At 39.1% G+C, this 72089-nt stretch overlaps 1 protein-coding gene across 1 annotated transcript; it reads right to left on the reverse strand.

Moving 5' to 3' along the window:
* Positions 1–3567: 3567 nt before the first annotated feature.
* LOC135709545 (bromodomain-containing protein 4A-like) lies at positions 3568–57993 on the reverse strand. The gene is made up of 4 exons (XM_065231939.1): positions 57550–57993; positions 25400–25516; positions 3876–6311; positions 3568–3816 (listed from the first exon to the last, which is right to left on the reverse strand). Exons 1-4 carry the CDS (start codon positions 57562–57564, stop codon positions 3568–3570), a joined length of 2817 nt encoding a protein of 938 aa, XP_065088011.1. The 5' UTR covers positions 57565–57993.
* Positions 57994–72089: the final 14096 nt, after the last annotated feature.

Raw genomic sequence — 72089 nt, forward strand, 5'->3', positions numbered from 1 at the left:
TGGCGTGACCCAACGAACTTGCCACCGTACGAGGAGCGTTGCCGTCTCCTGGGAATCGAGCCATTAGAGGTGAGACGGACGGTCGCTCAAGCTATGTTCGCTGGAAAGCTGCTTACAGGTGACATTGACTGCCCAACACTGCTGTCACAGCTAAATATGTATGCCCCTGAGAGGTCTCTTCGTCAACGCGACTTTCTGTTTTTGGAACCACGGAGCCGGAATTATACACAACACGAGCCAATTCGAGCAATCAGCCGGCAATTCAACAACTTTTTTTATATGTTCGACTTCAATGTATCAGCTGACGTGTTTCGTCATCGGCTACTTGGCCTTTTCCGTACCGTTGACCGTAACCATTTAGTTTAAGTTTTATTCATTTAGACAGTATTTGTCAGTTAAATTTTTCAATAAACAACAACAACAATAAACAATCTTGTTTGAGGATTTCTGTCGAGCAACTTCTCAATTTTTTTTTATTACCAATGGGTTCATTACTTCACAACGGATAAGACACCGGTAGGACAGTTCCGCTAAACGATCTGTCAGTGGGAGAAAACCAGCGAGTACTTCGAGGCTCATTGTTTGCGTCGAGTGCATACAGCCAAGAGCGATTCGGAGGCAACGGTATTGAACCCGTAGCAGCTTCAGGATCTGTGTTTTTGCTACGGATTGAAAGCAGAAGCTACCGTACTCTAGAACCGACAAGATAGTTGTTTGATACAACCTGATCAGATCTTCCGGGTGTGCTCCCCACCAAGTTTTTAAATTAAATTTTAGAAAATTTGCATGAATTTCAAGGAAAAATTTAAAAAAGAAAATCAGTTCAGAGAACTTCAGGGAAGATCTGAGAACTTCGGAGCAATTCCTTCTGAGAGCTACAGGTAATTTTCAGTAACATCAGGAAAAATCGGGAATTAAGAATCGGAGGAACTTAAGAGAAGATCATACAGTTCCATTAATTTAAGGAAAATAGCGGAACATTTTATGATGTTTCCAGGTTTTTAAGAAATCCATAGAACTTCAGAGATGTTAAGAAAACTTCTGAAAACGTAAGGGTTGTGAGAATTTTCAGGAAGTTGAGGGTTTTTTTTTTTAATTCAGAACTAAGGTCAGAGCCAGGTTGTTGATGACGTTATCACCAACAAAGTCAGCATTAACATCTGCATTGAAAATTTGCAATGCAAACGATAACGCTGTCATCCCTATCAGACTCATGTTGGGTATCCGAGATCTCTGCTATATGCAGTCGATTTATGTGTTTCTGCAAATGTCTAGTAGAAAAATTTAATTCGTTTGTCTTTTGTATCTCTTCATTAGTTTTTGTTTGTCTTGTTCCCCGTCTCGATGAGTCTCATCGTTGCCCACTGGTCACCATAGCCGGTCGAACTCCAGACGTAGCTAGAATCACACTACCGTTCATACTGGCGACATCGCTCTGATGAGACAACGAAACTCTACCCCCAAGCTACTCTCCTTTTCCTATCCTTCGACAATGTACCACTCTAACCTCGGGTAAGCCGCGAGTATTCGGCCTAACTCCTACTAGACATAGAATTAAGTGAATTTTGTTGCAAACAAAGAGCAATGCATTTTCGTCTCCGTAAAGCTAACGCGATTGAGCCTTACAAATAAAAGAACTAGATAAAAAAAGTTGGAAGGGTTGTATACTAGATACGACCGCAGGGTTGGCGTTGGATAACGTCTGTTATGTGTTGTACTTAATTGTGTATATTATATTTTAGGAATATTCCTTAATAACTCTTTTGCGAAAGTTTGGTGGCCCTGAAAAGGGCCGTTTTGTTGGGCTGATGTTGTTGACAATGATGGAACGGGCGACCTTGTTTGACGCTTATATGTTAGAACAGAAAATATCAGAGGTGTCAGATACTCGCATACGCACGTTAAACTCTTTCTTGATAATATTGTGGCCCTGAAAAGGGCCATTTTTCCAACGCGCTCGGCGTAGTTGCCCTTGCGGAGCAGACGGTGAATACGACCGACTGAGAACTGCAGCAGCTGGGCATTCCATGACGGCGGCCCAGTATACCGGAGCACTGGCACCAACGCACTCGGCGTAGTTGCCCTTTCGCCCCCAGGCTCTGCTGCCGCTGCTCTGCTGCCGTTGCTCTGCTTCCGCTGCTCTGGTACTGCTGCTCTGCTGCTCTGCTGCTGGGTCGACGATCGGATAGACAATGATGGAACGGGCGACCTTGTTGGACGCTTATATAGTAGAATAGAAAATATCAGAGGTGTCAGATACTCGCATCTGATGTCTCGGTTGGAGAAAGTATAAGAATATAAAAAAATCAATCGATTTTCACCATCTTTAGACAATGGTTTACTTTTAACCATTTTTCAATAGTTTTCAAAATGAAATCAATAGTTTAAAACATTCAGCAAATTGCTAGAAATATTTCCAATCGATTGATGCCATTATCTCGTAAATCTATCGAGAGACGGTTGAGTTATTATCGTTCAAAATCTTTTAATTTTTCGTAACGCATCCAAAATGACTGTTTTCAATTTTGTACCCCCGTATGTTGCTGAAAGACGTTATCCAACGTCAAAAAATCATTAACAACCCTGTTCAGGGCAGTGCTCCACGGGATCCATAAACCGGAACATACGGGTTGCATAGACCATGAGACAGTTATCCTTATAACGGCAACATAGGAGTATGTTATTCCGGATCACAACTCTCAGCACAAGAAGTGATAGCAAAATAGTTACCCAAGGTCTGACAATTCAATAAAAATCTCGTTAGCGATTAACAGTAATAACAACAACAATTTTATTACAACATTTTCGTATCTTTCCTCCAAGAAACAAGGTACAATTTCCTTTTTTGGCTTATTCGCACTTACTATACACGGTAACCTTCTAACGCTATGCGGTGCACATTAGCTTTTATTGTACAGTGTAAATTTATCATAATACTTTTTTAATTTCTTCTTTGATTCATCACTTCGCCTATCCTTACATTCTACTGAATAATGATTCGAAATGATGAATTGAGTATTCGTTTTCGTTTGGTGGATTTTTGTAAATGAAAAATAAAATTAGGAATAGATTGCACAAGTCCCTTAATCACATCAACAAAGTTGTATCAGCACAGAAGTGGGATAGGAAAGAAAAATGCTTAAAGTAATTAAATAATACAATTAAATAACAGTTTAGGTCTAACAGTACGTTCGAGAACCTGTAGAGTGATGGGTAACGATATGAAAATCAACAATACTTAACAACATGAAACGAATGGGACAGTCCGATGACAGTCTGACGACAATGAGCGGCAAGCGACGTGAATTCGGTCTTGATCGATTTGAATAAAAACAGGGAGAAACGCTTTTTCCTCTGCAAAGCTTCTAGTAAGTGATGCTAACGATCATCGAGCGCTTTTCTCTAGATCAGTCCTCTGGTGGTGACTAGCAAAAGCTCTCTCGCTCACGGTTTCTGTACTCAAGCTTTCTGTGGGCAGTTGATAATGCCTCCCGTTTCTCGATCGTGACTTCTCACGCCGCATAAGCTCGATTATATTTACACCGTCTTCTTGCGACGTTCGTTGGTTCATTTCGTGTGGCCCGACGCCGATGACGACGGCGATGATTCGTGAGGCGTAGGGACACTTTCGTAGCTGACTTCCGCGTGGAAGCCCTTTTCGTCGGCCGTGTATCGCACGTTCTGCACTCGACCATCCGGCAGCAGAATGTGATACTCACCTCGGGTCACCCCGTTGTCCCGATTTTGGATGTGTCCAAAGTCGTTGCCAGTGTGGAAGTCACGTACTCGATAGCCGAAGGCGTAGCCTTCCGAGTCCTAAAAATGAGAACATTATGGAATGGGTTCACAACAGGGATAAATCAAACGCTACTTACGTCATTATCCTCACTGTCGTCTTCGTGTTGGTGGTGATCCTGGTGGTCGTGATGATCTTGGTGACCGTAGTGATCGTGGAGATGATCGTCATGATCTAAATAATGATGGTGATGCTCATGATCGTCATGTTCGAAATGATGATGGTGATGCTCGTGATCATCCTTCGATTCTTCATAGTGCTGTTGGTGGTGGTAGTGCGATTGTTGCTTATGACCTGGGTCTCTGGTTTGGTACTGCACGTTGATCGGTTCCACGATCGTCTCCGGAGTGGTGTGAATTGCCTGAATCTGCTGGTAACTAGCCGATTCGTGACTGTTGGCTTCACTTCCGTAGCTATTGGATTCGATTGTGGGAGATACCGGGGTTGAGCCGATGATATACGTTGCATGGGTCGGAGACGCGACCGTTGGTCCAACCAGATCCGAATCGGAAATATCCGCAACGACCTCCTTGATCGGCGTGTAATCCTTGGTCATTGGAACCTTCAGCTGAGGGTTCATCAATACCGTGTGGTACAAGGTACTGGGGTTAGGACTATCTTCGTACACAATCTTTGGTCCGTTTTCGATCTTGACACTGCGGTAGCCGGTCGTCTTTCTGGGGAAGGTCGGATGTGGAGTGGAAGATTCCGCAGGGAACATAATCGGAGCAGTGCTGTCCTGTGGTCGAACTCTGGTTTTCATCGTTTGCAGCGGCTGCGCGTTGCCGATCGGTACTGGCATGTGCAGCAATTCGTTGAGGCCTTTCAGTTGAACCGTGGGTCGTTTGCCGATGAGTGCGGAAAGAGCAGCAATGCTACTTCCGGTTTTCTCGTAACTTTCGTCCGATTGCGATGATTCCGAAGATTGATGCTGTTCGACGTGATTTCCGGTGTAGTAGGAGGGTTGCGACTGTTCCTTGGAGTCTGGGACAATGATCTTCAGACCTTGGAATGGTTTAGCTTCTTTCGGTTGTTCATATCGAAGTTCAACGGGTCCGTAGGGATTGTTGTAGTCGGGATGGTTGCTTTCCTGAGAGGAAGCTGGCGCTGAAGATTCCTTGTCGTAAGAGATTGAGATTGCCGGATGAACAATGATCTTGGTGCGGGGTTCTTTAGGTCGCACCGGGACGGGAATTTCTTTGATTACGTACTGGACCTTCGGTTTCTCCTGAATGACAACTTCTTTTGGGCCTTCGTACTCATACGCATTTTCCTGAGATTGCTCGTATCCTGGCGAAAGTTCCTTCATTTTGTATGTCTCCATTGTTGGTTTGTAGGTATTGACGTACTGGGGATGGATGACCAGCGGTGGATACGAAGCCTTCTGATGAAGCCTTTTCGGGCGATTCAAATTCGACACATCCCACCACGTTGCAGGGGTTGCCTTTTCCGGTTTCAAATTTTCACTGGAATCGCTCTTAGTTGGCTTACTCGGCTTACTCGGCACAAAACCAGTTTCTACCTGCGGACTCGGTGAGAATTTGGTATCCTTCGGACTTTGGAATGTCATCTTTGGACTGGTTGTCGAGCTAAATGGTTTCTTTGTCTTTGGTTTCTTATCTCCAAAGTGGTACTTCGGTGGCCTTGTAGGTTCTTCTCCTGACTTTGTATTCATTCGCTCATTCTCCTTAATCGCAATGTCGATCGCTTTTTGAACACCCAAAGGCAAATCCTCGTAATTAGCCATCTTCTTCTTGTTGCCCCTGGTGATCTTCACCCGTCTACTCTCCTCAGTACTCATATCTTTGTCATCCATTGGACTGTCGCGTTTGTCCTTCTTTGTATCTCGTTTTCTCGAATCCGGGCGCTCGGCAACCTCGTCAAACACCGAACCCCTCTTAAAAGTATCCGAAGTCGTGAAAGGCATCCTCAGATTGGGATTCTCCTCCTTCAGTTGCTTGTTGTACAGCTTCGCATCCCGATCCGGAGTCTTGGCATCCTGCAATTCAAACTGAACCATCTCCCGTCCATCTTTATTGACTCCCGGATCCGCCGAACGCTTCCTCCTGTGATGCACATTACCTTCCTCCACAGTCGATGTAATTGGATTCTGTGTGATCGCGTCCTGCAGTTTAAACCAGAGAATCTCCCTCGGAACGGGTTCAACTCGTTTCCCACTGCGACCCTCATCTCGTTTTACTCTCTTCGAATCGCCGGACAGTCGTTCCGGACTCTGCGGGTGAATCATCGCATCGGCCAAAGTAAAGCGGAACACCTCCCGCGGGATGATGTCCAGCTTTTTGGCCTGCCGGGGCTTGGCAATCGAATCCAGTCGTTTCGTCCGCACGTTGGCAATCTTCTGGAGATTCTCCAACCGGATGCGATCGTTCTGGGTTTCCTCGTAGCTTTGGTAGCGTTCGCTGGCTGCGGTGTGATAGTGATAGCGGGATCCGGCCGTTGCCAATGTGTAGTCCGCCAGCTGGCGGTTCCGTTTGCTCAGGTAGGCTTGCATGCCCTGAAATTGGTGTCGAGAGGGTGGATTAGTTTGTGATGGTGATGGTATTTTGCTTAGAGATTGTAACCGAAATCGTGAATCTCAGCAACTCACTGGACGACCAATATTTCGAACAAGTTAAATTACCTGTGCCTCTGGAATTTCGCAAAGTAGATTTAATTCCTACTGAATCCTCTGGGTCTAGCGTAGATAGAGAGCATCTTATTTTGATATATTTATCGATTTATCAATGGAGAATTTCCCCAATGTCGGTATTATAGACCCTTATATTGGGTGCGTGCTTACATTCAGAAAAAATGCATTGTTGATTCCTGGTGTATTATTTTAGGCAACATTGTACATTTCTCTCATTGACCACATTTTTTACGGTCTTATCTTGTTAATGTTTAGGCAAAGCCTTGACACCAATATGGTTTCGTTACAGTTTTAGAAGATTTTTCTTCTTGGAATTAAGCCATGCGGTTAGCAACATTATCACTGAACATGTACCTCTTGCCAGTGCTGCAAAATCTCGACAGTACACGGTGATATTGACAATTCTGCTTTGGTCACTCATTTGAGCTAACAGTCATAGTCAAGGCAAACCATGTCAATTGTCAATGACGATGGTGTCAGTGACGAACATGTGCAGATTTGTTTATTAGCTAAATTTGTAACGAAATTAAATGACTTGAGCAAAACAATTACATGGATCCATTTTAAGGAACAAGTATCTACGTCCTGAGCTACTTGGATAACAATAATGCGACACAGAATGTACTAAATTACACTTTTTGTTACCAGGTGAATCTTTGTCATTGACGTAAAAATTAATGAGATTTTGACGAAGGTTTTTTTGAGGATCAAGTCTGTCAGTGACTATGTGACGAACAATTTTGTCAATATCGCGCGAAAGTCTGTCAATGACAATGACACATCTCAGCACTGCCTCTTGCAAAGCCTGCCCTGAAACCAACCCTGGTCAACTAGTCAGTTTCGAATGCTTATAGCGAATTCGTTTATTATTCAGTTCCAACCTGGATCGGGTATCAAGATTGGGTCTGCTTGTTTTCTGACAAACGTCAGTTTGCTCGTTTGTTTTTAAAACCTAGCTCAGGTTGAGGTTCACACTGACAAAAAGTTCGGTTTCGCACTGGGTTGGAACTGGTGTTAACCCCGATAATAAACGAATTCGCTATTAAACGCCACCGTTCTGCGGCTCTTCGAAAATACTGCAATAGTCGTTAGTTGTACCTCAAGTTACAGTTCAATCGACCAAGCAGAGCATACAGAAACCATAACCGTTTCTTATGGATGGATGGACTTCCTTCGTAGATGTACCTCGGAAAACGCTCTGCTGACTCAGTCACAAGTCAAGACCAACAATTGAAATGGCCTTAACTCCATTTTGTAAACAAACCTTGTAAGGCCATTTTCTCGGGAACCGAAACCTACATTTTCAAACCTAAACCACAATCGAGTAGAGGAGAATTTCTTCTACCTGTTCATTATGTTGGTTTGCCTTTACGGACTTCGGTTCCCTAGAAAATTGCCTTGAAAGGTTTGTTTACAAAACGGAGTTGAGGCCTTTTCAATTGTTGGTCTTGAAGTGTGAACTCCTTACTTCGCAATTTAAGGTGATTCGCTGTGAGATCCTTATTCTTACTACCACTTCGAAACTTTAAGTTCATAAATATCAGATTCTACGACACGTACTACAATGAAACTGTTACTCCACGTTTGCTGCGGTACAGCATACATCCAGTTGCAATTTCAGATAAAATAGGGCTCTAATTTCCGGGATTTGTGCAATTGAAAATTCGAGGTGAAAGTGCATTTGTAGGCCATTTGTGGGCTCTACAAAGAATCTCCTAAAAACAGCCTTCAAAAATTTCGCTGCGCAGCCTGCTCAAGTTGAACTCCACAGGATGTCATGGCCTTTGACAATGTCTACGTCAAGCAAATGATGTTGCTAGGGCAACCAAGAAACTGGAATATTTACTATCTGCTGGACCTGACGGAATTCCTTCAGTAATGCTGCAAAGATGCTCTCCTATGCTGTTGGAGCCTTTGATGAAACTTTTCAATCTTCCGTTTCAGCAGAGAGTGTTTCCCTCGAATTGGCAATCATCATTCTTGTGTCAGTTTCTTAAAAAGGAAGATAAACGTGATGTAAGCAATTACCATGTAATTACCACATTGTGTGCATGTTTGAAGTTATTCGAGATCATAGTGATCGACGCTCGTTTTGTCCAATGTAAACATTACATTTCGCTTGATCAGCATGGATTCTATCCAAAAAAAATGGGTTGCTATAAACGTTGCTCAATTTACCTCACTGAGCATACATATAATCGATTCTGGGAAGCATGTGGATGCTTTATTCATAGACCTGAAGGCTGCTTTTGATCGAGTTGATCATAACCTCCTACTGAAGAAGTTGGAAAGAATTGGAATATCTTCTACTTCTCTCGATTTAGATCGTATTTGACCAACAGATCATTATTAATCAATCTGGCGTACCGCAAAGCAGCAACCTTTTCTTCTTCTTTCCTTTATTTAACGTCGGTCTCTGTTCCGCAATCTAGTGCCAATCACCGGCGGACATCGATTGCCATCCATTGACAGCAATCGAATGTGCAGGAAGGCAGCTTCCCCACCTGCGTAGGATATCGCACCCATTCAACACACATCCTTTGGTTTGTTTTTTCCGTCGATCTTGTTTTCCGTGCTGAGCACCAATGCTACCGACGTGCCAGGAAGGCAGCTCCCACACTTGGACCCTACCTACCGACCCATCAACTCATGAACCGGGGACCAACGGCTTTACTTCCCATCCGAAGGAAGGCGTGATCAGAGATGTTATGCCTCAGAACATCCCGGCGGCGCCGACTGGGATTGAACCCAGGCCTGCTGGGGTGAGAGGTAATCACGCTTACCACTACACCACCGGCGCCGTTAAATTCAACACACATGAGCCGGGACCAACGGCTTTACTTCCCTTCCTAAAGGGAGCAACCTCGGACCACTGTTGTTCTCATTATTTATCAACAACGTTTCATTGACTTTACCTCTGGGAATGCGACTTTTCTAGGGCAATGATTCTAAAAACTACGTCATTGTTAGCAGCCTAGCAGACTGTCTTGGATCCCTTTGAAAGCTGATGCATAAGGAACTGTACGACTTTTAGCATCGAAAAATGTAAGGTGATCACGTTCAGCAGAAAGGTCAAGCCAATCATCTATCCAAATTTGTTATCCGGACAGCCACTGGCACGGGTACAACATATTCGAGATTTGGGGGTTAAGCTTGATCATAAACTCACATTCAGATTCCACTATGATGACATCATTTCTAGAGCAAACAGGCAGCCTGGGCTCGTTGTGAAAATTGCCGGTGGATTTCGTGAAGTATTATGTTTGAGATAATTGTATTGTGCTCTTGTACGGTCAATTATGGAGTTCGGTGTTATCGTTTGATGTTCTGTGCAGAGGAAGTTTGTACACTGAAAATGTATTTTCGTTATTTCTCTGAAAACCGTTTCGTAAAAATGAATATCGTGCATACAACACATCTTTCATAAATGGTACGAAACATTCGTTTTTCCTGTCATCTGGCGCAATGTCAATATTACGCCCAGTCTTGTAAGCGGTCACGGTAGTCGACACATTTTCTGTGATAATTGACTGCCTTTGCCTCCGACACTTGTAAAGCAAGCTATCATAGTACAGTACCAAACTAAAATGTCGTATGACAGGCTCTGTCATACGACACTGTCGCCGAAGACCGTCACGAATGTATGTATTTTAGTTTTTCTCATAATAAGAGCTGCTGATGGTGTGCTTGTGTGAATTCTGAAAATAGCAAGCAATGATGTCCTAGTAATAATATTTCTGATCAGAAATGGTTTGATTTACACCAAATTGAGGAATTACAACGAAATCACACATGTCATATGATAGCTATTTTGATAATTTTCTTTTAGCTGGAATGTTATTCTACCGCTCGTGTTGTGTGAGAGAGACGACGGTAGAGCATGAGTGTTCGAATACAAACAGACTGTCGCGCACGACAACGAAGCGAGTGTAGTAAAAAACGTCAACTGTTTCAACCCCTGATTACGCCTTATTCGTATAATATACAAATACATCTTCGTACAATCAAACCAACAACTCCGCTTATTGTCTCCTAAAGTGCTGATTGTGTGTTGGAGATGGGATATTTTTTTTTAGAAATATTGTCGGTTTGACCAATACATGCAAGCTACCACAATAAATCATCGCGGTGGTTTTATGTTAGAGAAAAAAAAAATACATGTAAGCAGCAGAAAAAGCAAGAGAAATCGAAGTACCGCTCCATGAGTGCTTCTTATTTGCCTTTAGCTTTACCTCTTCTCATAGCACAGGTAGAGCGATGGATAAAGCACAGATCTAACGATCGCAAGGTGCATGAGTCGAGTCCTGTCTGAAGTCTAATTTTATTTTTTTGTCCTTTATTCCTTCCAATGATGAAGTTATTTTTAACCATCCTCACTAACACACTCCACATTTTTCTGTTTCCACAACCAACACTTGTGGACCGCTGGTTGGGTGTAGCGATAGCGAGTGTGGCAGTTCTAACGAAACTAGCTTCATACAATGTACAAATCCATTTCGTTGCAGAAAACAACGAATAAATTCATAGAACAAACGAGCGATTTCGTTGTATAAACGAAATTTTATTTTCAGTGTACGTTATGCTTTGAGAAACCTTTCATGGCCCAAGAGCGTTAAAGTAACTATAATAAAAAAAAACGGCTGGAGGAAGATGAAGTTCAAGAGTGGCCCTTCAGTCAACGGGCTCAGCCCGTAGCTCACACTCGAGACCAAACAGGCAGCAATAGACATGCAGCACCTGCTAATGATGCTGTGGTTGACCGGCGTCAATCGCTCACTTTAGCAGGCCGTCAAAGGCAGCGGATCATTTGGACGAGGGAGATAAACCACACAGCTAAAAAAAAGTAGTGTAAACTTCCGTTACTATGATGCACATAAATGGAGCGTCATATATCATACAAGTTTAGATTATAGATAATGTAAATTTATGAGACATGTCATGCAATATCACATATATTGTATGCAACTGTCCACTTTTGTTTGCAACATTTCTTGCAAGCTGCTAGTTTACGTGAAAAGAAAGTTTACATGTTTGAATGTTTGCGGGCATAGATGTTTACATCGCCATTAAAGTTCAGAATTTTTTGGTGTGCAGTAGTCCAGTACGTGATGTGCTTCTACTACGTTTGCACGAGGTTGGAGACGGATATGTTCGGCATATCAAGAATGCTGGATATGTTCAATGAGAGGTTCCCTCGATTTGCCAACCATCTTGACCGGAACAAGTTGTATACGAGGCAGCGAGCAATCATATTCAGAGCTGGTAAATATAACGGCCGTGATGTGACGATGAGAAAACAGGTCCTCTCACTATCACGAGACGAAACTACGTATCATAAGCTTTCTTGTCATTTTTCAATGTTCAAGCACTCATGAGAATAATTCTTATGCGGTTTCGACATCAAAATTTCTAAATGATGAAGATGAATTTAAGCAAACAACCGTAAGTAATCGGTAGAGTGAATATATTATTAAGATTTCCTCGGTACAAGTAACTTTAATAACATTAAATGAGCTAGTAATTACGATGATCCCAACATTGTCACGTTCTGTCATGACAAAATTTTCGATGAGATTTTGAAGAAAATCTCTATCATCGTTTTCTCATCCAATGATAGTGACAGAAGTATCTCTGTAAGTATAGCGTGAGATCTTTCATTGAAAATGAAATCTTCCAGCCCTGATCATGTCACACAGCTTGCTCGCACCGGCCGAGGTAGAGTGCATCAAGCTGGAAGTGCGGAGGGAACTATGGAGGGAAGGGAATGAAACGAGCGATACGTCGAGAAGGAGTTGTTTTGGGCTGAATGCATCACTTGCGAGTGAGAGACGTGAGTCGATTGCAGCGGTAAACACGTCAAAGGAGGAGCCAACCACTCCTGGACAAGTAGTAGACCAGCAACGACAGCAACTACGAATGGACGCAGTGGCTACACAGTTCCAAGGGACGGACCCCATTTCCCGGCACAGGATGCCAAAACTGCAGTATTCCTACAGGCTAACGAGTGATATTTTGCCACAGCACTTGGAAGCCGTTCAGAACCTTGAGGACCAGTTCATAGTGTACTATGCAGCTATGGCCGTAGTACAACTGTTGGGATTGCAGACGGACCCGCAAGGAGACGGCGAAATTCGTACACGTTCCAACGCACAAAAACCCGCATGGATGCGACGCATGGAGGGCCGAATCGTCACACTTCGCATTAAGATTGGTCGGTTGACACAGTACAAGAGGGGAAACCGATCATCGAGGCTAGTTCGTCACGTTGCTGAAATTGTAAAGCCCGCAGAGCTCCATGGCCTCACTGAAGGCGATATTACTGAGGTGGTCTACACCTATGTAAAGGGTGATACGGTCAAAATTTGGTCAATATCAACTTGACGTATTTCTTTCAATTTTGCATTTAAAAACCTGAACACCCCTCATTTTGAAGGTAAGTGTGTGTAGAATGTTGCTCCTATTTTGATTTTGGAATTCCCTCTTCAGTTGTCAAAATGCCGTCCAAGCAAGAAGAGCAGCGTATCAAAATTTTGCTCGCGCATCGCGAAAATCCGAGCTACTCGCACGCAAAGTTGGCAAAATCGCTAAAAGTTGCCAAATCAACCGTTACAAATGTAATTAAAGCGTTTGGGGAACGTTTGTCGACAGCCAGGAAGTCTGGATCGGGAGGAAATCGAAAACCGGAGGCCGCTGAGACGACAAAGAGAGTTGCCGGTAGTTTCAAGCGAAACCCTAACCTCTCTCTCCGAGATGCCGCAAATAAGCTGGGTGTATCGTCTACAACCGTGCATCGAGCCAAAAAACGAGCCGGAATATCGACTTACAAGAAGGTAGTGACTCCAAATCGCGATGATAAACAAAATACGACGGCCAAAGCGCGATCCCAGAGGCTGTACACGACGATGCTGACGAAGTTTGACTGCGTGGTAATGGACGACGAAACCTACGTCAAAGCCGACTACAAGCAGCTTCCGGGACAGGAGTTTTATACGGCAAAAGGAAGGGGAAAGGTAGCAGATGTTTTCAAGCACATGAAACTGTCAAAGTTTGCAAAGAAATATCTGGTTTGGAAAGCCATCTGTACCTGTGGCTTGAAAAGCAGCATTTTCATAGCTTCCGGGACTGTCAACCAAGAAATTTACGTGAAAGAGTGTTTGAATAAACGTCTGCTGCCTTTCCTGAAGAAACACGGTTGTTCCGTACTGTTTTGGCCGGATTTGGCATCTTGCCATTACGGTAAAAAGGCTATGGAGTGGTACGCCGCCAACAACGTGCAGGTGGTTCCCAAGGACAAGAACCCTCCCAACACGCCAGAGCTCCGCCCAATTGAGAAATACTGGGCTATTGTCAAGCGGAACCTAAAGAAGACCAAAAAAACTGCTAAGGGCGAGCAGCAGTTCAAGGCAAACTGGTTTTCTGCGGCGAAGAAGGTGGACAATGTGGCTGTACAAAATCTGATGGCAGGGGTCAAGTGTAAGGCCCGGCAATTCGGATTTGGAAAAGCGGAAGCCTAACTGAATATTTTTCCTGAATTTTATACTAATTGAACTTGAAAAAGAAATTTAATTTGATTTTTTAATTAAACGATTTCACCGATTTACACGCGTTTTCCCTTGACCAAATTTTGACCGTATCACCCTTTACAGCGGTTGAGAGTTCTTGCTAAACGGGTGCGACGTTATGGAGAAAGTTCGAAGCGGAAGAAGGAAAATCAAATGTTCAACACTAACGAAAGGCAGTTCTACAACCACATCCGTAACAACAAAACCGACTATAGCGAAGGACTCCCGGAGATTGGCGATGTAACACAGTTTTGGGCCGATCTTTGGGAGTATCCTGTTCAACATAACAGTGATGGGATGTAGTTGGCAGAGGAAGAGGATAGGAGTAATGGAATTGTAAGTATGCCCACGGTCGTTATAACCGCTCAGGATATTGGGGAGGCTACCCGGTGTACCAGGAATTGGGCTGCACCAGGACCAGATTTTGTGCATAACTTCTGGTATAAAAAGTTCACCTCAATCCATGGGCGGATGGCGGAATGCTTCAATATGGTACTAGAAGATACCCAACAGCTACCAGAATTCATTACCAGAGGGGTAGCCTATCTTCTGCCCAAGGATCAAAACACGGCTAATCCAGCCAAGTACAGGCCAATAACATGTCTCTCGAGTCTGTACATAGTTCTCTCACCAGTAATAAATCGGAAGATACAGAACCATTGCAATGTAAACAACGTTATGGCCGAAGAACAGAAGAGCTGCCGGTAGAACACTCAAGGCTGCAAAGATCAGGTTATCATCGATGCAGTTATTGTCGGTCAGGCGAGCCGGAAAAAGAGAAACCTGAGCATGGCGTACATCGACTACAAGAAGGCGTACGACTCAGTACCGCATTCGTACCTTCTCAAGGTACTGCAGTTGTACAAGGTGGACGGTGGAGTCATCAGGCTTACTGACGGAGGAGTGGTGTTGCGGTCCAGAACTCTCAGCATAAGAAGGGGGATTTTCCAAGGCGATACCTTTAGTCCACTATAGTTCTGCCTTGCGATGAACCCCCTCAGCAGAGCACTCAATCAATGCAACTATGGCTACCATTTGAAAAGTGGAGGAAGAAGCACAAATGTTACCCACACCTTCTACATGGATGACTTGAAGCTGTTTGCGGAAACAGTGGAGAAGCTGCACCGTCTTTTGCAGCAGGCAACGGTGTTCAGTAATGACATCCGGATGGAGTTTGGAGTCGGTAAATGTCGAACAGTCAATACCCGTCGGGGTTAAGTGGTGGATACTGGCAGTTTCCGCATCAACGAACAGGAGGAGATTCGGAATATGGGTGAAGGTGAAACCTGGGGTTCCTGCAACTGAAAGGGATTTGCCATAGAAGGAGCTGCAGGAAAAGTTTATGTATCGAATCAATCGTGTAAGGAAGGTCGTTCCTGTCGGCCGGCAACAAGATAAAGGTGATAAACACGTTTGCCGTGCCCCTGTTGACCTACAGCTACAGACCAAAACAGACTTGGAGGCGATAGAACGAGCAGTACGAGTGGCGTTCACTAAGCATCGCATGCATCATCCAAAGTCGGCCGTCGAGAGAGTCACCTTGCCATGTAATGAAGGAAGAAGAGGCCTCACTGATATCCAAGCGCTATGTGTTTCCCAGATTCAGCAGTTGCGGAGCTACTTCGTAGAAAGCCAGAACAGTCACGAAATCTACCGTGCTGTTTGTGAGGCAGACCACGGATTCAGCGCTCTGCATCCGAAGCAGGAAGACTACCAGTTGAATTGCGATCTAAAAACTGTCGAAGATAAAGTCGCATCGTGGAAGCTGAAGGAGCTGCATGGGACGCATCCCCATCAGTTGGAACAAGCGCATGTCGACAAAGTGGCGTCGAATACGTGGCTGGTGCGAGGTGAACTCTTCTCAGAGACTGAAGGTTTCATCGTAGCTATCCAGGATCGGATGCGACGAAGAACTACCGTAGGTACATATTGCGACGAAGAAGTAGAAGACCGGTGTGGAAAGTGCAATGCAGTAGGGGAGACGATCGAACATGTTGTTGCTGGTTGCCAGGCTTTGGCAGAAGTAGCGTATCTCGGTCGGCACAACGATGTCGCTAAGATTGTGCACCAACAACTTGCACTGAAGCACAACTTGGTGAACCAGTACGTATTTACCCTACTACAAGTACCTGCCAGACCCGGTACTGGAAAATAGTTGCATAAAACTGTACTGGGATCGCGAGATCATTACGGATGTCCACATTCGTGCCAATCGCCCTGACATTGTGGTTTACGACAAAAGGATGAAGCGGGTAACCCTCATCCATATCGCTGTACCGTTAAATCGCAATGTTCAGTCAACGTTCTCGACCAAGATACTGAAGTACCACGATTTGGCGTAGGAGTTGAAGCAGATGTGGCACCTGGAGGATGTGCGTATTCTTCTTCTTCTTCTTCTTCGCATTTCAAGCTTATTGCATATCGCATATTAGCTTATAGCGTGCTCTCAACTTAGTGTTCTAGATGCACTTCCACAGTTATTAATTGAGAGCTTTCGATGCCTGTACCATTTTTGCATTGGTACAATTGTGTGGCAAGTCCAATCATACTTCTATGCCCAGGGAAGTCGAGAAATTTTCCAACCCGAAAAATTCCTAGACCGGACCGGGAATTGAACCCAGCCACCTCCAGCATGGTCTTGCTTTGTAGCTGCGCCTTTACCGACTGAGCTAAGGGAGGCGTATGTATGTATGGATGTGCGTATAGTTCCGATAGTAATCTCGGCGACCGGAATTGTTCCCCGTACCCTTATACGTTCCCTTGAAGATTTGGAACTACGAAGAGAACTGAACAGCATTCAGAAAGCAGTGATTCTTGGAACTTGTAGTATTGTCCGGCGGTTCCTGAATCATCATAACGGATCCGACTGAAGCAAACAAATTACGATGTAAGTCAACTGACGAATGAGATCCACAGATCCTAACCCCCTTGGCATAAAGACAGCACGGGGTAGGTGAAATTTTCCAGCATTTTTGCTGAGAAGTGCCAAAACTCTATAATAATAATAATTACCAGTAAAATTCAGATAATTTTTCTGTGCAGCCAACTACTTGCCCCGTAAAGTGTGCCGCAGGTGTGTCAATTGTTCCGGTCACAGAGCAAGCTGCCATTTTTTGCCTTGTAACATAGGTAGATCACCTTTTCGTGGTACGTTACGAGATGTAAGATCTACCACCGATTCCTAGTCCTGACTACTTCAAACTAGGGGAACAGGGGGGTTTCTTGGACCGAGGATGATCTTGAAACAAGGAAAAAATGAGTTAGTTATGCCGCGGATACACTTGTATGACCAACTATGAGCATGAGCATTATTTGTGTAATAAATTATGAACACATCTATGGTCACACTTGTATATTTTTTGCATTTGCTCGTAATTTATTATACAGATAATGCTCATGTTAATAGATTGTCATGCAAGTGTATCCACGGCATCAGCCTTCATCTATGTGATTCCTAATCTTCTATTCGTGGTTCTCTAGTTTGAAGTGGTTAAGACTAGTGTTCTGATGCATGGTCATTATCGATTTCATTCCTTAATTTTGTTGCTAAAGAATCCAATTTTGACTGACAAAAAAGCGCGCCTTTCGAGGGTGTTTCAACACTCCAAAGGGTACAAATAGCGGAACCTTTCAATTAGAGTCGGATCCATGTGAATAATAAATATTATCCGCATAGTATAATCAAAATTATGATTTATACCACTAATCATATTTCAGTTATCAACGTAAGTCTTTAATATCAGGTTGATAACATAATTTGAATTTCCATCAATCATATGATGTTTTATCAAGATGTTTTCAAAGATAACACAATTAGTAACTTTTGTGATATCCAACGAGCATTTTTTTTATTTTTTATTATATTTCTGGTCATGTTGGCAATGATAACATATTCGATTATCAAACCTTGATAACCGGATGTGATGAGATCAAAATGTGTTATCAATTTGGTATAAAACTTGTTTCGGGTTACAGTCATCGGTAAAGTTTTATAGGTTTCGAAAAGGTTACGAAACGAGAATCCTGGTCTATCCGCTCCTGGCAGTTTTCGATCAAATTCCTGGGCAGGAATGTTTTACCTCGGTTGACCGGAAGAGTGCCCCGGAAGAATGTAAAGTAAATTTACCCGGAGGAGTGCCTACGGAAGAGACTACTGCCTTTTTCTGAAGCAGCATGAGGTGGATTGCCTATGCTGGTTGGAGTTGGCAAGCTGCCACTACTCAAATTCCTCCAAACAGTGGTATAGCGAAAATGGCGTCACAGTGGTTCCCAAGGAGATGAATCCGGTCAATAGTCTGGAGCTAAGGCTAATTGAGGAATACTGGTCAATTGTGAAGCACATTCTGAAAAAAAGGTGGAACTGCAACTGACCTGAAGGATTTAAAGCAGGAATGGAATTTGGCAGCCAAACTAATGGGAACAGGACTCTTGCAAAAGATGATGGACCATGTACGAAGAAAAGTTCGAGCAATGGCCTATGGTAAAAAGAAAGACTGAAACCGGATTGTTTCGTGTTCAACCTTTAGATTAGATCAAGATTCTTTCACTTCGTGAAATTAGTGTCCATGGGAACTTCCTGTGTATGCTGTATTTCAAAATCCTGTCCATCTAGGATATTGCTCACGGTGTCTCTGCAAGAAAAGTTTATTTAAAAAAGAACAAGTATCCCTGAAACACCCACCAAACGAAAGCATATGGTCATACTCCTTCCGTATGAGTCTTGTTTGGAAATGTTCTATTAGGAGGTGGAGACAATTTTATTTATTTTTTCGTATTTTTCAGTGTAAATCACATCCAAAAATTTACTGTCTCGACCACAAAATGTATGGGAAAATGACCCCCGGAAGAAGATTTTGAAACTAACCTCAAACGAAAGAGGGGCACCTAAGATTTCGTTTAGTAGGTGTTTCAGCGGCACTGATTTTTTTAAATAATAATGTTATACTACCAGAGCCACCGGACACACATGGCTTATCAAGCTACTACCTAGGACACACCAATGAGTAAGTAGTAGAGCAACTGCTTCTACAGGAGATTAGATTTAAGTTTACCTAGATTCTAAGTGAAAATGTACCTAGGTTAATGTATATTAGGTAAGTTGCGATGTTTTCTTCAGTCGCAGTTATTAGTACAAGACACTGAGGAAGTCTGCACATTGCACATTGAAACGCGTATCTATCAAGGGTAAGCAAATAAGGTAGAGAAAATTACTAATCCTTCTCTCTCTTTATACAGATATTTGAAGGCCAACAATAGATGTATGGTGTTATTTTGGAAACCAATGGCTACATCCGATTTGAGGACAAACGCATAACACCTTAAAATATAAATTATTTAGGAATAAGATTGATGTGCCCTACCGAATGTTCCCATATTGTATACTTTGTACATGCGTTATTCGAAGACAGCCTATACAGGAACTTCTCATCACGCTAGTTCGTAGTAAATAAGTTTTTAACTGATGTGTCTACCATCCTGAAAGCCTTGATCACCGGAACAATGTGGCTCAAGACAACAAGCTCTTAGATCATCAGGCTCTCGATGTATAGCATCTACCGGAAGTTAACATGCGCCACATAGTGAGATAGATCAGAAGATAGCCAGCATTCGGAAGTCAGAATATAAAGATACCTCATACATACACACGAAGTTCACTAGCGCTGCGTTGTGAGAGATTTTTGAACTAATCTGAGCAACATCGGAAAAACCTTGGTCACCTGAACAAATTTTCCCAAGACAGTGTGCTTCTATACACGAAAAACGAAATCTACTCAGAGAGTGAGTCACTATTACTCATTCGTATGGAGACATTTCTAAAAGCGTAGGTCACTCAGTGCATGAGTAACCTATGTAAATACGAATGAGTAAAAGTGACTCACTCCCTGAGTATGTTTCGTTTTCAGTGCAACAGTAGACTGATGCAAATTTGACATTTTCGCTCCACAGTGCTTACACGGTTCCAAATTGGGTCTTGAATAGCTTCCTAAAATGTGAGTTCATTTAGTAAAAAAAAACTAACTTGACAAAAATCACTTGAAGTGTATATGGAAATTACTATAGGAAAAACAAATTGTTTGTTCGTCTCTATCTCAAAATTCACCATTTCACTCTACATAAAAATGATAGTTGCACTTGTTGTAATTTATGTCAGCTACAACTTTCATAAATACCACTTTTCGATCAAATGTAAGAAACAAAAGCTATTAATGATTCAAGTCACTGATGTCTTATGCTTATGCTCAATCAACTGCTCAGCAGGGAACATTGGTGTTTTTGGCGCGTTGAATGGAGCACAAAACCATGGCTACTATGTCACACTGAAGAATACAGTTTGCCTACAAAACAGCTGCTCCATCATGCCATACGGTTAACAATCTTTTAAACAATTAATAACTGTTTAATTTGACGTTTGACTGAAAAACGATCTCTTGGAAAGTTGTAGCTGAGAAAATTTCCCAGATGAATCAAGACACAGTCAATCAATTTGGATTCTTCTTGTTTTTTAAAATACTCTTCAATCATCATCATAAGTATACACATACATTCACACACAAGCCACCCAAAAGTTTAAAGCAAGTGTTTCATGCTTTTACATCATATAATTTCACGTAGTCACGTAATCGAATACATAAAATTAATATAAACTGGAGGTCAAATCGCTTGGTGAACAAAATAAAACACCAAGAAAATCACTTCGACTCCACTTTTTTGCTAGCGAACGTAAAAAAATCTTTGGGCAAGCGTTGAAATATGTATTACCTCTAGCAGTCAATATAAGTTTATTAAAACATGCAAATACGAAGTTTAAACCAATAAATTAGATGAGTGGATGTTTTTAATGGTGAATAAATATAAAAAAATTATTGATAAAACTAAAAGGACCTTTTTTGGAACTCAAACGTTTCAATTACAAAGGTAAAAAAATGAATTATAAACAAACAGGGAGATGGCAGCATTGCATGTATCCTTTTTTATTAAAGAGACTTTTAGCCTTGGGCTGGTTCGTCTCTGAGCTTGCATGTATCCTGTTATTGGCTATCCCGCTTAGGGGTGTAAACAAAATATCATACAGCGTGGTCTGGCAGTGTAAATGTTTTGTCTACAGCATTCCTATAGACTACTCTGACGTTTGTGAGTTGCACATGTATTAGTACAGAACTTTGGGTAAATGCAAAGGTTCTCTTGCACTAATACTTATAATTTACCCCGAGTTCTGCACTAATACTTGTGCATTTCACAAACGTCAGAGAAGTCTATACACGTGCATGTGTGACGTGATATTTGAGATGGTAGAGTTTGCTCACCATACCAGTTGCTATTTTTGATGCATTGACTGTTTTGGCACGGCGGCGCACGCAACCAATGAATTTTACCAATACTTTTAGAAAATGATGATTTAGAAATACAAGAAGAAGAAGCAAAAGCAAATCGAGTGATAGCTACCCAACAAACAATCGTCTTTTGAAGAAACGACTTCTTGACCATTTTTATTCAACTGCATGCTTAATAGTACTTGTACTATTTATATTAATAACTTCTGTTCAGGCTTTGTTCACACAAATCTGGAGAATAACATTGAACTACTAGGTTTTGTATAAGGTATGTCGAGAAGCTTTTATTCGACATGAGTTGTAACAGAGATTATACGATAACATTTTTCATTATTCAGCGTTGCTCTGTATACGCTTGATTCTCATGTGAAGTAACGTTTAATTAGACATTATTATACATTTATTAAACGATTATTCAACTGTGCGAAAATTAACCCGAAAATAAGATGGACGGGGACAGGAAGGATGTATTTCTCTTATGTGATTGTTTTCATTATATATTACGAGGAACGCACCACACAAATATTAGAAAAATTATTATTTACATATACATAGTATTCATATGATTCGAACCATGTACCTTTCTTCCAATCACTAGCCGCTGGCCTTGTCATCTGAGCTATCTTAGAATTCATCATATGGGGAACTCAATAATCAATAAAATCTTGCTTGAAAGTAAATACCTATCAGCACTTCCGATCGCAACTCTAGCTCCTTCAAGGCCAATTCAAGCGAGAGCATGCTCGGTTATTTTTTTAAACTAGATCTACACTGAGGCAAAAGAACGTAAGAATTCCATAAGAACCACTTATGAATTTTAGCCACAAGAAATTGATATGCATTTCATTGATTTGCCTTATGAAAAATAATGTTGATAAAAAAATTATAAAACGGTGTAGACTAGAACCGAACCATGGGCGTTGTAATTACGGGGCCCGTGTGTTGACCACTCGTCTTTCAAAGCTTGGGAAAATTGAATGGTTACCGGTGTATAAGAGCTATCTCATGTTAAATGAAAATCATTCATATAGGTCACGTTTATGAAATTCATATGTGTCGTTCATAAGCCGAGCCTTATGATATTCTTAAGTTTAGTTGCCTCAGTGCATTCATTGTCGTGAGCAAGGAATCAAAAATATCTCCAAATGACAAAATAACAAGCGATCAACGAACCGAATAATAACGCTATGTCAGAAGTTGAAAACAATAATGATATAATCTTCACCGTTCTTTATCATGACAAGCAGCTCGTGCGACCCGACTCATTCGGGGCGGTAGAAGGAAACGAGCAAATTGTTGGCAAGCTGCTTCACGAAGTAAAGCCGAAGATGATACACGTGTGTTAATGGGAATTTTTTTGTTATGTCTTTTCCCGATTCATATCAAGCTATGTCCTCATCCGTGTATATTGCAACAAAGCAGGCAAGCAATATGTATATCATTATCCTTCTACCACTCGGATCGAGCTTTGTTACAGAGCGAGTTTGTCATGGTAGTCGTAGCAACCGTTTTGTCTGTATCGTTGGTTGCTTTATGTGTTTGGATTCGCTGGTCGTGAGTCATGTCATGTAATTAGACGTAGAACACAAATAAAAAAGGGTTGAGCTTGGGAGATTGAACTCACAACCTTCTACTTGGAAAAAGGAAATGGTAACCACTACTCTAGTGGTTTCGTCTTGTTGATAGACTGAACCAGTGTCGAATAATAAATTTAATACGTCGTTTATAAAGCATTTACATAGCATGTGATTACAACATGGACGCATAGTGGTGTAAGAGCTATTATGCTGACTGTTTTCACCTTTATTCAGCAATATTGTAAAGCAATGCAATGCAATCTAATAATTGAGCTAGAAACCATTTATTAGACGTCTAATAAAACATGTTTTTAAATCAATTAAAAACATTCGAATTAAAGCGGCAATGTATGTGCAATAGACTGATGCAAAATTTGACTTTTTCGCTCCACAGTGCTTAAATGGTTTCAAACCGGGTCGTGATTAGCCTCCAAAAGTTACAACTCATTTGGTTAGAAACAGACTTCGCACAAACCATTTGAAGTTTACATGTAAATTACTATGGGAAATCTCAACTTTTTGTTCATTGCCTTCTAGTCTTTTCCCATATTAAGCTGCAAAACAACTCGATAGCTATTCTTATAGAAAATTTTCTCAGCTACAACTTTGCTGAAGATCGTTTCTATGTAAAACGAAACAGGAAATAGTTATTAATTATTTAAGAGATTGGTAAACTTATGACATGATCAAGCAGCTGCTCTGTAGGCAACACTGTATTTTGCAGTGTGACATAGTAGCCATAATTTTTGTGTCCTATTCAACGCCCCAGAAACACCAATGTTGCCTGCTGAGCAGTTGATTGAGCATGATCATAAGACATCAGTGCATTGAACCATTAATAACTTTCGATCCTTGCATTTAATCAAAAAGTGGTCTTCAGTAAAGTTGAAAGCTTTTGAAGCAGACCGATATTGTGAATTATTAGATAGACATGAACAAAAATCTTGGTTTTACCATAGTAATTCCTATACAAAAATCAAATGGTTTGTGCCATCTCAGTTTCTCACCAAATGGGTTCAAATTTTGAGAGGTTAGTCAGGATCCGATTTGGAATCGTTTAAGTATTGTGGAGCGAAAATTTCAAATTTTGCATCACTCTAATGTGCAAATTACACTTATTCAGTTTGTTATCAGATCAAACTTCTGCCATTGAATTGGGATGACAGTCAACGTTTATACAGATTTAAGTAAGTAAATTAATCAGATCAGAGCAAACAGTGCAATAAATGTGCATCTATTGATCTCAATGAGCTTTTTCAGCACTTAATTCGACAACTCACTTTATTCAGCATTGTACCAACAATCAATACGAAACTAACGTTATTAAATTGGCTCACTACTTGACTAGCCTATTGGTCCAAGCAAACGATTAAAGTACCCCATTCTAGTCGAAATTCTACTACTACACAATGTTTGTTTTGATTCGCTATGACAGTTTGACAGTTAAAATGAGGGGTTAGTGGATTTTCGCATGTTTCGAGGGGTGAATCGATTAGCTTGGGACCGAAGAAAGTACCAGAGCTGAGTCAAAAAGTTGAGCACGTTACTTCGGGACCTTCTTGTCTTAGAGTTACATCTATGATTGTACCCTGTTATACAGCATTTATATAATGTAGGGGAAATGGATGTAATATCGGCCTAAATGACCCAAATTCGGGCCCATACATAAATTCTACAATCGAATAAATTTTCAATAGCGACCAAAAATATCCATTAGTACCGCCCAATGGCGCGTTCATCTTGATAAAATTTATAAATAGCAGATTTTTAGCGATGGGCCCAATCTTAGATCCATAGGCCAAAATTAGAGCCATTTCCCATATACGCTCATTTGAATTGTTTGTTGGGATAGTTTCCTCTTAAGAATAACTATGGAACATTTTAATAGTACAATATGGAAGAAGGCTAGAAGACAAAGAACAAAAAGTTTGGTTTTCCCATAGTGATTGTATCAAGTCAGTTTCTTGCTAAATGAGTTTAAATTTTGGGAGGCTAGTCAAGACCCGATTTGGAAACAATTGAAGCGAAAAATTCAAATTTCGCATCAGTCTAGTGACCATAAAATATGCCGTGCTGGAAGTATCACAAATATAAACCACTTTGAATTTTAACTTTTTCTGGTTTACAGCAACAATTTGTTCACAGTTAAAGTAGCACATATTGTTTAGGTCATCAGGCCTTTACAATAAATCGAGCGTTTTTGCAATTTTTTGTTATTTTTCATGTAATCAAAATTATTTACCTCTCTTGAATCACATTGGTGCAATTTAGTTGAAAAAAATAGTTGAACAAGATTTTTTTCTAGTATTTAGAATATTTAATAGCGTCCCCTGTAAAATTTACTCAAGTGCATAAGTAGGTACCACTTTGTCTCGCAACGGTTCATTTCTATCAGGAGGGCCTGCAATATTCAATTTGGATGAATTCAATGTGAAAATGTAACTCAAAAACCGCACTTAGTTCTCTCTCGATGCTCCACTTACATTCTGATTAACCGGACTGGCATGGAAGGCAATACTCGGTCGTCCCAGTTCAAACACGTCCTCGAAGACGGCAGCCGGTGGCCGTGCCCCAAACACTACCGGCAGCAGCAGAAGAAGCTGTAAATAGAAACAAATTAGAAGAAGAATATCAGAAATCAGAACCTTTTCATTTAACATAAAATACATCACTTCAGCTGAAAGAAACCTTAATTCAATAATGCTTTTGTTTCGAGCAAGGAAGTCACTCAGATCGTGCTTTAATTATTAAGTTCTTCATCGCATTGCCGGGGATACACGTGTAGTGTGCTTCCATTTGCATAAGAATTCGGAAGCAAATAATTAGATGGCAGCAATACCATCCGTGACCTGGGCAGGAGGACCGGCGGGTACGTGTGAGAAAAAAAATGCCTTATTCCACACCAACACTGAATGAAATTAAGCAAAAAAAAACAAAACATAAGGTGCCGGTGAAGAAGTAGCGTCAAAAGCCATCGATTGCCAAATTACACGACTGTTTAGCACTAATTACGCTTTGCGCCGGCTTGTCTGGCTACTGTGGCATGCACAAATTCGGAAGTGGTGCTCAACCACGGAGATCGGATCGGAAGCAGTGAAACATGTGCTGTCGAGGACATTTTTTCTTTGTTTTGACCCGGCTCAGTAGGTAAGGCAGGCAACGCAACGGTGGTGGTGTGAGCGAGAGTTTTGTTTTGACTGCTGGTGAATCAGAAACAGATCAATAACCGATTCAGTATCATTAGTAATGAATCGTGTGTTGGTTGGATGGTTGGTATGGATCGATTGCAGTTTATTTCAAGAGACGGTTGCTACCATGCACGCACACGCGGTCAATGTCAGTGGGACGTGCACACCGAACGTGAGTGTTGGCAGAGAGTGGAGGATGATGGATGGATAAAAAAAAGCGAAAAGTGTGCAATGAGAGGTTGGGAGATGTAAAGCATTTGAGTGCAAGTGTGATGTAATGCAGTTGAAATTAATGCGAGTGTTGAATGAACCTAAACTGGAACGTTTTGTGGGGTAATGCTGCATTTTAGTCGTCAATTATAAATTGTTGAATCTAGAATAGACTCGATAAAATGATATTTAGCAGTTTGATAACTTATCATCAAGATAAGGATTGTGGACTATAGTAAACTCTCACTTCAATGAGTAAAGTCTTACAAATCCTGACGTTCAGAGTACTTCATGAAGTACTTCAATATTCTCCTTGCGATAATGGGTAATGACGTCGAAGCCTCTCAGCTCCTCAAATATTAATGACATTTACTCATATTTGCTAAAAGTTGACTCATTGTGGCCTACGTTTTTGTGAATTTGTCCGCTTTTGCGACATTAAGTGAACGGTACTCAAATGTTAGGCATTTTCATTTGCCGTGAAGATTTTTTTTTCTGACAGTACGCTATTTCTAAACAATCGAAATTTGAGTAGGATCTACTCATATCTGTCAAAAGTAGGGCTACCCTAAATTGAGCAAACAAAGTTGGAACTGACAAGATGACAAATGAACAATTGGGATTCTGGACGATGTTTTCCATTCGTCATATTCTCAATCCCAACTTTGTTTACTAAATTTGGGTAAACTACTTTTGATGGAAATTAGTAGATCCTACGCAAATTTGGGCTGTTTAGAAATAGCGTGTGTACCGTGTCGATCCGTCCAAGGCAACTACATATAGGTGTTCTAATGTGTCAAATTCATGATTCAGCCTTGTTGGATTTTTTTTATGGGACAGCGACCGAGTTTGTTTACAATTTGCACTAAAACAGCACTCCCCCCCCCCCCCGCGACCTCACGCTTATATAGTGACAAAGCTGGATCCGTCGTTTCACGCAAAGATTAACATTTTGCCAACGGGATTTTTCAGTGGTGTGAAAGGATAAGCAACGATCTGCTGTTTCATGAAATCCGACATTTGCTTATGACTTATGGCTTCCTATAGGAGTGAACAGATTCATAGTCGTCGTCAACGCGAATGGTTTCACCAAAACAAAGTTATCAAATAAAGTTCGTAGGCCATAATTAACAGGGTGGCAAGTCAACACTGGCGTGCACAGGTTGGGACAATGTGGGACAATTGCCCCTCCTTTTATAAATAAGATTTTTCCATATTTACAAAATTATGATATAAAATATCTTGATTTCTTGATAACTTGATTTGAAGGTAAAATAACTTCATTTCATAATATAAGGGCACTGAAAACCTTTTATTGCGTCAATGCCTTTGAGATGGTGCCTGAAAATTGCACCACAAAGGTGCATGAAGGGACAAATTTCAATAAAATTGTTTGGTCAAAAAATTGCACCACAGTGCATACAAAAAAATTCAAGTGTAAATTTTTGTTTCAAGGGTGTTCATGGAGGGTTAAAAGAAGAGGGTAAATTTAAGTTTGAAAAAATTCACCTACGTGGTGGTAAATCGAAGAAATCAAGGTGGTACATGGAGGGACTAATCAAAATGAATAATCGGAATCACGCTAAAAATTTGGAGGCGCAAATTTAACTGAAAACTTCTGGTGGAAAACTTGCTCTGGTCTGGTAAATGAAGGCACAAGTTTTATTTAAAATTAAGCTTTATTGAAAATTACTGGAGGAAAATTTGCACCGTTCTGGTGAACGGATGGGCAAGCTTTTCGGATAATTTTTGGTCCTTAATTTGCATCCTTCTGCTGAATATAATTTCTGGTGTAAAATTTGCACCATTCTGATGATTTGAGGGAAGTTGCTTTTCTGCACATTTATGATGAAATTTCTGAAAATATGGGCAAGCTTTATTTGGTGCAAAACCTGCAACATTCTAATGATAGGAGAAGCAAGTTATTGAAAATGTCTGGTGGAAACTTGAAAAGGAAATCTGCACCAATCATTGGAGAAGTAATTTTTATTGAGCATTAACAGTAGAAAATTCGCACCGTTCTGGTCAATTGAAATTTTCTAGGGGCAAGTATATATTGACAATTTCTGGTGTAAGATTTGCAAGTTAAGGTTCGTCAACAAAAATCAACATCAGCACCGACGGTACCTAGGCCTACTAATAAGATCCATCTGACCGATTGGTGACCATATAGGGTTTGAAAATTAATATCCATGAAGATCAATGAAGATCAGATGTTTGTTTATTGATACACTAGACATTGGATAGCTGAGAAAATAATGTTTGATTTTCACCTAGCGAACGGAATTCACTAATTTAAATGCATTTAAAAATCATCAGTGTTCATTCAGTTAATCTTGGCATTTTAAAATTGCATCATTTTGGCAGAAATTACACTTTAACTGAAAAATTGTCTCAGTTAGCAGACAAGTTAAAAACGTGCCAGTTAAAAGTCGATCACGTAGCGAACGTCTAGTGTCAAAAGTTTCATTTTAGTTCCAATGCGATTTTACTCTAGTCTGTTTCTGAGACATGGTGACATGGTAGTGGTGAAAATATTGTAGTTAAATTCCGTTTTGGTTTACAGATTATAGTAACCCTTGAAAAGAATGCAACAGTTAACATAGCCATGCTCTTGCGATCTGAGATTGAAGCTTGTATCAATGAAAAAAAAATGTTTACTTGCTTGCCATCACACACATGAAGCTGGGGATGAAGGTGCAAATGAATCGAAGGTTCCCTGTTAAAGAACTTATTTTGATTTCGGCTCGATTTCCAATATCTTGTATGTACTATATGATATGAATTTCTTGTACGTACTGTCATGGAAAACATTTAAAAAACAGATATTCAAATGGGTTTCTAATCGGTAACTACATCAGATAAATTCGATGAAATTTCTTCTAGCTCATCTTCCTCGTTGCTCAGTCTTGCTATGGTTGCTCAGTAGACTGATGCAAAATTTGAATTTTTTGCTTCACAGTGCTCAGACGGTTTTAAATTTTTTTGATTAGCCTTCCCAAATTTGAACTTATTTATTAAAAAAAAAACCACTTTTCGATCAAATGTAAGGAACAAAAGTTATAAATTATTCAAGTCACTGATGTCTTATGATTATGCTCAATCAACTCTTCAACAGGCAACATTGGTCTTTCTGGCGTGTAGAATAGGGCACAAAAACCATGGCTACTATGCCACACTGCAGAATACAGTGTTGCCCACAAAACAGCTGCTTGATCATGCTATAAGATTATCCATCTCTTAAACAATTAATAACTATTTAATTTGACGTTTGGCTGAAACACGAAATTCTACAAAGTTGTAGCTGAGAACTATAACTTTTATAACTTTATAAATTTTTAACAGTGCGATATGGAAAGATGTTAGATGACAATGAGCAACAAGTTTGGTTTTCCCATAGTAATTTCCATATAAACTTCAAATGGTTTGTGTCAAGTCAGTTTCGGCCAATGAGAACGACACAAAATTGAGAAAGAGTTACTCATATTTGAGTTCATGTTACTCAAATTCGCGAAAACATAGGTCACCCATAGAATGAGTGAATTTTCCGACGCTTTTCCGAGGAAAACTGCTCGCATATGAGGAAAACTGAATGTGGTTTTAGTCTGTCCACTAGTGCATTTCTATCCTGTGTACAATTTTCTTAAATTTTCCCCATATTCAAGAAGTTTTCCCCGGGAAAGTGTTGCAAAATTTTTTCACACTATGAATGACCTACGTTTAAGCGATTTTGAGTAAGCTGAACTCTAATGTGGGTAGCATTTTTTGTACATGTGCGATTAGTTTGAAAAGATTTTTTTTTCTAAATCATTAAAAATAAACTCACGACGACCCACACCGCCACGCCACCGCCGCCGAAAGCAAATGGCGTGACGCCGCCACGCTGCCGCCGCCGGCAGAAAATAACATATCACGCCACCGCCGAAAATATTTTGATCGGCGCACAGGTCTATTTGAAAACAACGGAGGCGATAATAAACATCCAGCCAGGAATGAAGAAAAACAAATGTTGATTACGATACTCAGAGGTTGCCTTGATCAAGAGAATGTTGTTATGTCAAAATTCAGATTCATGCAAGTAGTGGGTCTATTTGTTAAGGTTATCTTCATTTTCTGCTAAGTTGAGTGTAGAAGAAATGATTTTTATCAGCACTGGTTACTTCCAATCAAAATGACATCTGAGACAAAATGGATGAAAAAATAATTCCTTTTCAGGAAAAAATATACACGGTTAAAAAAAACCATGTAATTTTGGGTATCTTGAAAACATACATAGATGCCAAGTTTCAAATAACAGACTTAAAATGCCCATTTTATACGATAGATGAGGAAATGAAAGTATAGAGTTGATAGTTCCGTTAGAGTACGGTAGTGTGAAAATTTTATAAAGAGAGTAGAAAGCGAGCAAGGAAAACATTGATGAAGGTACGAATCGGATTGATCATCTCTCCTTACCAAACTCCCCAGTTGGAGAGGCGAACAGAGATGATCACCGATGTTCTCAAGTACCGACGATGTGTTTGAAACAGTTATATCGATTGTACCGCACTCAAGTCGTTATCTGAAGGGAGGCATCTAGTCAAAGTTCTTACAATGTATATTACTTTGACTATATGTTTAGTATTACTTCTGCGTGAAGTCAACGATTTTACATAGTTGAAGATGCTAATTTCAAATAACAGACTAAAGTGGTAATTTTTATACGATAGATGAGGAGATTCAAGTATAGAATTGATAGTTCCGTTTAGAGTACAGCAGTGTGAAAATTGCATATAGAGAGTAAAAAGCGAGGTAGGACAACTCTAGGAAAGTACAAATCGGTTTTGTCATCTCTCTTTACCAAACTCTCTATATGCAATTTTCACACTGCCGTACTCTAAACGGAACTATCAGTTCTATACTTTCATCTCCTCATCTATCGTATAAAAACTACCACTTTAGTCTGTTATTTGAAATTAGCATCTTCAACTATGAATTTATATTAAATTTCCTAAATTTCGACAATGCTCCAGTTCCCCCACATGTACTGGATTTCATAATGTTTTCCTTAAAAATTTATACTTTTCACAATGACCATAGTGAAGTCAAAGAAACGCAAACTAGCGAACGGCAAAAATGTCACGACATTTCTGAACTACATTCCTGGCTACTTATTGCATTTATTTGCTGTTTATTGCATGGATTTTAAGGATAAGAATGAATTCAAACCACTCATAAGAATGGATGTTAAACTTATGGGTAAATAAGGGAATTGATCATTTACTGTCAAACGGAAGCTCGTAACTACAATTAAATACCAATAAAATGTTTGAAGAATAATGGGCTGCGACATTTATCCTATTCTCTATCTCGACCGTCCGTGAGCTGGCTGTTTCGTTTTGCTATGCACGATCGTTTCGAAAAAAAAACACATTTTCCACGACTTCCCCAGAGTATCTGCAAAGACTCTGAAGTATTAAAAAGTCTAATGAAGTTAAACAAGAATCCTTAAGCTTGAGTAATTCTCCGAATTTCTAGAAAATTTTAAACAATGTTTGATAAAGTCGTACAAAGTTCTCTGAACTTCTACAACATTTTCTGAAAAAAATGGATTAGCCTACTTTACATAAAAATTGGTGAATTTTACCCATTAATTGGTACTATCCAGTTACAGTGTATGGAATGTGTTCACCGCCTAAACAAAAATCCTGGGTACGAGACTGCCTCAGATCGAGTCCAGTGGAAAAGGATTTCCTTTGCGGATAGCATTAACAGAGTGTATCAACCAGAGCAGAAAAAGAGAAACTTTTTGGCTTAATTGAATCCATTGCACACTGCGGTCCAGAATACAGATTTAGCTGGAAGGATAGGTTTTAAGCTTGAAATTGAAACTTTAGACTAAAGGCTCTTCTACAAAGTTGTTCCTTATAGTTAGGCCCTCATTTAAATGACAATGCATTCTTGGGTGGTTCCTATTATCATTGAAATCTAAAATCCTACTTTTTTGTTTGAAGAAATAAAGGTATACAGCTGACCTAATTATAAGCCAATTTGCAAAAAAAAACATTCTTGTATCTCTTAAATTGACCTATTTAGAGCTTTTTTTTAATTGAGTTAGGGTGCTTCTAAAAAACAGTTATTCTGCTCTAGTTTATTTCAAATTTCTCAGCAAAGATGTCTTCAAATAACTTTTAAATCTTGTATACCTTAATTTCTTCAAACAAAAAGGTTAGATTTTTTATATCAATGATAATAAGAACCACCCTAGAATTTATTTTCATAAAAATGAGGGCCTAGCTATAAGAAACAACTTTGTAGAAGAGACTTTTACTCTAAAGTTTCAATTTAAGGCTCAAAAAATATCCTTGCAGCTAAATCTGCATTCTGGACCACTGTGCACTGGGCCAGGAATGCAATCTAGCGGAGCAAAATTAATAACTCCGAAATGAAGCATTTCCGTGACTTGGTGTCATGAGCAATGTTTCTCATCATAATAAGGACCATCCATTGACATAAGCAAATAGTTCAAAACTCTTCCGCAAAGATGGCGCCACAATCTAACTTCTTTCTCTGACGTTTTGGAGACTTGATGTCTTCGGCAAAGTTGTTTATATTGACAAAATAAGTAACTCTTTTCAAAACATGAAATTTTCACGTAGCTCCACAGCCTACTGTTTTCGAGTTATAGAAATTACAGGGAAAAAAATGTGAAAATATGTGTTTTAATTTTAAATATATTGTTTAAATGCATATGACTCGAAAACAGTAGGCTATGGAGCTTTGACGTCTTTAGAAGAGTTGTTTATTTTATCAATATAAACAACTTTGCCTAAGTCGTCAAGTCTTCAAAACGCCGTTTCAATGCCTTAAAAAAAAGATATAGAAAAACAAACATCTTCCACTAAATGAAAAATCTCAAGAACACCAAAATATGCTTTTCTCAAATTTTGATATTTTGTTTATCAATTATTGCTTATTTTTTTCTGAAAATGTCATTTTTTACGCTTTAGAAGAGATTAACAATTGTTGCTGTTTTTTTTTTTCAACAATATCTTTAAAGTTTAAAGCTTAAACCAGTAGGGTAAATGTTGGCTTCGGCACCCATTGACTGTTTTCGGCAACCAGAATTTAAACGTTAATTTCACTATGTTTTCCCATCAACGCACTTCCCTGAATGTGTCCAAACGATTGTTTAGCCTTTCAGCTTCAATCTGATTATATTTGAACGATCGAGCAATCCAGTAATGCTACATTTTTCTTCAAATAAAGCATACGCACTACAAAATGAGGTTGATTTCGAGTTGCCGATAATAGAACAGCTGGTTAACACGCATTTCTAATGGGAAGGTTGCCGAAGAAAAAGAGACTGCCGACAATAGTCACACTCACCTGAGAAGTTTGGAGCGTTGTAAAAACGCTTTCAAAACGTTTTGAAAAATTCTGTCGATTGGAATGGATAGAGAAGCAAGCAGCAGATGAATGTAAACAAACAGATACATCATATATGTACGTGACGCTGAGAAAATGCTAGTAGAAGTGCAGACGCTGCTTAGATTGACGAGAATACGTAAATTCCCCTATGTTTCTTTACAAAAGTTATTTATTTGGTGCATTTGCATAAGATAAAAGAATAATATTATATGCTTTGGCTATATGTTTTTAGTATTACTTCTACGTGAAGTCAATGATTTACATAGTTGAAGATGCTAATTTCAAATAACAGACTGTAGTGGTAATTTTTATACGATAGATGGAGTAGATGAAAGCATAGAGTTGATAGTTCCGTTAGAGTACGGCAGTGTGAAGATTGTATATAGATATTAGAAAAGCGAGCTAGGACAACTTTTAAGGAAGGTACAAATCGGTTTTTTCATCTCTCTTTACCAAACTCCCCCTTTGGAGAGGGATGGTGAGGGGTGTCCCCCCCCCCCCCGCCACCACTCCATCTATCGTATAAAAATTACCACTACAGTCTGTTATTTGAAATTAGCATCTGCAACTATGTAAATATTATATAGTTGTAAGCCAAAACCGAAACAGAAAGAAAACCCCATGTTTCGTTTCGGAGTTATTAATTTTGCTTCACTAGATTGCATTCCTGACCCAGTGTGCATTGATGCGATGAGTCAAATAATGCATGCTTCATATTTGGTTTTGATCACAGCTTAGAAATCATAGCTGGACTAGCTGGTTAGGTACGCACCTTTGGATCCCAAGGTCCGTGGTTCGAACTTCTGGTGTAACCTTTTTTATTTGTATTTTGCTACTTTTCTACTTTATTCGCCACCGGGAGAAAAATCAAAAGCTTCTCATTTAATGAGCTCATTGAGGAAAATAGCGTTTATTGAAGCGCACCACTCTATCCTCGTATCGTTTTGTGTTTGCCTCAATCTGATTGTGTTTTCATAAAGCTGTGCAATCGTTATCCTCAATGTGATAAGCTGAAATGTTTGCTCTTTGCGCTCAACGTGAGGAAATAACAAGTCTGTTATAAAGTATCAATTACTATCTGCTACCTATTGTTTTCGCCTAAAAATCCCTTAATCGGATCGATACTGTTTTCTGCTTTTCTGACTAAGAAATTTAGCAACAATACAAGGGAAATATCGGACCCGGGGAAAATGAAGTCTTAAAATGTTTATTTTACGCAAAGCGATGCTCTGGATTATAATGCACTATCATGCGAAAAAAAAACAGCACTCATGGACTTCATTTACCCCACTGACGATAAAAGGTAAATAAGTGCTTAAGCGGTCATTCCCCTACATATTCACAAAATAAAAAAAAAATATTTTTGATTAAATGTTTTCTCTTGAAATTCTTTCGTCAAGTTGCACCTGGCACCGACTGCTTATGAAAATCGATTAAATTCATTAAGTGAAGAATATTTTCAGAGATGGCATTATTTTCCTGGTAGGCAAATTCGTCGAAACTCAGTAGAGAAAAAAGAGAGAAAATCTTTTATTTCCAATAATTACAAGCAGTAATCGAAAATTCACGAGGTCACGTTCATAGAAATAATAAATAGCGTCCTTTTTTGAAGCATTAGCTTAAAAATTACTTATTACTTTACTGTTCAATCAATACAACAGGTAGCGGCACAAGTGGTGTAGTGGTAAACGTGACTGCCTCTCACCCCCAAAGGGTCTGGGTTCAATCCCAGTCGGCACCGTTGGAAGGGATGTAAAGCCATTGGTCTCCGGTCCAAGAGTTGATGGGTTGATAGGTATCCCGACCAGAAGGAAGTATCAGAAATAATACACACTGTGTTACTGAGATATAAAATTATTCGTAACATGGTCTGTTATAAAACATGTACCGTTTGTAGTTAAAATAACAAAAAATATAACAAGAAATCTTCTACGTACTATCAAGAATATAAAAACTATTGTTAGGGTTGCATCATATTTTTAACACACCTTGTTACAAAATAACCCATTAGGGTAAAAACTAAAAAGGGTATGAACTGGACTTTTTAACACGGTTTTTGGGGAACATATTTTTGAGAGTTTTCTATTTTTAGATTGTTGTTAAAATATTTAAAAAATCATCTGCTTCACCCTCCCCCCAAGCCCCCAACCCACCTAACACAGAACCTCTCACTCTCTTTCCTTTTAGCCTGCTTCACAAACACAAAAAGCGTCTATATAGCTGCCACAGGGATTCGAACCCAGACGTTTAACAATCTTGGCTAGTGGAAAATCTGGTGCCTTTACCATCTAGTCTATATCTACTGTTGACGAAGGAGTAGATGCAAGCTAACGTTTTGTGTATGCCAGGCAGAGCCTTCTTAGCTCGCTGGCGCTGGCAACTAAGTTAAAAATAAATCGTGTGTTCCCAACACCTCTCACTCTCTGCACTCTTTCTGCACTGACGTAAACGGCTAAATATATTTGAAACAAAGTTTGTTATAATTCTCAAATATTGCCGTTTACATTGCACTCGCTAAAAAGAAATTTAATTTTTTCTGATTATAAAGTAGCATAAGCATTAAACTTAGCTCTATGAAAGTAATTAATTTAAGTATATGCAACAAAACAAAAATAAGATGAAAGCGATTCATTGATTGCATATGCACTATTTGAATTCTAATACAGTGTTAGTTGCACATTTTGTTTGGTTATGCGTTGAGATTTGTCGGGGGGGCACCATTGCAAATTAAAGATATATTCGAGATTAGTTTTGATTGCTAATGTTCGACGGTTAGTGTTGCAATTTTCCATTGATCATTGTAATTTGTATGTATCATCAAATACATATTGTTTTTCACAAATTACAAAATCGTTATTTGAAAAGGTGCACGCCAAAATTCAAAGAACGCAACTGAACTGATAATTTATGTTTTTGGATTCCGTTATGAACGAATATATCATTGGTTCACACTATTATTGCGCAGCCTTTTGATCAGAAGCGTCTTGCAGTGACAATTTCAATTTTATAATGCTAGTTGTGCATTCTTAATCACCACCGTTATATTTTCAGATATTACGGAATCAATATATAGTAGCCTAGTCGCTTCGACTTGCGAAATGAGGCCCCTGGATTTCCATCGAGTTAGGGAGAATCAAGTTAAGGAGAGATCGAGTAAAGGAGAGTTGAATGTAATAATTTATTTAATTGTTAGCATCCCAATCAGAAGAGAATGCTGTAAAAAATAGGAGAAAAAGCACTAACTTTGGCCCATGGATCTAATAAAAATCTCCCGTTCTTAAAAGTTTCGTAGAACAATGCATCATCTAGACAATAAAATTACTATGTTTGATTTTTTGTTTATCATTATCAAAAAATGCTTACCGTCGACATTTATTTATGGGCCCAATATTAACCCTAATAACCCAATTCTATGTGAAAAACTTTTCCGTAGCCCTACAATAAAATAAATTCTACAACCGTTTAACAAAAATTAAAATAAAACAAACCGTTTAATTTTTTGTGCTACTAATGCTAACAAACTTAGTTAAAATGTTGTTTTAATTTTTATTATAACAAATTATGTAACAATTTTATGTCAAATACCATGATGATTTTTTATTCCTCATTTCACCACAGAGCTCTTAAAACAAGATCATATATTTTATATCATTATATATTATATCAACGGTTATTATGTATAACAGAAGTTGATATAATCATGATATAATTTTGTTATAACGTTCCGGTCGGGTAGGGTCCAGGTGTGAGAACTGCCTCCCTGACGTCGGTAGCACTGGTACTCAGTACGGAAAACAATATCGACGGAAATCAAATCAAGTGAAACAAGTATATATATAAATAAACAGGTCATTCCGATGCACTTTACTTTATAACACATCACAAAAAGAATAAGGTACTTTTTTCTCATACAATTCTCTCTTTGGCACAAGCTCAATCTCTCGACATACCATGTATTTTGATGACACACGATTTGTGGCTTTCCTCTCAAAGACTTCAGAATAGAGTGCCTGGCACTGAAAAATTGTATGGTAACCTTATGTATGCACTTAAATTAACATCCGAAGATCCTTCTTTTTTGCATATTCGGCCCAAAAATTACTTATTACCCTAATAAAAAAGTATTCTTCCCGAACAAAAAGCCAAATGATAGCACTTTAGTTTGACTGTTACCCTGAACACGCTTGAAAGCAATAAAAACAGCGAAAAACCCTGTTGGGGCGGGTCTTAGAAAGTATTTTTTTTTTGTTCCAAGTATGCAAAAAAGAAGGAACCTCGGAAGTGAATCTAAATAAATGCTGGCATACCTCTAGGTAACAGACATGTTTTGCAGTGTCATGTTCTCTATTTTGTAGTCTGTCAAAAGGGCTTCTAGAATTGTTGACTGCACTGTCCTCTCAACTAAAGGAAAGCAGTTTATGCGTAATTTCCGACAGATGCCGCCACAAACAACAGCAGTTAAATCTGATAACCAATAAACGTAGAAACCATTTCCATCGGCTCGTTATCCCCTATTACACAGAATACTGCGTACAGCTCCCAAAGTGTCACTACCGTCAACGTCATCTTCGTCGTCGTTTTCTTTGTCTGCATAGGCCAATGATCCTCGCCGACCGATTACGAAATCGACAGCACGGCCGGCAGACTGTTTGTTTGCAGCAAAACGGCAGTCGGCAACCTGTCCAAATCAGGAAGCATGACAAACTCCAATTAAGTCATCCATCTCTTCCTTCACTGCATCTCTCTTTCTGAAAGAGAAGCAACCGGCGGCGCTCGCATACCTGGGTAAGGTGGGATAATACGCGCCACGTAAAAATATGACAGTTTTGGTGAACTGCTTAGTTACCATTTTTAATGCTGTTCATATCAATTCTAGATCAAAGATTGTATCTGCTTTGATCGATTCTCTTTGTCATCTTTCTCTATTGATAATCAAAGCTTTACACATAGTTTGATAAAGGAGGTTCTTATCTAGCGTCCAAATCCTTCATCACAACTGGGAATGTTTTTGCAGCTATGAGAAAGTCGATGACGGGAATTGATTAAATCATATAGGACCTTTTGAAATGTTCATCTAGTATTGGTCTTGGAAAATAACGATAAAAAAAAACCCGTGGCGCGTAGTACACCCAGCTCCCCCTACCTCATAATTGGTCGATTAGTTCTTCGCAGTAAATCCACTGCTGCTGTCGTCCGGTATAAACAAACAACCTACCGGCTGACCAGGTTCCAACGACGCGATAGACATCATCATCATCGGCATCATAGACACCACACTGTGACTACCGCCGTTTTAAATCGAGGGAAACAAAACTGTTTGGGCGAGTTACCTTTCACTTAATGGCCATCCAGAGAGCCGTCTGGTGAATCGGTTTGGTGCTAGTGGCACGTAAATGGACCGAGCTGGATGTCAACTACCTTTTAATTGGCCTCTTCTAAGCGTCATTGCCATTCCAGAGAGGTGGCTTGGGCGCGTGCATGGAATTCCAAAACGGTCATTCGTTGGGTTGAATGACGACGATGAAGGGCTGTTGGCTTAGATTAGGGACAATCAGGTGCGATTTTTATGGACGAATTTTAGTAGCCCATTATGATGTGTTAGTATTTTAATGGAAAATGTCTTTAGTATGGTTTTTATGTCCAATCATTAGCTTAAACGTTTAAGTTTGGTAATTACTTGTCTATGTTTGAGCATGTACTTCTTCTTATTATTTGGCTTTATTACGTCTCTACTCGGACTTTAAGCCAGCTCTCAGTGCTCTTTGAACATTTTCCAACCCAGTCGCCTCCAGCATGGTCTTGCTTTATAGCTGTGCCTTTACTTAGCTTAGTCGGTAGCCTTGTATGAGCATGTAATATTTCCAATCGAAACATTTGGTAAAAGATTAATTTAATATTTGAGAAAGCACCACCTTTTGACCCATTTTCTTCGAATTAAAGCACCCAATTCCATGACTAGCTCTAACAACTATTACAGCACCACCTCGGTCTACAACATAATTCACGACCCACCTCGTGTTTAGCTAAACAAACACCGCCGGTTATCGCGATTCTCCTCTCCTCGCTACTCCGCAAGCCAACTAAGGCGAACAACACCTGCCTGAAGTTCGTCCAAAAGGCGCCACATCGAACCACCCGTAAGCCCATTGTAATCAAAATAGAAGCACTCCAAACCGGCTCAAGCCAAATAGCCGGCCAATAATAAAAATCTTTTCGGCAAATCATCATCCCAGAGTGTGCCGCACTGTGCAAGCTTGAAACCGCGTGCCGCTTTTTACAGGTTTCATAAAACTATCAACAAATACCGGCCGCAACATCTATGCATGATGCTGCCGCCGTTGTTCGCTGCTATTGCACGTTCACATATGTAGGACTACAAACGAGCAACTTTTTTTTTTTTTTGGTTTTCATGGTACGTTTGCTGGTTTACACTTTCAATAGCTTCATAGCCATACGATCCAAATTATTAATGATGTGTCTTTATACGGTAGACCTACCATGGCACACGATCGTTATGCTTATCGTTTGTTTTAATTCAATTGTTCGTTTTTTTGGGGCGTTTTTTGCGTTTCTAGGAATCAATTTTCATTATTTACTATAAGCTGTTAAACATATTTATGTTGAAATTGTTATGAATTTTAATTGGCACCCTAACGAATTTTTGTGGTTGACGCTCATGGCCTCACATAGATCTCGCTGTAAAATTATTGTAATGTGATAAAAGAATTTGTTTCTGTAAGTGTAACTTAATATGATTTATAGTGAATATATGGGCAGTAGAGTGATGCAAAATTTGAAATTTTCGCTCCACAATACTTAAACGATTCCAAATCGGATCCTGACTAACCTCTCAAAATTTGAACCCATTTGGTGAGAAACTGAGATGGCACAAACCATTTGAAGTTTGTATGGGAATTACTATGGTAAAACTAAGATTTTTGTTCATGTCTATCTAATAATTTACCATATCGGTCTACTTCAAAAGCATTCAACTGTACTTGTATGAAATTTTCCCAGCTAAAACTTTGTTCAAGACCACTTTTTGATTAAATGCAAGGATCGAAAGTTATCAATGGTTCAATGCGCTGATGTCTTATGATCATGCTCAATCAACTGCTCAGCAGGCAACATTGGTGTTTCTGGGGCGTTGAATAGGAATAGGAAATCATGGCTACTATGTCACACTGCAAAATACAGTGTTGCCTACAGAGCAGCTGCTTGATCATGTCATAAGTTTACCAATCTCTTAAATAATTAATAACTTTTTCCTGTCTCGTTTTACATAGAAACGATCTTCAGCAAAGTTGTAACTAAGAAAATTTTCTATAAGAATGGCTTCCGAACTGTTTCGCAGCTCAATATGGAAAAAGATTTCCCATAGTAATTTACGTGTAAACTTCAAATGGTTTGTGCGAAGTCTGTCCCTAATCAAATGAGTTGAAACCATTTAAGCACTGTGGAGCGAAAAAGTCAAATTTTGCATCAGTCTAATGGGCAGCCCTAAGTATGCACCTTTAGAATTGACAAAACGATCCATAAAAGATTCAAAAACGTTCCATTAAAAACATCCAAATGATCCATAAAACATCGGAGAAAATCCATAAAAAAGTTTGAATGATCCATAAAAAAATACCAATATTATCAATTGTAAAAATGCACCGCTAAATTTCTTAAGGATGAGCATTGAAATTGTACGAATTACCCATTGCAATTGATCCATAAATCATTCAGCAATGAACCTTAAACTAAAGATAGTGATCCATAAAAAATCAAGTTTGCGCACTTAAAAATATAGGCATGATCCATAAATTAGACGTAGGGGAAATGACGGCTTCGGCATGACAGACTATTTTCGGCAACCCAAATTGAAACACTATTTTCACTGGATTTTCTTACGAAAACACTTCGCTGAATGCATGCAAACGATTCTTTATGCATTCAGCTTCAATTTGACTATATTTTTACCACTGAGAAAAAGCAATTTAGCAAGGTTTTCTTGAAATGAAACACACGCACTACAAATTGTAGCTGATTTCGAGTTGCCGATAATAGAACAGCAGATTTACATGCAGTTCAAATGGAACGGATGCCGAAGAAAAACTGGTTGCCGACAATACTCGCTCTCACTAGAGAAGATTGGAGCTTTGTAAAAGCGTTTCAAAACAGTTTTTGACAATTCTTTCGACTGAAATTGTTAGAGCAGCTGGCAGCAATAGATTGTAAACAAACCAATACTGCATATGTGTGCGTTCCTTAGAGAAAAAGGCTATAGAAATAAGGTCGCTGCTTAGGTTGCCGAGAATACGTAAATTCCCCTATATGATTTATGTTTAGGACATTATTTTTTAAATTATGATCCATAAACCTTGAAAAATTGCCCCACTGCTTATCTACTTAGATTTACTGTCCTGTCCGTGTATTTTAGGTAGAGTTGCGAAGCGACGGGCAAGCGTCTAGACTTAGCTTCCAAAAGAAGATTCTATAATAATATTCTTAAGAAGCTTCCTATGGAAGCTTCATTTAGAAACTTCTTTAAGAAGCTTATTCTAGACGCTCGCCCATCGTTACGCTCTTCTGACAAAAAACACGGGCAGAACAGTAAACTTGAGTAGCTACGCAGTTATGTAGCAATTTTCCAAGGTTCATGAATCAAATTAAAAAAAGGGTCCAAAACATGAAAAACATATGTTAGGAACTTTTTTCATCCTTTCTCCTGCCGCAACTGGTCTAGGGATTCCTCCAGGCTGACCTCATTGGTACTTCCTTTTCCAGATTCTGATCCGGCATCACTCCTTGCACTATTCTTTCTGCTAGGTGGCTTCTTTGGGACAGACTTGTTGGTTCTTTTTGGCACCTTCTGCATATTTGTGCACTTCGAGCACGTCTACGGAACCTCATTTAGAGCTGTTGTCTAACCAGCACAACTATAATGGGTCCAGAAATCGCAGACATCACACTGGACCATATCATCTACGTGGTCATGGCATTCACAAAGCGTACAGTTTCGATCGCTGTTCTATTCTTCACTCAACGGTGGTGTTGATCCCTTGGACATTTTGAGGTTATATCCGATGTTCAGATTAATGAAAGCAACTTTCTCAGAGCAGTCTCGTTTTGGACAGTTTGAATCTGAAATAGGCTTTATTACAAGCATTAAGATTGGTTTAGATTTTATATTAGTTTAATAAAACCTATTTCACCTTCAAGCTGTCCAAAACGAGACTGCTTTGAGGAAGTTGCTTTCATTAATCCGAACATGGCTATATTTTTAAGTTGGAAAAAACTTGATTTTCTATGTATCACTTTCTTTAGTTTACGGTTTACTGCTGAATGTGTTATGGATCAATTGCAATATGTTTATGGGTAATTTGCACAATTTCAATGTTCATTCTTTAAAAATTTAGCGGTACATTTTTACAATTGTGTTGCTAAATTTTACATAAAATATGGATCATATTGATATTTTTTATGGATCATCAACACTTTTTTAAAGATTTTCTTCGATGTTTTATGGATCATTTTGATGTTTTTTATGGAACGTTTTTGAATGTTTTACTGATCATTTATTGGTTTTATATTCAAAAGTATGTTTGCCGAATATATATATATATAGTGCCATAAAGAAATTTCGTCTAGCTCGAACGTTTGTAGGGATAAGAGGTGGAAGATGGAACTACGTAGACAACGTCTTACGGGAAGGTACTTGGGGTAAATCGAAAATCTAGAATTGCGACCGTCACGAAAAGGTGTAAGGTTTTAAACGCTTATAACTTTATCATTTATAGATGAAATTAAAATCCAAATACACCAATCGATAGGAAATAACTCTCACAATCTGCTAAAATAAATGGTTTTCGAATTTTTTCATCCAAAATCATTGAAAAATATACAAATAAAAAGTGATAACTTTATCACCGTTTCAATGAAATAAGCGTTCTCCCCAAACCAAGTCCTCATAATTGAGTACCATTTGGTTGCGCATCGTTTTGCTTGAACCTGTAAAACTATATAAGAGCTCTGATGTCATTCCTCCGCTCATTAAAGCTCCGGACAGCAGCAAGCAGAAGCAGGAGAAAATCAGGAAAAGGTTAATTTTTTCCCTGGGGTGGAGAGGATATAGATTTGTGGAGATCGGACAATTGATCCTTTTCAGGACCACACATATTTAACAGAAAGAGTTATTGAGACTATTTTCGGTCCCGTTCAAATAATATGAAACGTGACAAATGTCGTTTTTATATAATAAACCCCCCCATCCTTCTATAACGACAGCCTGAAAATAATTGACGTTAATTTTTTCACCCGCCAAAAGAGCCTAAAATTCAATTTGAGAGAAAAATTGGATGCCATGATTTGTTCCTCTCACAGCTACAAAATAGTGTAATACATGTCTGGTACCTCTTTACACGAAATTAGATTAACATCTGAAGTCCACCATTTTTTACATATTTTGTACAAATGATACTTTCAGTCTCGTCTCTCTCATAAAAAAAAAACGGTGGGAAATTCTGTGAGGGACGTATTTCGTCTAGCGGAGGGACGTAGATTAGAAAGTATTTTTTTTTTGCAGATTATTTAAAAAAGAAGAGACTTCGGATGTATTTTTTCTGCATAATATGTAAAAAAGGAGGGACTTCGGATGTTGTCTGCAAATTACAGATGCATTACTGAAATAACTGTCAAAATCTTATGAATTTACACGCAAGTGTTCGTGAGATTCTGCTTGGCGAACTGAATTTTGATGATTTTGGACCGTCCCTATTTTGAAGATTCAGAGATGAGAGGGACGGTAAAAATTCATTTACATCTTTAAGTAGAGCTTTACATTGTTGTTTGTTACAAAATTCATGCACCAAGTGGATTAGCGCATTTCTGGGTGATGCTGTGTTTAGTTCGGTCAAACAAAAAATTAAACCTCTGAAAGTGGGTTGGAACGTCTTTGTGTAAATGCAAGAATGGCAAAAAGTTATGAGATGTATTTCTGAATACTTGTAGTTCTAGTGCCTTATTATGTGCATAAGAGGCGGATACATTCGGACGTTAAGCTCTGGGTACTGCGGACTCACTCAATGTGCTTGTCACTTGGGAGCCAGTCAGAACTGTCAAACGGGAGCCAAACATTCAGAAGCATCAAACTCAGTTACTGTTCTTACCTCTCATAAAAATGATTCATACTTTTTCATAACATACTATTAATTGTAAGCTCAAAGACAAAAACCAACAGGCTCAATGATGAAAGCTTAAAAACCAGCATAGTTTTTATGACTCAGCTGTGTTTTCAATTACAGTAAAACATACTTTGGCGAAACATGTATGAAAACAAACTTTGATAGAGTCATGGAGGCTCGAGCACTCCTGGCTCAGAGCTTTTGGCGGGAATCAACTGAGAAAAAACAAAACAAATTTAATTGGCTTGCAAAATGAAATCGATTTACTCCGCACTACTCAGGTTAAGCAATCCAATGAACATTTAGAATTATGATCCTGCTTGGATGGACGAGTTTTTGATTGCTTGAAGTAGCAAATTATGATTAAATATTGAACTTAGGGTCACATGGACCAAACTTTATAATTTTGCGAAAGCACAACTCTGAATATCAAATTTTCGATTACGCTGATGGAAAGAAAGTGACGGGGGCAATCCCAAGTAACCAACAGGCCTGCTTAGTAATAATCCGACTTATAATGCGCCAAAGTATTAGTCGTATGTTAGCTTTATATAACAAAATCAATCCAAATTAGCGTAACCTAGTAACACTTTGGGTTTTATGAGGGTAGACCATTATTAAGACTTGTAGAGTGCTTTAAAACCTCAATAAAACTTACAATGTTAGTTGGGCTGGGATATGCAATACGTGTTTGTGAACGATTTTCCACCGGAGGTATCCCACTGTGATCAAGCGTTTGGTTAAACGTATTATCCGTAACAACTGTTCAACGGAGATGGGATGGGCATTGAAGTGTGCACGGGGAATATATTTTATAACGGGAGATTAAAGACAAGTGTTTCATATGCGGAGAAATATTCCTAACGGAAAGTCCAGAAACAGTCAAAAAATAACTAATAAGGGTGAGAAAATTGAGGAAATAAGAAGATCATGAACTTGTTGAACACATTCTGGCGATCAAGCTAATGAAGAAAATGCATGTTATTGGGATCAAGCCGATCGTTTTATGATAACTTTATCTTTAGTTTCTTGTAGACTGAAAGATAGTAAGCTGATTGATATAATAAATGGTTTCAGTTTCATTCACACATCATAATCAATCAAAGTAACGCCACGGTTACTGCTTTAATTTATTACTTGGCTCTTAAAATGTCTGATTTTGCATACCCTGGTTTTTTTTCTGAAAAAAATACAAAAAAAATGAGGGAATATTAAAGAATTTAGCTTTCTTAGTTCGCCCTGTCCTCAATGATTTTTAATATTTAATAATGTTATATTTAAACAAAATTAATAATTTTAAATGACGTTATGAGTCTCCGTGAAGCATAAAATGCTCAAAAATTCGGAGTGCACATCGATCAAGATTTCTATTGACCTGTAAAATATCGCCAGGATAATCTGGAGAATGATAAATACTTTGGTATCACATCTTTGCATTGCACAAGATGTTATAAAATGAACTTTCAGATCGTAACTCCAGGAAGATTTGAAGTACTTTTTATACTGCGTTTCTCCTGCTCAGATCTTGCTTTTTTTTCCGACATAACAAAACAAGATTTGGGATCATTTTGCAGTGAAACTTTTTGATTTTATACGAAGTCATGATTGCATTAGAATTTGGAGATCTAGATCATCAACATATAAGTGCAAATATCATCTCATATTTTTTCTTCAAAGTAGACGTATCTTAGAGCAATTCTGCTGAAAAAATTATGTTTATTTCTAAACGGTTATTTGTGGATGCCTTTTTTGTTCAAGGCAGGAGAGATGTTTGAGTGGGGTTTATTATTAAATAACCGGGAAAAACAGAGAATTCAAAAATTGGATTTGAATTGGCACTCTGCTTACAGTTTATCTAAACTGAACATTCTTCGAGACCGGGAAATTTTTCATGTTCGAGTCATAGTAATTTTACGATTCAGGGGATCGTGAAAAATGTCAATGTGTAACATTTTCTGCTATGGATCTTCAAAATATATCAGTTTCAGAACAGCCAGACCTAACCCATCCTGGATTCATTACTAGGAATTTTTTGTTTCCGAACAACGTTGCTCAAATATCATAAGAACACTCTGCTGTTATTAACATATATCACACTGAAATCTTTAACGAAGCTTGAGAATAACATCAAAGAATATCCAATCTCCTTGTTTCTGGCTTTTAGCTTCGAGAAACTCAATGAGCAAGTCTATTTAACCCTGAACCTGAAAAAAATCTACCAAAAATACCAAAATCTATAACATTTCATACCGAAAGTCGGCAAAGTTCCCGCTACGATCAAGCGTTTGATTAAACGTGTTATCCATAACAAATGTTCAACGGAGATGGGATGAGCATTGAAGTGTGCACGGGGATTATATTTTATAACGGAAGATTACAGACAAGTGTTTCATATGCGGAAATATCCCTAACGGAAAGTCCAGACACAGCCAGAAAAATAACTAATAAGGGTGAGGAAATTGACATGTCAAGAAGCGAACATGGAGTAAATTGAGGAAATAAGTTAAATCTACTGAATTTTAAATCTATATCAAGAAAAATGCACGAGAAGATCACTAAACATCTCAACGTAGTCTACGTCAACCATGTTTCTTGAACACAACCCCACAATTTTTTTTAATAGGAGAAACGCTCTTATATTGGCCATGTTTTGGCGATAATAAACGATTCTTACAATATTGAGGCCTTGAGTTGTGTTAAGATTGCCAATTTAAACCAAAGTTGCAAAGACTCATTTCAGCTAAAATAATGTTTTTCGGAATAATAAAACCAAAAGATGGTATGATGGCGTGTTTTACTTGTAACTTACAAGAAGAGGTTACAAAGTATGCGTTGGAAACATAAAACCTGTAAATTTTGCTTTCTATGAGTCACAATCAGCGATTTGCTGATCGCTGAGTGAGTGAGTGAGTGAGTGAGTGAGTGAGTTTGTGAAAAATCGCTGATTGTGGCTCTCATGAAGTGAAATAAGCAGGTTTAATATGTCAAACACATTCTTTGCAACCTCTTCTTGTATCCTACCAATTCAAAATTTGATCATGGCATCTAATTATTTCATAATTTAGAAAAAAAAAAAACATTGTTTTAGCTGAAATGAGTCTTTGCAACCTTGATTTAAACCATATTCATCGGGATATACATACAAATTGCCCACAAAACGCACTAAGATTGTAATTCAATCGTTTTTCTGAGGTATTACTAAAATAGGAACCTATGACCATTAGTGGTGGACTTACTCTACATACTGCTTTTAAACATCAATACTATCCTCATGCCAATAGGGTTTTGGTCCTGTGGATCTCATTCAACGGTTTACTTACATCCTAGTTTTTTTTTTACTTCGGTAGGATTAGTTATGATGATTCAGGAACAACCGGACAGTAACAATACTCTGTGTTCACCAGGCTGTCGATAGAAGCAGAACACCCTCGATGTGTGTCACGCGATCGGTTGTTTATTTGGCAGCAATTATTGTGTGGTCCTCCTCATTGTTCTTCATCAGCAGTTATTTCAGTCGGAAAGCAACCATTTCGTGATGAATGAGTGAGTGCTGACAACGTTTTACGTCCATTGCTGCAATGGAAGCGCTCGGACCCCCGTTGGAGAATCTGCCATACAATGAAACTACTGGTGGAGGAGGCTTATTGGATAGCGGAAGATAGCATGTTTAATGTGTTGTACCTTTTGACTATAGTTTTAAGATGTGTTGTATAGTGAACAAGAATCCTTGGCTCTGTAAAGTTAATTCGGTTGAGCCTTATCAAATAAATTAATAAACAAAAAAGTTACAATGATACTCAGTGTTGGAAAAGTTCGCGATATTTCACGAAGTTCTCCAAGGAAAAAGTTCGCGAGTCATAGTGATTTTTTGCGAACTTTTCCATCACTGATGATACTCCATCTCTTTCAGGGAACGTATAAGGAGTAAGGGAAACTATTCCAGTCGTATTACATCTGCTTCGGCTCCGCTGCCATTTCCCGCAGATCACATTCAGTTGTACATCTACTAAATTTTATGGACAAACCAAATGCAGACCTTTCTCAAAATTAACATAAATTTTGAGCGTTCACCGTAGATTTTATTAAAATAAACAGTATCCCTGTTGACAACAGACCGTTTTCGGCAGCCTTAAAACAAAGTCTGTTAAAATGTCTGCATAACTTCAGTGAGCTGATTTGAAACATTCAAAAAGCCTCAGAAGGCTATACGGACAGGTCCAGGGGCCTCCAAACCGAATATGGTGAATTATCAAGAATAATCTAAACTACTTTGGAGGTGGACCTAAATGATTTTAGAAACGAGTTATATCGAGAGGACTTCAAAAGCAGGCACATCTCAACACGCAAACCAAAAATCTATTACAATGAATGTTAGTTCCATTTCCTATCATCCTCTGTTCATGAACATCGCAGCGAATGTTAGAAGTTGACCTTGCAGGCGATGTAATGGTTTTTTGCCTTTTTTTTCGTGTTCTGTCTGCGCTTTCACCTACACAAGCAAGCATTTGCCTTGATTTTTATGTATAACATGGTAGAACGACGCACACCCTTGCCTCGAATCTCTCCAGCAGAAAAAGCATACGAAGTCGAGTGTGAGAGGAAACGAGCGCTTCTTCTTTGCTTTTAGGCTATCCTTATTCAGAAGCATGGAGAGAGCAGTGGAGAAAGCATAGGTCTGATAATCGCAACGTTCGTTATTCGAATCCAGTCGGCAACTTTTTTCCTATTTTTTTTTCGACATAATTAATTTACCTCACTAATACACTCTACATTTTTCGGTCTCCAATTTTCTTGCATTGGACCGCAGCTAGGTATATCGCATCCTCGGTTCATGCGGTCTCCACTAACATCCTCTGATGATGAATCCCACATAATTGTAAGCGAAACTTACATCCACCGGTTGGGTGAAGAAACAATCTAAATGCTTGAAAGATTTATTCTTATTTTATTTTTGTTTTGTCATGGCATATGGGCGTATTATGGTTTTATGTGGTGGTTATAAAATAAGGCCTTTAAGAATTCTTTAAAACTATTTCATAACTACCAAATTAAAACTCAGCCTTTATAAATTTAACTATGGCTTTAAGGTAGTTCTGTATCCCTCTTTCAAACTGAAGAATAAAACTTGCAACTAAGCTTTATGACATTCTTTTTCATGACCATTATGAAACTTAAAGCACTAATAATACTTCATTATAACCTCGATACAGCTATCATTGTTATCATCAGCCTAATTCTATGATGATGTTGGCACTCATGTAGACGCACATAATCAAATCGATTTAGATTTGACAAATTAAAACCTTTTCAGTGTTTCTGAGTATAAGGAGGAAGAGACGATCACTAATGTGGAACTGCTGGGGGATCTACAGTGGTGGGCTCTCGCATACAACATAAGGTACAGTGCAGTGAAAAAGCTCCTAAAAATGTGAAATAAGCGGCTTTCCGTTACGCTTCCGCAAGATCCATGAACCCTTCTTAAAACTACTCACTGATTCCGGTTGGAGATGGCCAGTATTGGCATCACGGCTTTAAACCATGCATTGAATTTTTTTTTAGCGGGATAGTAGAGCCAATAAGCATTTCCATAAAGATAAATATGGAAGGTCTCCCTATCTGTCCGCCAGACTGGTAGCGGCAAAGGAAGTCAATATTTTTCTTTTGTTTTGATTCTATTCGTAATATAATCAGCAAGCAATCTAAGCAACCAACATAGAACTTGACGCTCTCAAAATAGACTAGGAAATGCGAAGATATAACCGCTAGTTTTATGATATGCTTTAAAATTCCAGTATGTGTCCTATTGAGACATTTCAGAGGAGCGACAAGTAAAAACATGTCGCCGTAGGAGAAAATTTTACATAATAAGGACTGTTCTTTAAAGAAAGTGGACACCTGCTTATCAATGGTTTAGGGTTAAAACATAACGAAAAGTTGTGAATTTTCGCTCAATGTGTAAAAACATTGTTTATTTTGGCAACACTCTTGAAAAAAGTGCGAAATTCCGAACGATGGGTCGGATCAGCTTAACAACTCGCAAAAATGGTTTTCTGTAAAGCAGTCGTTACGAGAATTGGCAAAAAGCGTGGAGTGCAGTAAATCTACAGTGTTCAAGATTGTTAAAAAGATTTACCGAAATCTGGGTGCAAAAAGGGGCCATTGGACCAGAAAAAGGAGCTGGCAGCAGTACGCCTTTTGAAATCGCATAAACCGTGTTCCGTTCGTGATATTACCAAAAAATTGGACATTAGCGTCGGAACTATGCAGAATATCCAAAAAATGTAACAATATCAGAACTAACAAGAAGCAAAAAGCGCCCAAAAGGACGGATTTACAGAAAGCTTCTTCGAAAATACGGTCACGAAACTTGTTTGACTTTCTCCTTCAAAAGCCGTACCGGTGCATTTTGATGGACGACGAGACGTACGTCAAATTGGATACCAGTACACTTCCCGGGCCGCAATTTTTCAACGCTGAGCAGAGGACAGATGTGCCTGATGATGTGCTATACATTCAAACCGAAAAATTCAGATAAAAAGGTTTTGGTATGGCACACCATTTGCTCCTGTGGATTGAAGAGTTCTTCGTATTTCATAAAGGGCACAATCAACGGTGAAAATTACAGAAAAGAATGAATAAAAAAAAAATGGCTTTTACCCATCTATCGAAAGCATACGGATCCTCCTTTGTTTTGGCTGGACTGGCATCTGCTCACTATGCTTCTGCTACGTTGGAGATGCTCAACGAAAACAACGGAAAAAGTCGGTTTTGTCTTCCCTGAACTGCATCCTACCGTAAGATACTGGGCAATAATTAAACGGCATCTTAAGAAAGAAGGAAGAGAAGCTCTGTTGACTGCTTCAAGAAAATTTGATCTGCAGCACAACGAAAGTTAAGAAGAAATTTGTGCAGAATCTAATGGACATTCAAACTCACGTAAAATCGGTCATATGTAGGGTAGAGCGCTACTTCGTCGTAATCGCCCATTTCCGTTCTATCGACCAGAAAAGATCAATAATATCAATGATTTCACCGTGCACAAATCAATAATATGTTTGTTTCGATGCGTTAGTTCATTAGCTTCAACATAAATCCTGTTTGAGCGCATTGTATGAATATTTACGCTCATTGTTCTCAAAACAAAAGAAGCGCTCCTAGCGAATCCCCTTTTTCTACGTTTATCCGTAGGACGAAGAAAATCTAATGGCGTTTCAATGCGTTAGGACGGAATTGAAACTAGTAGAACGAATTTAGAATCAAGAAGCAGTATTCGATTTTAAACAATATCTCAACAATGTGTGACTCTTTATCAAATCTAACTGTACGTATGGAAAGGTGAATAAATTTAGAAGTCATCTTTGACACAAATATTCCATTTCTTGTTTAAAATCCTTCAAAAAAGAGAGGTAAAGCGCGGGTTGTGCTTAGTAGGACGGAAATTAGATAAAAAACCCTAAATATGTTGATTTTCGTTTATAAAAAGTAAACTTATGAATTTGTTCGAAAATAAATAACTTCCATTGAGAAACAGGTGTCTACTTTCATTAATGAACAGTCCTTATGACGAAGCATTCCCTGAATGGGTAGGAAAAAACAAAGTCATACAACTATTTACAATAGCGGCGCCGGTGGTGTAGTGGTAAGCGTGATTATCTCTCATCCCAGCAGGCCTGAGTTCAATCCCAGTCGGCGCCACCGGGATTTTCTGCGACATAACATCTCTGATGTCGCCTTCCTTCGGAAAACAAAAACAAACTATTTACAATACAACAATATTTGTCTGGTCATTGTTCAACGGCAGGAACAGGTTTTTTTCTCATAAATGGATTATATATTTTAATGATTAAATACGGTGCTTATGTAATCGAAATAAAAAATATTCCTATATTTTAATATTCATGAGGCGCAATGAATTTATGCTACTATTTTGTATGATAATCACCATTTATAATGCCGTTCAATATTCTCAAACGTATTCAAGGTGAAAAAAACTGGTAATTAAATTTCAATATGCTAGAATATATTTTTTACACCTTGACATTAATTATGATTTCACATATCGAATATCAAAAGAATAAAATCACAACAAAAATTTTATCAATGTAACCCATCAACCAAATAAATCCAAATTAAAACCATCAAAGTTATCAAAATGTTTTGCATATAAAGTTTTATCAACTTTTTCAGGAGCGATTTCTGCAGTTTTAACATAGTTTTATAGTAGTCTTCAAGAGGTTGGATTAACTTTCTGGCCAGGAGATAGTTTAAAGCATGCCTTTTCTACAACCACGTGAATTATATGATATAACTGAAATAAAACCGATGCTCCTAAGTTGGTTTACATTCTTCTTCTTCTTCTTCTTGTTCGCATTTTAAGCTTATTGCTTAGCGCATATTAGCTTATTGCGTGCTCTCAACTTAGTGTTCTAAATGCACTTCCACAGTTATTAATTGAGAGCTTTCGATGCCAATACCAATGCATGAATTTTAATATTGTGTGGCAAGCCTCTATGCCCAGGGAAGTCGAGAAAATTTCCAACCCGAAAAGATTTCCTCGAACCCGCCGCCTCCGGCTTGATAATACCGTGCCTTTACTGACTAGGCTATGAGGCCCCTGGTTCACATATCAAGTTTTAATGGTTGCATTACAACTGGACCAATTGGCCATGACATGGCTATATAGCGGCCATCAGAAGTTTTTTTTAAACAATGTGATCGCCAGTGAAACTTTTATAATTTGGCTTTATCAACTGCAATAAAACTTCTATAAAACAAAAAATGTTGCTTGGGATTGATCTCTCCACAGCTGGATGTCAAGTTATAGAACCGTACATCCAACCAGGAAATTTGAGAATAAATTTCACATTTGCATGAAAAGTATGCAGAATGTGCAATTTACCACGTGTACAGAAGGTTTTTCAAATAATTTTGTAATATTTATGTTATTTTTATTTTATTTTATTTTTCGAAATAAAAAGTGTTGCCCCAAATGCACTGCATCTAGAAAACCATCTCGTGAAGGTTTCTTACGAAAATATGCATTCTGGAAAAACTTGCTTGTACGCTGCACTCTATTGGAAGATCTAAGATTTTTGTTTGTTTGTAGTAAAAATTAATGTCATGGTTAAAGGCTGTCCATATACCACGTGGACAGGTTTTGACCAATTTTAGACCCCCCAAATACGTAGGATCTCCAAATCTTTCTGGAGCTGAAATCAGATGATGAACCAGATCAACAAAGGCTGGCAGAATGTCAGCTGTATTGTAATATATTCAAGTAACGGGTGTTCAATAAAAAATGAGAATGATTTCAGTGCCGTCCAGCGCTTTTGTGAGAGCATCGTGACTAAGTTGTGTCGTACGGCTGACCAGGGCCCCTTCTCCAATATTCATTGATGTTTGTGTTTGAAGAAAAAATACTGAACGCTTAAAAAAAAATTTTTTTACTAGTTATATGATTGAAAAAATTCTCATTTTTTATTGAACACCCGTTAGATTCATGAAACCAATAAACACCATTTACGAAACATTTGTATGTACACTCGACTGATGCAAAATTTGAAATTTGCGCTCCTCAGTGTTCAAACGGTTTCAAATCGTGTCCTGATTAGCCTCCGAAAGTTTAAACTCATTTTATAAGAAACTGACTTGGCACAAACGATTTGAAGTTTATATGGAAATTACTATAGGAAAACAAAACTTTTTGTTCATTGTCTTCTAGCCTTTTTACATATTGTACTGTTAACAAATTATATTTCTGGAATTTTTATCAGCTACAACTTTTCAGAAAATCGTTTTCCAGCCAAAAGTCAAATTAAATAGTTATTAATTGTTTAATAGATTGATTATCTTTCGGCAAGATTGAGCAACTGTATGGTGGGCAACACTGTATTCTGCAGTATGACATAGTAGCCATGATTTTTGTCCTCTATTCTACGTGCCATAAACACCAATGTTGTCTGCTGAACAGTTGATTGAACATAATCATTAATAATGTTTGTTCCTTACATTTGATCGAAAAGTTGTCTTCAATAAAGTTGTAGCTGAGAAAATCTTCAACAAGCTCAGCTATCATTTTCTAAAGTAGAGTGAACTGGTGACCTTTGAGATAGATTTTCTTCATAGTAGTTCCCATATAAACTTCAAATGGTTTGTGCCAAGTCAGCTTCTCACTAAATGAGTTCAAATTGGGAGACTAATCAGGGCCCAATTTGGAACCGTTTGAACACTGTGGAGCAAAAATTTCAAATAAAGACAATGTTTTTGATCATAAAATAGAAATACATATTAAAACTGATTGGTTTTTTATTAGATGTATGTAGCTCTAACCTCAGTCAAATGGGTAATATCTTTCACCGCAAACGTCTTCTCAAGTATCATACTGAGAAGCAACACTAATTTTTCATTTACGACACCAACACTAAACGTCTGTTTACAACGTTTCAAGGGCCATAACACATGAGACGACGCATAAAATCAATACGTAAGCAGGTTCTGATCTCACCATAGGTGCATAAATCCAGTTTTTTTTTTAAACTTTAAGCTTCTGATGAAACATCTGCACAGGGTTTGGGGAACAGAGCTTTGGATCAATTCCCCAAGAAATGACATAAAATTCCGGAATATTTTGGGAAATTTAAACGGACCGGAGAACAATGCATTATTTATAGAAATCATCGGACTTGTTCTCTTGAGACAATTGTGGTATGTTGGAACAGTCCTTTGAACACAAAGGGTAGCTCTAAATACTTTTGAATTGGTTCTACAGGGCTACTGAGGCAATTTCAATGCTATGAACATATTCAAAGTACTTGCAACTTCAAAGCACATTTGAGATAAACACACTTAGTTTTTTGATCTAGGTTATTCAAATCGTCCAGGAGTTCAGATGATTTGTTCTACTAGATCAACCCAAGCTGAGACAAAGTCTGTAGTATCTAAATATGCCAAACAGATACATAGTGTCTATGTGGATCATGCACGACCTATTTTCATGTATAGCAGACGATCTAGGCTCATATTGAATGATCTACTAGATCAACGTCGGCTGGAACAGTATATTTAGTAACTAAATGTGTCAGTCATTGGTTGATCTAGTTCAACATCTAACTTAAGTTCTAGGATGATTTGGAGAACCTTGAACATCTAGAATACATAAAAATAGGTCGTGCATGATTCACATAAATACCACGAATCTGTTTGGGCATATTACGATACCACATACTTTGTCCAAGTCTCGGTTGATCTAGTAGAACCAATAATCTGAACTCCATGAAGATTTAGAGAACCAACAACATACTATGTATATTGGTCCCATGAATCAACTTGGATATTTTTCGATACTACAGACATTCTGCCTTTCTTAGCTGATCTAGTTCATCATCTGACTTAAGCTTCAGGATGGTTTGAAGAACCTAGAACATCTGGTGTACATGACAATAAGTCTTACATGATGCACATAAGCACCTTGGATCTGTTTGAGCATATTTAGATATTATACACATTGGCCAGTCGTGGTTGATTTAGTGGAACAAATCATCTAAACTCCAGCTTCAGAGTTCCTTGAAATTGGTCTCCGTAGCCACATTTGACCAAAACTGACCCAGCGAATCACAAAACTAATGTTTTATTACGTAGACAAGCAATTTCTAATAGGGTTTCAGCTTAAACGTAGCGATAAACGGGCCTCATGAGGAAACAGGCTACTACCAACAATCAATACGAAACTAACGATTTTAAATTGGCTCACTAGTTGACTAGCCTATTGGTCCCAAGCAAATCGATTAACGCACCCCATTCTAGTCAAAATTCTAGAACTACACTATGTTTGTTTTGATTCGCTATGAAAGTTTGACAGATAAAATGAGGGGTTCGTGGATTTTCATATGTTTCGAGGGGTGCATCGATTACCTTGGGACCGAAGATAGTACCAGAGCTGAGCCAAAAAGTTGAGCTCATTTCTTCGGGACCTTCTGGTCTTAGAGTTACCTCCATGCTACTACTCTTTTACCCGACCTGACTCAGGAACCCACCGGAATAACTCTGACCACAAGGACAAAACAACCTTTCTGATATTTTTCGATAAAAGTAGACGAAATTATCCATTGTTACTGAAAATGTAATTAAATATTGAGGACTTGGCCAGTTTTTGGACTTCATTTATATTTTTAATAATCGCGAAACGTTTAAATTGGTCTCGTATCAATGATATGATGAACATATAGTTCGAAAATCATCACCAGCATACTTATAAAACAAACTTATTTTGTCAGTTCATCGATGTAAACCAAAGATTAGTTTGGTAACACTGCCCTAAAATGCATACAACTATCACCCGAATGCACTCTCATAGCTTCAACGAAACAACATTCTCAGCATCTTCAACAAATCTCTCTCTCCTCTTCACCAACATTCATTAGCTGCATTTTATCACAACAAATCTCTACCCATAAATCATTATCTCTGCATCTTCGCACCCCTCCTCCGCACACACACTCAGTATCACCCGCCCATAGTTCTCGGTACCACCGTGCAGAGACGAAACCACATTGATTATCTATTTTCTTCTCTCCACTTGCTCCTCAAAACGTGAGCATCTCGTAATGCTCAAGACGCTGAGTGTGATGGAAATAAGTAAAATCAACTCTAATCACTTACGTAGCACTTCCTCATCTTCTCTCCCTTGTGAAGCGACTGGCGAGACTATCTTGCAGCTGATTCCAATTTGATGTAATCCCGGGCTCGTTCCGAAACGCCAATTTGCGGGAGGGGGGGTGATCCCCTTATCCAGGAATGATGTTCCAACAACAGGAGACAACTGAACACTTGAACTCTGTCAGATCACTTCTTCCCTCTTCGAACAGTTCATCCGATTTTCAACGGTCACCAACTGATTCTCTTCCACTCCGATCCGGAACTGAACTCTTGTGTATGGTGGAAGAACCTTCACCCCCTGCCAGAATCTTCTGTCTTCGGCTCACTGTGCTTCACTTTTCCGCGAATGAGTAATAGAACTTCCTGCCTGCTTCTTCGGCTGCTATCGGCAACAAAAGACACACAATGCGATATGGTAGTGCATGTATCCGAAACGCGTCCGTTCACGGTTACGGCCAAAACGATACTGAATTTAAAAGAAAGAAATGTTTACTATAAAATCTATCTCTTCCAGTAGCCCCCGAAGAAGCCACCACAACAAGTGGTGCAATGGGTTGGATAGGATGGGTTGCTGCCGGGGTGAAGCTTTTCGCGCTCGTTTTCCTCTCTCGTCACGTCGGTTGAAGCTCGTTTTTGGCGATAGTGCAGTGCAACCGGTTGGTCTTCGCATGGGATGGGAGTGCATATATGTTTTTTTTTTTCCTACGTGAAATGCACTTTGCCTCTGCTGCTACTCTCGGCCCACTCGACCCAAGCAGGGGGAGAACAGTCCATAATGCACTCCTGGGGAAAAATTGTCCCACGTGGTTTTTCGTTGCTTTGCCCTTTTGATGATGGGAATTTAACGTGCAGCATTGCTAGATCTGAACTTAAACTGGAATAAGAAATGGTGATGCAACTAAAAACCGCGTTGGTTCATTTTATTCCAGGGGTGCATTAAAGACTGTTCTCCCCTATCAACAACTACCTACACATCTAGTTTGGTGTTTCTGCGGAAAGTTGGAAATGTGAGAAGGTAAGAGCCGTGATCGTTTTAGTGATGAGGGGAGTTGGCGGTACCGATTTTTGTTTCTACTTGCTTCATGCAATGTTTACATTTTTATCGATTGCTAGGGATGGTCTATTCGTTTACATTTAGATTGAATGCGTGATTTTTTTTTCTTTGATTTGTTTCCGTCGATCTTGTTTCCGTACTGAGTATCAATGCTACCGACGCCAGGGAAGCAGCTCCCACAACACCTGGACCCTACCTATCGACCCATCAACTTATGAACCGGGGACCAACGGCTTTACTTCCACCGTGATCAGAGATTTTATGCCTCATAAAATCCCGGCGGCGCCGACTAGGATTGAACCCAGGCCTGCTGGGGTGAGAGGCAATAACGCTTACCACTATACCACCTGTCAATGTTGTCTGTTCTACATCGGGTTGTGGGATTTTATCATTGGAAGGAGATTCTCATGATCCGGCGATCGAAGTGTGCTCTGCTTCTGTAAGGACGTGGAAAATGTCCGAGTGTCAAATTTAGGCTTCATTTTTCCTGTGATTGATTTTTTTATCGCATTTTAGCCCGAAACAATGTGCCACTCGATAACACAGTTCTAGAAAAGAACTTTAGTTCAAAGAAAGTACAAGTGATCAGGTGAAATGCAATTCAAAGTTTTTTATCAGCATCCTTTTTGTCATAGCTGTTTAGTTGATTGGCAAGCTAGCCCGATGAAGATCTTTGAAGATCCGATGGAATGGTTTTATGTGCTGAGCTAGAATTAGGAGATGCATTAGTTTTCCAAGTTTTTGCTTCACGGACTAACCATCGTTCATTTGGTGAGTTCGCTCCTGTTTATATATTCCCTTGTTTCGATTACTACAACTTTGTCTTAGACATCATTTCGAAGTGCCGCTTTCATGCTGCATTTTGATGAGAAATCAAATGTCGAGCGCGCTATTGTCAAAGGTCGGAACGAGTGGGTATGACCAAGTTCAAACATAGATTTGCCAATTGATTCATTCGGCAAGAGAGTCGTTCTAGCCTTTTTTTCTGGTTTTAGACGTTTGATGGTACAAAACTGAAAGTTCATGTGCTCATGATTTGCCTGAAGAATTTGAAAAGTCTTGGAAGTGCAGAACAGTAAGAGTACAAAAATATGAAACTGGCTGAGATCTTCCCTTTATTTTCAATTACATGTTTTTATATTTTCATTCTATTACTCTCTACTGAAATCTAGTTGTCACCTGTTCGTGTTCAGCGTTGGAAAATTTTGCAAGCTTTTATGAAGCACACAAAAGGAAAGTTCGCGAGTCATTGGCCCTTATTATCGATGTCACTTCAACTTGTCACTCACAGTGAAGTGATTCCCATTTGATTTACATGGCAATCACTTCACCGTGAGTGACAACTAGTAACTTCACTTCGTTTTCACCGTGAAGTGACACCCGTAATAAGGGCCATTGTGAGTTTTAGCGATTTTTTTCTTCTGTAGATTGATTAGAGACCTGCTTTTTCTCAAGGGAGTTTAAGGGGGATAGAACTAGGGTTCCTTGCTCCATTTCCTTTCTCCTACGGCCTTTTATTCAATTTTTCCCTTTTCAGAAAGCGAGTAATGGCGCTATAACCATAAGCCATATAAGCTAGGATAAGAGTTAGTGCTCATGTCCCAACCAATCGAGGAAAAATAAGCATCACTTAACTTTTTTAGATTAGATGCTTCCAACGACCAATCATTTATAAATAACAATACAGCGGAACGTACGGTACGAGATGTCCACGTGTTTTAATCTTTGATTTTAACAGGCCCAATGTTTCTGAATCATCTTGCCCCTTAAATGCTGCACAGTAGGCCTGGCCGTTTTGATATATTTTGCGCATCTCTGATGTTCAAAATACATCAAATAGACAAGAAAAAGGATGGAGGTATATCTATCATTTTCCAGGATGCTTTCATGAACTGGCTGTGTTGGTGTAAGATTAGATTAGATTAGATTGGAAGCAGATTCTCCTGATCCCGCGGATTGCTCGTAAGTCTGCTTACGGGTTTGCCCCTCCGTGTTTGGCCCTTCATACAGTGTTATTTTGAATACAGTCAGGTGTAGAACTTGATCAAGTCATACTTGGACGACGTTCCACTGTCTATAGACTGTCCCATGCAACAATGAATGATATCCTTTACATACATACAAACAAATCTCGTATCAGTCCTGAACCCCTTTGCATTTTGGGCTTAGAAAAGTCGGACTCTCGAATCATTTGCTTACCATACTTAGAAGGGCCACATTACATTTTTTTTTTCCTTTGGTTTTGTTTTTTCCGTCGATCTTGTTTTCCGTGCTGAGCACCAATGCTACCGACGTGCCAGGAAGGCAGCTCCCACACCTGGACCCTACCTATCGACCCATCAACTCATGAACCGGGGACCAACGGCTTTACTTCCCATCCGAAGGAAGGCGTGATCAGAGATGTTATGCCTCAGAACATCCCGGCGGCGCCGACTGGGATTGAACCCAGGCCTGCTGGGGTGAGAGGTAATCACGCTTACCACTACACCACCGGCGCCGTTGGGCCACATTACATTCCGGAGTGAGTCCGGATCTTCGCTCTAACAGGGGCGTCCTTCTTCTGGAGCAATTCATTTTCAGTTCTGCTGATGGAAAGGTAGTTGAGGTACGCATGTCGCCTGCGGGGGGCAACGTTCAATACGATCGGGTTTACGATTTTCCACCAAAGGTCCGGGATCGCGATCCAACGTTGGTGCGGGATAAATACGAAAAGATTAAGCGCGTCATTCGGGAGACATTTTTGGCTGAGCTGGGTCTTGACATGCGCACAGAAGTGCGAGGTATTTATATATATGGACGTGGAGAAAGAAATTCCATCAACGCTTTATTTACTCAATCGGAAGAGGTACATTTTCTACGACGGGATCAAGGGCAAGTGTTTCTAATGTGGGATTGAGGAGCACCGAATGAATTTTTGCACCAAGCGGATGGTCCGAAAGCTGGCGGGAAAGGTAAAACAATACCAGGAAAAAGAGCTTATCGGTGGCGGTACGTACGATGGTGTGGTGGCAGGAGATGCATCGTTGGGCAATAACCACAAGGTAATGGAAGATGAGGTGTGGTGCTTGAAGAGGAAGCAGTGGAAATGGATCTGACGACTATGGAGATAAAGGAAAACGGTGAGGAGAAAGCTAGCGATGCTAAGCAATCACTCCGGTGGCACAAAAGTCAGCCAAGAACACCATTTTTATCGAATTCGTTTATTTGTAACGCTCAATCGCGTTATCTTTACGGAGCCGATGATTCATTGTTCTTTGTTTGTAACAAAATTCACTGAATTCTATGTCTAGAAGGAGTTGGGTCGAATACTCACGGCTTACCCGAGGTAAGAGGGGTACATTGTCGAAGGATAGGAAAAGGGGAGGAGATTGGGGTTAGGGTTTCGTTGTCTCATTAGAGCGATGTCGCCAGTATGAACTGTAGTGTGGTTCAAGCTTCGTCTGGAGTTCGACCGGCTATGGTGACCAGTGGGAACGATGAGACTCGTCGAGACGGGGGACAAAACAAACAAAAACTAATAAAGAGATACAAAAGACAAACGAATTAAATTCTTATACTAGAAATTTGCAGTAACACATAAATATAAATCGACTTCATATAGCAGAGATCGCGGATACCCAACACTTCTCTGATAGGGATATAGGGTTGTCTTTCTTGGGTCTCGAGGGTATTCAAAAGTCGCTCTCTGGCGGCGTCATTATCCATACATTGCCAAACTGCGTGATCGATGTAATCGTAACCGCATCCACACCGACAGATGTTGCTTTCCACGATGTGTATTCTATTGAGATGTGCATCTAGCGAGTAGTGGTTGGACATAAGTCTACTCATCACGCGAATGAAGTCACAACTTAAGCCTAAGCCTTTAAACCACGCTCTCGAAGAATCATTAGGAATAATTGAATGTAACCACCGTCCCAGATTTCCAGTGTCCCAATCGGTTTGCCAACTTGAACCAGTACTCTGACGCACTAAATGATAAAATTCATCGTGTGAAATTTGCCTGTCATAATATTCGCCTTCCTGCGGGAGAGTCCGCCTTTTCATTGCCTGGGATTGTGCAATGTGAGGGAACGCATACGAAGGTAATCATATATGATCTTTCGACCAGGACACTCATCTGCTCCCTTACCTTTGAATGGAAATAAAATGAGTGCCTACATGGTTTCATCGACCGAATAGCCTCAATCGAACTGAGACTATTCGAGAAGGTGAATTAATGGTTTGCGGGCATGTTGGAAATCATCCCCAATCCCCAATCATCAACAAAGTTCCTGAAGTTTTCGGAAGGTGCTGGAGTTTTCATTGAAGACACCGAAGCCAGTGAATCCATTGAAACGTGACCAGTCTGTAAAATATCTTTTCACGCAATTAACGTGTTGGTACTTTTCAGTAAAAATACGTGAAATAATAATAGTTCGAAGTTGATCTGGAATCCCATGAATCACTTGTTTCATGGACAGATTATATTCGGGTGCACGACGTTAGGCATACGGTCGTTAGGCATACGGACGTTAGGCATACGGTCGTTTGGCATACGGACGTTAGGCATAATGTACGATAGGCATAATGGACGTTGGGCATAAAGGACGTTAGGCATAATGGACGTTAGGCATAATCTACCGGATGAATTCCAGAAGGATGATAATGGAGACCGTCTGTTGATTGCTGACTTCGGTGACAATAATGAAAGAGCCTTAATTTTTGGAACTCATGAACGACGTCTTGGACAGGCAAAGTATTGGGTTACAGATGGTACGTTTGCCACGGTTCCTTGTTTGTTACGGCAACTCGTCACTGTTCATGGAAGTATCGCTCCCTCACATCAGCAGACGGTTCCGCTAGTTTTCATTCTGATGACAACAAAATCAGAATCGTTGTATCGAAAAGTATGGCAGGAAATCCTGGAAGCAGCAGGTATGTTTTTTTGTTATTGAATGAAAAATCACAGAATTAACCATTCTTGATTTCATGAGCTGTTCTTTGGCATCATATTTTATTCAAACTTGACTGTTTTTTTGTTATTGAATGAAAAATCACAGAATTCACCATTCTTTATTTCATGAGCTGTTCTTTGAGGAAAACTTTTTCTTCTTTGACTTTTGCAATATGTGTGTAAGAATATATTACAACAAATGTGTGATTTTTTTATTTCTAGATGCGATTGATTTTAAGATATAGTTCAAAACTAAGCTGAGTTTTCATTGTAAGATTACTTAACCACTATCGCTACTAATCATGGATCTAAGTAAATATGTAGATACGTCACTTATGATATGATAAATAATGGATTCCAAACTGTGCTTATTAAATAAACTATGTTTGTTTAACTTGTATCATTTTTTATTCAACGCTAAGCCTAAATTAAGCATTGTTTACAGGTTTACAGGTTAAGCAGGTTTCTAGAGTTGCACAGCAGCAAGGTATTTTATGCCTAACGTCCATTATGCCTAACGTATATTATGCCTAACGTCCATTATGCCTAATGACTTTATGCCTTACGTCCATTATGCCTAACGTCCGTATGCCTAACATCCGTATGCCTAACGTATTTATGCCTAATGGGGTACACTCGATTATATTCAATTGAGGAACCCCAAGTAGCATTTCTTGTTTTATTGCACTCTATTAGTGGTTATTGAGATCAATTTCATAAAACCGCCAATAAAATTAATAGCTCCAGCACAACCTTTTGATAACCGCTATAAGATCGTCATACAGCTTAGTGGACCACTCTTGATAAGGTTTATAAAGCATGTTTGAGAATCACAATAAAGCTGTCTTAAAACCTTTTGTCAGGAAGCCTCATACTCTACAAAAGGTTCTCATAGCCTCTATAAGAGTAATATTGTAACCAAGCAGTTTTATTACGCTTGGGTAAAAATCAGTTATAAAGTCAATTTAATTTTTATTGGCTTCAAAGCAACCGCCATAAATTAGCTTGTTGTTGTTCTGTTCTGCTGAAATTTTTTTTTCCAAATGGAAATCTTTAGCGGTAAAAATATGTTTGAGTGTTGGTGTCAAGATCACCATGCCATCAATTTTGTTTCATGGCGACATTAGTGAAAATTTTAAAGAAAATATATGACTTTTTAGAAGTTCCAAAACATATGCGCTTGAAATGTTATCGTGTATATTGAGATAATATGAGCGTTAAATAAATGCGCCTCCAAAATAATTCAAGTTAACAAAAAATATTGTTTCAGAAATCAAATGAATTTGATGGAATCACCTTAATTTTACAGAAAATTGATCTCAATACATAAATTCATACCAATGCACACTGGAAATCATTTCGGATCTCTTATTTAGCAATTATTTTATTGAAATTTCTTGGATTTTATCCCAAGACTAATGGCATTTTCATAATGACAATATGGCGACAGAGGACAGCAGGCAAGAAAAACACCAAGCGCAATTTCTTAAAATGTCTAATGCTTACATTGCACACTGGGTCCGGAATGTAACCTAGCGGATCAAAATTAATAACTCCGAAACGAAGCATTTCCGCGACTTGGTGTCTTCGGCGAAATTTCTCGTCATAATAAGGACCATCTATTGACATAAACAAATAGTTCAAAACTCTTCCGCAAAGATGGTGCCACAATCTAAATTCTTTCTCTGACGTTTTGGAGACTTGATGTTTTGGGCAAAGTTGTTTATCTTGACAAAATAAACAGCTATTTCAAAGACGTTAAATTTTCACTGTCTACTGGTTCCAAGTTATATGGAATTAAAGAAAAAAATGTTGAAAATATGGTTTTTTTTCTGTTTCGGTTTTTTTGCTTACAGCTTTATAATGTTTTATTATTCTCTTATGCAAATACATTAAATAAATAGCTTTTGTGAAGAAACATACTGGATTAAGCTTCAAATTTCAAAGATATTGTTGAAAAAACGAGAAAAAAAAACACAATTTTTGAACATTAATATCTCCCAAAGCGCAAAAAATCGCAACCTGTCGACTTTCTCTTTCGTTGATAACTTATTCACAGAACCGTTTCTTGATGTGTTTGTCGTATTGGATGCTAGATAAAAGCTTCTTTTATCGATTTATGTGCTGAAAATACCTGGGAATGTCTACATGACGGGGATGCAAAGAGACAGTTGACGAAGCGAATCTGTCAATATTACTTAGAACCTAATGCAATGTTCAGCTTGAATTCATTTTTTTATTTGAGGGCAAATGTATATTCCTATTCTACGGGTGCAACCGATGAATTTTACAAACATTTAGAAAAGTTTTGAAAGGTACATTAACCTTTATGAAAAGTTATGCGTGATTTCAACCTTTTTGCCCTAGGACTGTCACAATTTCGACCAAGATTCGACCGTGTCACCCCATGTATATGCGAGCGAGACGTATACACGAAATGTTTTCATGCTCATGCTAACAATTTTGTTGATTTTCTTTGCGCTCCGCTTGGAAGTACCGGAAAGTTTTGATTCTTTTCTATGTTGTAAAAATAAACCACCTATTTACATTTCTGACAAGTCGCAACTGAATGCTTATAATTGTTTTAAAATAACTGTTTCATGGCCAACTAGTTTTATTGCGCTTATTTATAAAGCAACAAAAGGATTAATTTTTTGGTTTTATAAGGGCAATTTATATTACTTTTTTGTATACTTCAAAGCAATCATAAAACCTTTCATAAGTGAAAATAGCATAAGCATTAGTTGGTTTTTTAATTAGCTTTATAGGGGTTTTGTAGATAGCTATAAGAATGTTTCATGACTTGCATTGTATATGACCGTCATAAAGCTGTAGGTATTGGTTGCAGCTGCAATAAAACCTTTATAAATTTGGAATATAGCCAAGCAGCTCTAGATTTGTTACTTGGGACTGCTAATGAAGAAGTGAGCACGGTCTGGAGTATACCAAGGAAGACACATATCCGAAGATATGTAGATTTTGTTTCCGTGTTCGGTAAATTTTACCGAAATCAGAACAGCTGAACGTTCGGTAAAACTTTGACCTTCATTTTAAATTCTATTGAATTTTAAAATAATTTCAAAACATGTTCAACCTTGTTTAAATGATCAAATCTTGTCATTTTAGTGGAGATTTAGTTTCAAAGTAAAGTAAAAGCTGAAAAGTAATTGAATTGAATTGCATAAATTTTACCGAAAAGTTCAGCTGTTCAGATTTCGGTAAAAATTACCGAAGTCGGCGATAATTTCTAAGTGTGTAGTGAAGGTAGATTCCAATAAATCAAGATTGTGTGTTCAGTCCAGGGGGCCTTATAGCCTAGTCAGTAAAGGCACGGTATTACCATGCCGGAGGCGACGGGTTCGATTCCCAGCTCAGTATAATGGGTTTCTTTTCAGGGTCGGCTACATTCACTTGCTTCGGGAGGACATCACACATACAACCAATCAACACGAGAATAATAGGTGGAACAAAACAAGACACCAAGACAATCTCTCAAGAAAAAAAAAGGCACAAACACAGAAAATAAGCTTATTCATAATATAATTCTCGTTTTAAAAGATACATCATAAGGGGGGGGGGTCGTTGCGGCCGATCAGGAAACGGGGGGGCCCATGCGTAGAGGGAGAGAGAAAGGGATTTTGTAGCTTGGTTACCTCTGATGATAGGGTGGTCAGATACTCCAATCGGCACCCATGATCCTGGTCTCCATGGGGGAACTCCGCCGATATGTTACCGAGGTCGTTGCGTAGATATGTAGCTCGGCGTACCTTCTCGATGCTCCGGCAGAGTAGGGTTTGAATAACCGACGTTTCACGCGCTCGCAGACGGGGCAGTAGCACCTTGGATTTTGGGCACTGGCAAGCGGGGGCGGACCCGCCAGACCTTACCAGACCCTCACCGCCACAGCTTTGGCTACTGCTCGCCCGTTGCGTGTGTCGTAGCAATGGCGGATACTCGCTAGACACCAGCGCGGGACTCGCCAATCCCCAACTCACTTTTTGCTGGATCGAAAATAGAGCGCACGTGGGAACTCTGGTCACCGTCTCCGTTTGCGGGTATTTATATGTGGGGTTCTCCTTGTTACCACTTTCCACACGGCTTCTCCAAGGCCAACACTCGTCGGAGATCTTTGCGGGAGGAATTGAACCCAGGCTTCGGTCTTCCAGTAATGTCCTTTTGGCCTCAGGTTGACAAGCACTATCCTTGAACCACTTTCCTACTTATCTTTCGTTCTTCGTTTTTCTTTATATATTTTTGATCCAAACTCTTGGACGGTCTACCACTTTCTGCCGGCTTTAGCAAAACTCCTTCATCATCTCCCCTCTCTCTCCCTTTTCTTCCTTTCTCTCTCTCTTTCTTACTCTCCTCTTCTAATTTTCCGGTGATCCGTGAATGGTTCAAGAGAGGTGTTACTCTTTCCAGAACCTCGAGACTCATGTTATGTATGCGTTGAGTGCATACAGCCGAGCAGACATGGAAAATCATTTGCATTCATTTCGTGCATTCATTTACATTCATTTGCTTCCAACTTTTTTCTTCAACAGCATTCCGTGAAATGATGTAAAGAGCTTTGTAGGTTTTGTTATTAGCTACAACTTCTGTTAACAAGTCAAATCCGTATCTCTTATGCATGACGAACCAGAGTGAACAGAAGCCACTACTGTTTTTCAGTGAATGTATTTTACATTCACTAAAAAACAGTAACAAGTTCTGCCCGCTGTAGTTCGTGATGCATAGGAGATAACGCTTTTAATCACGAGCAAAAGTTGTAGCTAATAACAAAACCTACAAAAGCTCTTTGCATCATTTTGCGGAATGCTGTTGATGAAAATAGTTAGAGACAAATTAATGGAAATGAATGTATGAAATCAATGCAAATGATTTTCCATGCCTGCAGCCGAGAGCAATACGCAGGCATCGATATTGAATTCGTTCCATTTTTATTAGATGACATTTTCTTGCAGAAAGAAAGCAGAAAGAGCCGTACTCTAGAACAGAGAGAATTATTGTTTTATAAAGCGTTATGAGGTCTCCCGGATGAGCACCCCACCATGTGCCGAAAACTGAGATAGTTGCTCCTCTGTTTACATTTTTGCTTCAAATACGTAATATCGGTATTCCAAGAGCACTTTGGATCAAACCAAACCTATGGTACTTGGAAGACAATGATTGAGTAATGTTTCAGCCCTACCAAAAACACTTTGCTTGAAACCGATTTTGTTGGTTCATTGGTTCGACTATTCGTTAGATTTGACAGCTGATGTAAACACTACGAGTTTCAGCTTCGTGTATGTGTTTGTTTTCCCATTGAAAATGTATCAAATACATGTTGTCTTTTAGGTGTATTTCGTTGTATTTTATCGCTCGATGAAATTATAGGAAAGATTTGCATGAAAGTGCATTCTCGGATGCTTTCAGAATTAATGATCTTGCTATCGATTTGTCATACTTGGATGGATCTCATCACCAAACCATGATGATTGTAACTAGAGAGGAGCGGACTGTCTTTTTTGAGTCAAAACCAGAGCCAATCGAGCAGCGCATATCTTGATTACATTGCAGTGTTGCTAGAAATCACCTAGACATAGGTTGCCAAGGCAGTTTGTTTTGAATCCGCTCAAATTGCATCACGGAAAAAACGCTGTAGAAAATTACCCATTGAGTATTTTTTTTAATTTGGGTAGAAGTACTTTAGAGTGTATTGTTTACCCTGTATTTTTATCGCTGTCAGTTTTTTGAAAGTTGGAAAAAATGGCGTCACCCGAAAAGCAACGTCGCGAAATGATTTTGCGCAAGCAACTGGAAAATGCTCAACTATCTCATCGAGACATCGGAAAACAACTCGGAATCGTGCAGTCAACGGTGAGTCGTGTGAATCGTGATTGAACGTTACTTCGAACCTCTGAGCACCGAACGGAAGGAGAAATGCGGTCAGAATGGATGTTCTATTAGTGATCAGGATTCGAGTCAGGATCACAAGCGTGTCGTGAAATCGTTTTTGCGGAATCCCAATGCTTCGGCCAGGGATGTGGTCAAAAAATTGATTCTGTCCAAGTCGTTCGTTCAGAGAGCCGTCAAAATCGTGTCGAACGGCAATATACTTCCCCCCGTATGTCACGGGGTCACGGACCCAGAAACTTTACACCCAGATGCTGACGAAGCCTCATTGTCTCCATTGTCAGCCAGAGTTACGTGAAGGCGGACTTCCAACAGCTTCCAGGGCTACTGTTCTTCACCACCCAGCACAAGGTTGATGTTCCGGAGGAAGTAAGAAAGCAGAAACTTTCAAAGTTTGCCAAGAAATACATGATTTGGCAAGCAATCTGCTCATGTGGCAAACGGAGTGCGCCGTTCGTGACTACAGGGAATGTAAACGAAGAGATCTACCTCAAGGAGTGTCTACAGAAGAGTCTGCTTGCTCTGTTAAAGCAACACAAGGGCCCTACGATTTTCTGGCCGGATCTAGCTTCGTGCTACTATTCAAATGTTGTGCTGGAGTGGTGCGAAGCCAACGGGGTCACTTTCGTACCCAAGGACATGAACCTCCCCTCCCCCAACGCATCGAAATTAAGGCCCATCGAAAGATACTGGGCTATTATTAAGCAGGAACTACGGAAGCATCCCAAGTAGGTTAAATCTGAGAAAGACATGAAGAATGGGTTTCCATACAGAAGAAGGTGCAGCCAGATGTTGTACAGAACCTAATGAGTGGAGTTAAGCGTAAGGTGCGAGCGCGCTTAAAGTTTCATAGTTTCGAAAAGTAGTATTTTTGCTGTAATGAGTATGTTCAGGCCTGCTTGCGATTCTGCAAAGTTGAATAAAGTTAGATGAGCTTTAGCAAATTAATGAATAAAAAAAAATATTTTTTTGTATGCTTAACTGCAATTAATGCTACTTTTTGAAAAATAAGATTTGAACAGTCATGCCTTTCGCCAAAAAAATCATTAGCTGAATCAATATTTTAAACCTTTGGGAATTCCATGGGTTCAAAATAAAAAAAATAAAAACTGAACATCCCTAGTTATGCAAGATTATTACGTTTTCAAGCAATCTGCTCCAAGAATCCACAAGCCATAGTGCAAGTACGAGGACAAGGTAGGGTAAAGTGGGGCAAGAGAGGTCTGCTAGTCCGTTTATTAATTTATTTGTTTGTCAAAATGAACAGGTTCAATGCTAAGTAAACTTATTGGTATTTTTGCATTGGGGCTACATTGTGCCTGTTGATGTTGCGAATCAAAAAATTTGTAAATCAATTAGATGACCCATCTTGCCCTACAATACCCTACAACTCTCTTTCTAAAGATCACTACCACCCAATCCCATCTCATGTAGCATATAACATATTCAAACTTCTTGCCTTCTCCAAAGTCATCACCCAGCCCACCACTAATCCATTCATGAATAACAACACCCTTAACCGAGTGGACAGTGTACGCTCCGTTCCAAATGCCACCACTTGGATGTTTTGTTTTAATTGCTCCATTTAGGCGCTATTTTTTGCGAACTAATCTGTTCCTCGTTGTCTGGTTTTATTAAACCGATCGTAAATATCCCATCACCAAATAGATTCGATCTTCAACCGAGCTCGAGCCATCGAATAATCATGACGGCGATGATGGGTGTAGCATACTAATGGAAACCATTTGATGACGACAACGAAAGAGACAAGCGCCAAAGTTAACGAAATAAAGCTGAAGTCATGAGAAAAAAAAATGGCATACAAAAGAGCTCTGAACAAATTTCTCCGGGGTACGAATGACACGGTTTTGGGTGGTAGGCAAAAAAAAACATAGATCGTAGCAAATTGAATACAAATCTAGTGATTGATTTCGCATGGATGCCATCGTTGTGGGGTGGGAGAGTTTCTGGTGGATGAGCGGGTAGGAATGTAGGTTTGGACAACATACGTATTACGCATTATGTCATGTTCGATGAAATTCGATTCGGGAGGGTTTCCCGCTTGACGTGGCCGTAGGGGTCTATTGTTTGAATTGGATGAAATTTGAATATCTTTTCTTTCTCTGTTTGTTATGTTTTGATTCGGAGGTGAAAGGCTTTGAGGATGAGTGCTCATGAATCGAGTTGGAGATGTTTGTTTTCAGATTGTGTAAGGTCGATATTAATGTCAAGAATAGTATACATAATATCAGACCAGTAGAAGCCGTGGTCTTCAATGCATGACCATACTGTAGTGTTTAGTCACTAAAATCAATTTAAGAGCACATCAAACGATATAATTCAATATTGATCAGTTTTTGACCCTTGTTAACATAATTTTTGAATTGTTTGGCTTGATTTTTGCTGAATACAGATTTTAATATGAAAAGGGCTCATGCAGGCTGATTATATTCAAGAGCAAAATAAAAATATTGCCATTTGATTATATAAGAAAATGAACCTCCATCCGTTTTCAATTCGTTTCGATTTATTTTATTTCATCATGAAAATCTTAAATTCGTTCTTTTCATATAGCATTCTTGCCTTTTGTTTGTCATCCACACATGGTGAAACAAATATTTGGTTTCCCATAGGAAAATACAATTGCAGCGGTGA

This window comes from Ochlerotatus camptorhynchus, unplaced genomic scaffold, assembly GCF_037179485.1.
Source record: "Ochlerotatus camptorhynchus isolate MF236.1 unplaced genomic scaffold, CSIRO-AGI_Acam_v1.1 ptg000361l, whole genome shotgun sequence".
Lineage (NCBI taxonomy): Eukaryota > Metazoa > Arthropoda > Insecta > Diptera > Culicidae > Ochlerotatus > Ochlerotatus camptorhynchus.

What these genes read in the sequence shown, in the direction of transcription:
- LOC135709545 (XM_065231939.1), bottom strand. An exon ending in CCAGTCCGGTTAATCAGAAT is followed by an intron (nt 6,312 to 25,399) that starts GTAAGTGGAGCA and finishes CACCAATTTCAG; the next exon opens with GGCATGCAAGCCTACCTGAG. An exon ending in ACGACAGTGAGGATAATGAC is followed by an intron (nt 3,817 to 3,875) that starts GTAAGTAGCGTT and finishes TCTCATTTTTAG; the next exon opens with GACTCGGAAGGCTACGCCTT.